The sequence below is a fragment of the Microtus oregoni genome, unplaced genomic scaffold (genome assembly GCF_018167655.1).
Source record: "Microtus oregoni isolate MIOR12 unplaced genomic scaffold, Mior012 000091F_ref0000469, whole genome shotgun sequence".
Classification (NCBI taxonomy): domain Eukaryota; kingdom Metazoa; phylum Chordata; class Mammalia; order Rodentia; family Cricetidae; genus Microtus; species Microtus oregoni.
Window position 1 is genome coordinate 948,674 of NW_024544600.1, and position 72,089 is coordinate 1,020,762.

At 45.7% G+C, this 72,089-nt stretch overlaps 1 protein-coding gene, 1 non-coding gene and 1 pseudogene across 2 annotated transcripts; all 3 read right to left on the reverse strand.

Moving 5' to 3' along the window:
* Positions 1-2,100: 2,100 nt before the first annotated feature.
* Positions 2,101-14,267, reverse strand: LOC121442414 (zinc finger protein Aiolos). The gene is made up of 3 exons (XM_041643967.1): positions 14,258-14,267; positions 14,052-14,168; positions 2,101-2,903 (listed from the first exon to the last, which is right to left on the reverse strand). The coding sequence occupies exons 2-3, from the start codon at positions 14,134-14,136 to the stop codon at positions 2,200-2,202; spliced, it is 789 nt and encodes a 262-aa protein (XP_041499901.1). The 5' UTR covers positions 14,137-14,168; positions 14,258-14,267; the 3' UTR covers positions 2,101-2,199.
* LOC121442514 lies at positions 10,790-10,980 on the reverse strand. Its single transcript, XR_005973558.1, has one exon. It is a non-coding gene; the product is annotated as a U2 spliceosomal RNA (small nuclear RNA).
* Positions 14,268-14,300: 33 nt separating the features above from the next.
* LOC121442329 lies at positions 14,301-28,300 on the reverse strand (annotated as a pseudogene).
* Between the last annotated feature and the right edge of the window lie 43,789 nt (positions 28,301-72,089).

Sequence of the window (72,089 nt, forward strand, 5' to 3'; positions counted from 1 at the left end):
CATCTCAAGCGTAGACTAGGCAGGTCCTCTTTCACAATGGGCACAAACAGCATGGCACAGCTCAGATCCAACTCTGCTAAGATACAGCGGTGTGCTGAAGACACCCAGCCCTTTAACTGAAGCCTCGGGCAACACGGAACTGTTGCCATGGTATTACTCCCCCCCCCCCCCCCCCCCCCCCCCCCCCCCCCCCCGTTCCCTGAGACAGACACCGTGCTACAAAGCAGGCTAAGCCATTTGTGTGTCTGAGGTGGAACGCTTTAATTGCTGGCATTGCATAAAGGAGTTGAGCGAGAGCCGAATCCATAAGCTCTTTAGAAGGAAAATGCTAATCTACCAGGAACTCGGGATTCTTGGCTCTGGCAGAAATGTTCATAAAGCTCGCTCTTCATTTGTAAACAGGCTCCGTGGAACTGTCCCCGTAAGCAGAACTTATTTTCCCGAAGACCAGTTCTTAAAAAGGAAAGGAGGAAAAGGGCCCCGGCAAGCAGCTGCAGACGCCAGTTTGTGTGCACACTTTGGCAAGACCAGATCACCTTCCTGTTCTGATTGTTCCTCCTCAGGGTCTCCTCACGGCCATGACTCAGTGGCTGAAGGAAAAACTTAACACACTTATATTTTCACACCAAAGAGATATGAAACACATTTTCATGTGTGGACCCTTCTGCCTAGTGCCCACACATCGGGAGGTTTAAAAATAACCCGTGGTTACGGAATAATCGTGTATCGAAGCCGGGTGGGACAATCAAGAAGGCCTAAATCTAACTCTTGTTTTATGGTTGAGGAAGCTTAGCTTTTAGAGTTAAATGATTTGTACAAAGGCACACACTCATTAATAGCAGATAGGAGCTCGGCACACACGCATTGTGACCTCTGTTCCGGGTTTCCTTGATGTCTCGATGCCTGTGTGTGTAGTGACAGAGTCCATCTACGGAACGAGACAGACTTCCGAGACTCTCAGGGGAATGTGGCAGCAAACACCCTGATGGCGATCATCTCTCACCCCAGCACTCAGTAGGCTGAGGCAGGAGGATCAGAGTCCTGGCTACCCTCAGCTAGTGGTGAGCTCGAGGCCCCATCTAGGCAACGAGATTTAAAAGTGAAATAAAAGCCACCCATGTCTAACGCGACCGCGCAGCATCCTGATCAGAACATCGGTGTTCCTGCTGTCACTCCTGTGGGGCAGGCAAAGGGCACGTTCCGGGTCCCCTGTGTATGTGCGTGTGCAAAATCACTTTCAGGTGTTCTTTGGGTTTGCACCCAGTACTCTACGACAGTGACAACCCACGTGCCCTTACACACTCTGCTCTGCCAACCTTCCCCCCCCCCCCCCCCCGTTTTCTTTCTTTCCTCTTTGTCCCCTGGTGCTGGGGGTTGAACTTGGCAAACACTGTACCACTGAGCTATGTCTCCAGCCTGCTAGGCCAATCTCAATCAAAAGCAAATAAAAAACAAAAACAAATACCACTGTCCCTCAGTGGCAAATCCCTGGGTGTCCGTGATACTCAGTATTTAAAAGCGTTGGTTGGTTCTTCTGGGTAAAATTTTCTTCCAGAGAGCTGGCAGGTGAAGCAGAAGGGTCCTCAGATGGCTTCTGTTTTGTTTGTTTGTGTGACAGGAAGCCAATCAAAGCTCCGAGGGTAGGTTCTTCCATTCCTGGCAGCAAGTCCTTACTCTATGGCGGTCCTATCTTACCGTTAGACTCAGGAGGGAGGGGAGGTTAGGTCCTAACCCTTCTGCCTTGTGCTAGTGCCCAAGGGCAAGGGCAGCTGGTCAGCTCTTCCACTGTGTGGATCTGGGCATGGGATCAAAAGGCTTTTCCGCATATGGCTGCTATATCCCAGCGAATGTCTCCTGCAGCCCACTGAAGATTGTTCCAATTGGCAAGGAGCTCCAGCGGATGGCTGTCTATGGCTACAAAAGATAATGAACCAGATACTTCTTTGGCTTTTACATCCTATCAAATTCAACTGATGGGAAAGGAAGGTTTCACAGAGTAACGTGATGGCTCTGCAAACTGTTTCTGGACAAAGACAGTGTTTCCCTGATTGTTCGTGTGACTATGACTGAATGCTAACATAACTGGGCAGGACTGTGGGTTTGAGTTCAGCTTCCTGGGTAAGGCTATCATTAGTTTAAAAACAACAACAACAACAACAACAATGTTGGGCCTTAGATTGTGAGCTTGGAGACTGATGCTCACTTCAACATGGCTCTGTGTTCTCCTCTGGCAATGTGAGAGGAGAATTCGTAGCGATCGTGGCTTCGGTAGCCACACATGTTACACTCGAAAGGGTCACGGAAGCCATGACAGCCCATGTGGATGGTGAACATTACGTAATCTAGGAAGAGGACATGGCAGTGGTCACACCGGAACACATCCATCACCTCCCCTCCTTTGCTGATCACTTTGATGGAGTCTCTCAGGCAGATGGGAGGGGGCTTCAGGAGTTCAAAGGAGCGAGGGACCTCCTTCAGAAGTGGCATCCCGTTGCGGGCCTGGGGAAGGACCATGTGGCTTTGCTGGTAGCCATGATTCTGGCGATCCTCGTGGTTGCTGTCAGTGTCTGTAGAGTCGTGGGCACTATTGTTGGGGGACAGACCTCGTTCAGAAGGCAAGTTTTTCTCTGGTAGGAGCATCCTTTTCTTTTCCAGCTCCTGGGGGGCCCCATTGGGCATTTCAGCCCGGGTGAGAGCTAAAGGGTACATGCTGCTGATAACTGGGACCATCTCAGAGGTGGGAGCAGGCGGCGTCTGGACTAAGGGGCGCAGGGCTTCAGCCCCAAGGTAGCTGATTGCACTGTTGATGGCTTGGTCCATCATTCGTGTCTGCATAATCTCAGTCTCCTTCTCATAGGCGTAGCTGGGGTTGTAGTTGACGTCAAAGCAGTGCCGCTTCTCCCCTGGAACAAGGGAGGGGAGAGGTTACCGCAGAAAGAGCAGGAAGCAGAGAGCTGGGTCCTCCACAAGAGAGAAAGGGTAGGCTGTGGCTGCTGCTCACTGGCAGCCAGCCACAGAGGCGCCGGGGGGGGGGGGGGGGGGGGCTCCATTACACAGGGAGATAGTCTTAGGGGGTGCTATCCACCAGTCACATGTTTGAGCTGTCAAAATTAAGCCAGTGGATGAAAGAAAGGGGCAGAGAGGGTGGGTGGGCTACCCCTGAGCAGGCCCCGGGGCCTCCGCACTTTTACGGTGTGCGCTTCCAGAGTGCTGCCACCTTCCAAACTGTTACTCAGCCTGTACTGTTAAATATTAGGTACAGCGAAGAGCAGGGGTCTCAGCGACGGCTGCAGTGGCTTGCAGCTGGCGGCTTTCAGCTTGCCTCTCTCCTAACTTATTTTATTTCCTTTTTTTTTTTTAAAAAAAGACAGGGTTTTATGTACCCCAGGCTAGCCTTGAACTCAATATACAGCTGAGGATAACCTTGAACCTTTGATCCTCTAGCCGTCACTTCACAAATGCTGAGAATAGAGCCGGGCGGTGGTGGCGCATGCCTTTAATCCCAGCACTGGGGAGGCAGAGGCAGGCGGATCTTTGAGAGTTCGAGGCCAGCCTGGTCTACAAGAGCTAGTTCCAGGACAGGCTCCAAAAGCTACAGAGAAACCCTGTCTCGAAAAACCAAAAAAACAAAAAAAAAAAACAAAAAAAAACAAACAAAACAACAACAACAACAAAAAAAAAAAAACAAACAAAAAAATCAAATGCTGAGAATATGGCTTGGGCTTTGTACATTCAGGGTGCATACTCTACCAATGAGTCACATCCAGCCCTATGAGATTTTTTTATAAACAATGTCTACCGCTACTTTCTTTTTCTTCTTCTTTTTCTTCTTCCCCCCCCCTTTTTTTTTTTTGGTTTTTTCGAGGCAGAGTTTCTCTGTGTTGTCCTGGCTGGCCTTGAATTCACAGAGATCCACCTGCCCCTGCCTCCCGAGTGCTGGGATTAAAGGTGTGTGCCACCACCGCCGGGCTTAGAGGCTTGTTTTGTCATTTTTTTAAGGCAGGGTCTCTGCGTCGCCCAGTTTGCCCTTTAGCTAATTATCTTCCCACCTCAGTCTCCTAAGTGCTGAGATGAGGGTTAGGTCACCACGCCTGTCACAATCTTTGATAGACAGATGACAGACGTAGTCTAGATGCATCTGGATCCTTAGGACCTGCTGCACACTTAACTGAAGAGATTTCCTTGTGATCAGCCTCTCCGTTTCCCATGCCAAACTGCTGAGAAACTCTGAAAATAGAGTTAGTCGCCAGCAACACACTAAGTGTTTCGCCTTAGGAAAGAGAAGGAAGTTTAGCTGGTAGTGCACACTTTTAATCCCAGCACTTGGGAGGCAGAGGCAGGTGGATCTCTGTGAGTTCGAGGCCAGTCTGGCCTAGAGAGCTAGTTCCAGGACAAGTTCCAATGCTACAGTATGGGAGATGGGATAATGCCAATGTGGTTTCTAAGTAGCTGTGCTGACTTTGGATCCTGGAGGGGTTTGAAGTGCTGGGTCCTTCTCTTTTGTAACATTCCCTAGCCTCGCCAGGGTTCCAAACTTGTCACTGCCTCACAGAAAAGGGTTCAGAAAAGAAAGAAAGAAAATGGCACAGTGAGAAAACAGGGATGGGGACTCAGTGTCTATCCTTGAGTGGTCTCCACTCTAGCAGGGCAGAAACAAGATGCTTAGGCCTAAAACTGGAGTTAAACTATGGTATGAATGTCACAGAAGGGCTGCCCACCTATGGAGCGTGTGATTGTATTCTAAGCGTCCCATTTGAGGTTTGAACCAGGCGAGGACCTCATATTCTGTTTTGGGTTTTGTGTGTGTGTGTGTGAGAGAGAGAGAGAGAGAGGGGGGGGGGCACCATTGCCTGCTTTCGGGACCCTTTCTACCATGCTGTCTCATGTCGTCTTAGGAGGAGAGGAGGTGCCGAGTCTCACTGCACCTTGATATGCCACGGCTGGATGACATCATGGGAGGCCTGCCCTTTTCTGAAGAGAAATGGAGGAGGAATAAATAGGGGTTGGGGTAAGGGACGGACTGGGAGGAGAGCAAGAAGGGGAAACTGAAGTCATGATGGAAAAAAATCAAAAAGGGGTGTGTTATAAGATCTCATACAGGCAAAGTGAGGCCATTTGGTATCAACTGTATATTTCAACATTAAGGGAACGCAAAACTTTTGGAAGGACTCTGGAGAGGAAACAAATTCTTGGAAAAAAATCTAACTCTTTTTTAAAAATTTATTTATTTTTACTATATGCACGTTGGTATTTTGCCATGGGTAGTAGGTCCCCTAGAACTGGAATTAAAAATAGTTGTGAGCTGCCATGTGGGTGCTGGGAACTGAACCCAGGTCCTCTGGAAGGACAACCAGTATTCTCTTAACCACTAGGCCACCTCTCCAGTCCTGGAGAAATCTAACTCTTGAGGAGGGTCTTGATGAACTGGCAGGATCTGGATTGTTCTGTCTGAGGGAGAAGAGAAGATGAAGGCTGAAAGGACAGGAACAGGAAGAGAGAGCTGTATAAAGGGTTGCTCAGACTTCAGTGGTCTCACACTACAACGTCCCTACACTGGGGTAGCTTCGGTGATAGAGATGTGCTGTAGTTACCTGGGCTAGTTTGGACCGGTTGAAGTCTGGTTCCAGCGGCTACTGGTTGCATGACCTTGAGTGAAATGAACCCAGTAACCCCTCACAGGGTCAGTGTAAGGACAGTGCCAGGTACCTACATAACACCTGGCACATGCCAGCATGATCTTCCTTCCTCCTTCCTTCCTTCCTTCCTTCCTTCCTTCTTCCTTCCTCCCTCCTTCCCTCCTTCCTTCCTTCCTTCTTTCCTTCCTAACTTTATTTGTTTTGTATATAAGGGGGTACATATTGGTGCCACGGCATGCTTGTTGAGGTCAAAGGACAACTTGTGGGTATCTCTTCTCTCATTCCACCACATGGGACCTCGGTTTAGGACTCTGGTTGCCAAACTTGACACCAAAGTACCCTCGTCCACTGAGCCATCTTACTGGACCTAGTATTCTTTTCATGGGGATCAAAGTCTATGAATGTCCTGTGTGCTGTCCCATATTGTGGGAAAAAAGATCTGGCTACAGAGGGAATTCAAGGTCAGCCCAAGTAACTTTGTGAATCTTTGTCTCCAAAAGTCAAAACAGGTCTGGGGATATGTTCAATGGTAGAGGGCTTGTCTATCATGCATGAGGCCCCAGGTCCAATCCGAATATCATAACGAATCAGAGAGCCCTTGAAAACACACAGTAGGGCCAAATGATAGACTGAATAGTCTAAATAACCAACCACACAGCAAATGCCAAATGCCTTTGTGGAAAGGGGGCTGTGGTGCATGTAACAGTAACGGGTGAGACATGCCAGAACAAGGCTGGAGGCGGGAAGGCCAGCCAGGAGATCCGGTCCAGCAGATGCCTTTGCACACATGCATCCCCACCACCTTACAGACATGGTACTTTCTAAGCTAATGTCTGAGAGAAAAAAGAAAACAAAGAAAAGAAAAATGCCCTAACTTGGCAGCTCACTAGGAAACGACAGAAATGGATGTGTTTGCCAGACGGTGGCGATTTTACTCCCAGCTCCCTTGGCTGCAGCAGTTACGTGAAGAACAGGCAAAACTGAGTTCATACACACTCATTCCCCTGGAAATGACGCGGGGACGATGAAATCTGGTTCCTTAGTCTTTTCAAGGTCATCGATGGTTTCTCGTTGTGGCTAGCCCTGTCAAACTTCCTAAATACCAGGAGACGTCCAAGAGAGGCTCTGGGAAGGATTCCAGGGCTGGGTAGACACACCCCCTTTTGTTCCATCCTTTCTCCCAGGGGTGTGCTTTGTGCTTTCCTTCCCCAAGCTGGTGAACTCACAATCCACACAACCCACAGCACCTTTCAGCAAACAGCTGAGTGGAAAGAGGCAAAGCAGGAGGGGGAGACAAGCCCCTGGGTGGGGGTGGAAAGAGGTGAGCTGTGTGGTTAGCGCAGGCCATTGTTCAAGGTGGAGAGGCGAGCGAGCGACTCAGATCTTCACGCGCACAGGGCTCGCCCTGATCAGATCCCCTCATCTCCCAGTTACCGTAACCTGATCACTGCAGATGACAATCTGTCACCTGCCTGCGGACCGATGACTCAATGTGTACGAAACTCAGAAGAGGTAGGCTACGGTAATCGAAAAGCCAATAGCTCACGTTTCTTGAGTAACACACTCATAAAAAAGGTTAGTCAAACCACAAGCGCATAACTGCTTCCAAGGCTGCTCAGAGCCTCGAGTCCGGATCTAGTCACCTCGAACCACGCCTCTCGGTGATTCATGTTTAACAGATTCAGGAGGACACAGAGGTTTTCTTCTGATGAAAACACAAATGGCAACAATGTGTCTTAAATGCAGAAGCCGAGCCTGCCAGGTTGGGCCACCCCTCCCTTACGAACCTTCTTAAAGGTGTTCAACCTGTATTTTGGTAATTCTCAAACGGACAGCTGCCCACCGGCATGGATGCCATGGTGGGAGGGGACATGGTTGTTGGTTTTGACTGTCAACTTGGAAGCCTAGAATCACAAAGTGGGCACGTAAACTTAGAGCTCTGTCCTCAGGGTCTAGGGACAAGATCCACCGTCAAATCCCTTCTCTTCCAGTCCACACAGCACCTTACAGATAAGATACTAAGGATAAATACATTTATTGTGGTCCTACAGTACTGGGTGTCGTGCTAGAGACTTAGCTCACTATCCCACTTCATCAGTCCTGCAAGGTTAAAAGCTCTTAAGGTGGACTGTCATCTCTGACAGATGAGGAACTGAGAGCCCAGACAAGAGGCTTCACTTTTCCAAGGTTGTCCACAGTGAATCTCCATTCACCAGGGCACAATCTAAGAATCACACGCTAAAGGCTTTCCTGCCCATGGTGGCTCAGCCCTCCATAGGCAGTGGCTTCAGATACTCAGCTGGGAAAGTTCCCACAGCATGGCAGAGGACATTTAGTGGCAACAACTGTGGCATTTTGTTCTTTTTTTCCCCTCCCAATCATAAGCACACACATTGAGAAGCATTGATGATGCAGAGTTGGGATGTCTGCACGGTGCTTCACAGAGCGCCTGGCACACACAAGCACTCCTGTGATTGCTATTTATGCTCTGAGACACACAGACATCACTGCAGTCCCACAGACGAGATGCAGCATTGATATTCCTTGATTACGAGGCAGCATCCTCCACACTGGCTTCATGGAGGAACCAAGTATTTTGTAGAAAAGAGAGCGGGGTGAGGAAACTGTGAGACGCTACAAAGATGTGCTACATAGCATGGGCACACACAAATCTATCCTTCTGGGTGTCCTGGGAGTCAGAGGTGGTGGTGGAGGCAGCGACAGCACTGTGCAGAGCAGGAATAGGCACAAGGAGGACCAGTGACAGGGATGCGGGAGGAGGGAGGACATCCAGACCCAGAACGTGGAAAGCGCTGCACAGGAGTGGGAAAGCATCCAGAGAAGCGTGGAGAAGGCACAGCTCATGGAGGCTGGGTGGGCTGCATTGCTGGAGTAGGAGAGGCAAGTCTTAGATTTCACTCTACTGAGGAGCAACTTAAAGGGATTTTATCATCTAACGAGGAAGGCAAACAGGATTTGAATTCCAGAAAAACACTGCAAACACAACATTACAGTCAGTGTCTGGGTAGTGGAAACTCACAATTTTATTTGAGTCTTGAGGTTTCTCAGGTCACTTTAGTCTGTCTCCTGTTGCCTCCTCCTGTTATATCTCATAAGTATCTCACTCACTTTCTTGCAGGCATGGAAGGAAGGAAAAAAGAAGGAAGGAAGGAAAGAAGGAAGGGAGGGAGGGCAGGGAGACAAGCAAGGAAAGTGGGGTGCCCCGTGTTTGTGGGGATGCTAATCTTAACCTAAGAGAAACTGGAATTTTACTAACATTCACTCTGGGAGCCAGGAGTCAGGTAGCAGCCAGAATGGGGAGAGAGCAAACACTCGGGGTGGGACAGGCAGGGGGCCGAGCTGCAGAGGCAGGGGTCTCTGTCGTCTGTGACGTCAGAGTGTGATGTCATATGTGTGCTTCACATAAGACATGCTGCTTGATGTCATCTGTCCACAAGGAACCACAGGCCATGACAGCTCTTTTCTCAAGGGGACATACTCTGGACACAGAACAACAGCCTGCAGGGTTTCCCTGCCACTAGCTTTCAGGGACCAAACCTCTGACTACCCAAACCTCCTTCAGCACAGGTGCCATGAGCTGCTCTAGTGACTTCCTGGGGAAGGAGGGCCACTCCAGACTGCAGCACCACGCAGAGCTGGGTCTGGCCCTGCTCTGTCTAGCTGTGTCTCCCCACGGCTTTGACTCCTTCCTGAGTCAAAGGGCTTCTCTGGAGGTTCCCAACATCCTTTAAATGTGTAGACACCATAATGCATACAGAACCGGGGACATGGCGGGGGTGGGGGGGGGAAGGAGGCTTGCTACCCTTTAACAGAGGTTAAACTGCTTCCTGCTCCTCCGCTACCCAAAGTAGGTGAGTTTTTCATCCCAGCTCTTCACAGAGAAAGCTGATGGTGCCTGCAGAAGTGTCAAAACCTCACTTACATGTTTACCACCAGTGACAAAAATCTTTTTTTTTTTTTTAATGATCTTTTCAACACGGGAACTTTCGTTAGTAATGTAACACGTCATTTTTTTTTTTTCAAAAGATGTGGTGAGTCCTGCTCCCAAAGGGGAAAAAAATGAAAACCAGGAAAAAGGAAAAGTCAGAAGCAAGTGATGTCTTTCCTCCTTGTGGGAGAGAAATCCACCCTTTACTCCAGGCCAACTATTCGAGGCTAGCCTGACCCAAAGCATGGGCAAACATCACACATAACAGGGTGGGATTCAGGTTAGGACGCTAGAGGCAAGTTAGCCTTGTCATTTGGAAAGAAATAGTCTTGATGTGGATGAGACACACTGCCCCTGCGAGAAAAAGGGTCAGCTAACCTGAGGGCTCGGTTTGACCTTTGCCCTCATGGTTCAAGAGGCCAGGGCAGCAAGGGCTGGTGTGTGAGTGGTGTGCTCACTCTCAGCAAGGATTAAAGGGGGTGACTCATTCGTCACAGCCCACTCGGTGCCATTTCCCTGGCGGCAGGAGCTTTTTAGAAAATGGTGCCTTGGAGAGAAAAGGGGGGAGAGAGAAGAGAGGGAGGGAGGGGACAGTAGCCTGGGCTCCTGACGCTGCATTCCATATGATGCCTGCCACAGGGGATGTCCTGTTTTCCCTCCCGTGATTCCACCGTTTTCTAGCACAACAGTTGATTTAGCTAAACGATCCAAGGAGTTTCCCCTTTAAATGTTTTTTCTTTTTCTTTTTTTAGTGTGTTCGTGAACACCCTGGTGTGCGTGTGCGCATGCGTGCATGTGTGTGTCCACCTATGTGCAAGTGGAGGCCAGAGGTCCACCTTGGCTGTCTTTCTTGATCATTTCCCCTCTTATTTTTTGAGCCAGTCTCGCACTGAACCTGAGCTTCCAGTTTGGTCAGAGAAGCCGGCTGACTAAACCTGCCTGTCTCCTGATGGCATTACAAAAGCTTTTATGTGGCTTCTGTCGGGGGAGGTGACTGCAGAAAGGGTCCTCATGTTTGAGCAGCCCCTCCTCCCCTGTGAGACAGGGTCCCACTATCTAGCTCTTCCTGACCCAGAACTCTTTGATCTGGAACTCACAGAGCTCTGTCTGACTCTAGAGGGTCCTAAAAAAACATCTCATGAGCATAGGCTTAGGATAGGAGTCAACGAGTACCATGTGTCTGACAAGAAAACTCTCTTTATTTCTTCCCTGCACTGATCCTGGAGGTACTGCAATACAAGGTCAGTTTGTGGAGTGGGCGGAGTAAGCTTCCATCCCAAGTCCCAGCTCCAAAAATCCATTTAATAAATTGTCCTTGGATAGAGGACATATCAGATATTAAATTGATAAGAGCAGACGCTGCACTTGCTCTTAGCCAAAGGACCGAGAAGCATTGTTTCTTTTCTTTCCGAGGCAGATCTCATGCAGGCGTCCTTGGCATTGAAAGGATGGTCTTGACCTCTAAATCCTTTTCCCTACACCTCCTAAGTGCTAAGGTTACAGACACACGTGATACCCACCCCATGCCACCCCCAGGTTACTATTTGTGTGATGAATGACCAGAAGCTTGTCCCAAGTGAATATATGCATGTGAGGCGATGTGATTATTTAGAGTCTGAGCTGTAGTAATGTTTTTTCCTCAAAAAAAAAAAAAAAAAACCTAACCATCAACCATCACAAACCTTTAAGGACTGGGAATGTTGCATTTACCCCGAATCAATGAGGTCCCTAGGCACCATCCTCCAAACAAACACCACCTCAAAACTTGACACTGGTGTATGGCACAAGTACTCTATCTTCAGAGCCTGGAGAAGAGGCTGCCAGCATTACATGATCAGGCTGTCTTGAAGACAGACTGGTTCTGCCTGACATTTCTAGTTCATCTCCCGTGGATGGGAGGGGCCTCTGGTCATTCCATCATCTGGTTCGTTTTCTCATTCACAGATGAGTAAACAGAGGTCCAGAAAGCATTCTGGGATTTTCCTAAGTGGCTGCGAAACACAGGTAAGTGTCTCTTCATTGTGCTATACCACCATATACTGAAAAAGGCGGCGGGGGGTGAGGGTGGACGGGGGGGGGCAGGGAGGGAAGCCCTCAGTTATTCTGGGCTCTGAAGCTGCTTTTTCAAGAGCAGCTCTGCCCAGCTGATAAACCCCGGTGAGCCCACTGGACACACAGACAGCCCCAGATGACCTCTATGGGACGCTAAAGGAAACCAAACTCGTGGATACAGGAAAGAGGTCTGTGGAAGGGGGAGGGGTAGCTGGCAGAGGTGAGGGTGGGGATAAGAGAGAGCCCACAGGACAGTAACCAGGTATGTACACAAATACGACATTGTCAAAGAACAAGCTTTACTAACAAACAAAAAGAGTTAACTAAGCCAAGTTCCCAATCCTAGCTCCCAGAAGATGCGGTGGTTCAGAAAAGAGAGAAAGCAGCCTTTCCAAAGTCCATGTCTGCAGAGTCTGAAATCCTATCGTCAGAAACCACTGGATGGCAACAGCAGAGCCAAGAGGATCTGGACATAGGGAACATGAAAATAGACAAACAAAAACCTACCACAGTAAGTAGGGCTTGGCCTCAGCCATTGGCTCAGCCAACTGTGAGGACGAGGTACTCTCTCTCAGATTTTAGTTCTCTGGGCTGAAACTGAGACTCATTACTTGGACTTCCTTGCCCGTCTCATCCCATGCTCCTCCCACATCAGCTTTGGCCATTTCTAGAGTCTAAACAGTCCTCCAGCTAAGATTCCCTTGTAGAGCCGGATAACCCCGGCTTTCTTCTGAGTTCATCAGTGTCCACTCGCACAAGCAAGGTCCAAAGGTACACAGGTAATGCCTTGGCATCCTGACTGATCCGCTGGGCATAGACTGTCTGTGGAAGTCTCCACATGCCCCCTTGATGTGTCTCCTCAAGGGGAGGTAAAACGAGCAGAGAAGGGAAACTCCTTAAACTGAAACACACCAACTTCAGTCTGACATGATTTAGGGATGGGTTCACTGACAGACAGATTCTTCTTTCTTTCTTCCTTCCTTCCTTCCTTCCTTCCTTCCTTCCTTTCTTTTTTTAAGATAGGGTCTCTCATATAGCCCGGGCTGGCCCCAAACTTACTATGTGGTGTTTATAGCCTTAAACCCCTGATCCTCTGGCCTTTACCTTTCAAGTGCTAGGGATGTAGGAATAACCCAGCATACCCTTGGATTACATTTTATTCATTGATGACCACATGCTTTTCTTTTGGAGACAGAGTCTCTCTCTATGGCCCCAGCTAGCCTGGAACTCACTATGTGGACCAGAGTGGTCTCAAACTCACAGAGATCTACCCGTCTCTGTCTTGTGAGTGCTGCAATTAAAGACACGTGCTACAATTTATTCCTGAAGTAACTAAAAGCATGCAAAAGATATCCAACTAGTAACAGCAAAGTAGATAAGCAGAAATACCAACTTCAGTAATTTCAAAATCTATGGATTCTTTCAACATAGAATTCAACTGAATGTTTACTTATAAAGTGCTACTTATACTGGAATAATCTCAGAGTTAAAAGCAGACATGCACTTGGGATGTATAAAAGCTACTAAGAAGAATAAATACAAGAAGACAAAAGTCAGACTTCAGAAGCAGCAAGCAGTTTTACAAAGAGATATTGACAAATGTTATTAGTGCCGAGGAAGAGTTTTATTCACGTGATAACTATTTTTGCTCAACACCGCCAGCATCCAACTTAATAATAAAACTGACACATTCACCTAAGCTGCTTGCAACTCCAGATCTATTTTAATACTGTGGTCACGAGTGTGCAAACATCTGGGCAATCATGAAATAGCTCCACCACTTGCAAGTCCCCAACACTTAAGTGGACATAACTGTCTGTTAGTCATCTCGGTCTGCAGTGGCTTCTGACAATGTGAAAACCAACGACATAAAAACTAACTTCGGTGAGACAAGCGATCAAGTCAAATTGAGTTATTTAAGTCCACGTTTTTCTCCAACCACTTTCTGTTAAAGCGAGCTCTCAATCAAATTCAAGAAAATATGGCGATAAGTTTTAGAACATTTTAGAACATTAAAAAAAAAGTTAAAGCATGCTAACAGAACCAACTTGTAACATATCATTACAAAATTTTACCAAGATGCTATCTTGAACATTTTACTGGTGCAAGTTGCATAAATCTATGCAACAGATGTCATTCAGAGGGAAGAGGAAGGAACAGCATCTTTAACACTAACTCCATTTAAGAAACAATACCAAATGTTCCCCTGCTTTGTAGCTAAGAATCCTCAGATAATATTTTTAATTCTATATCCTAGAGCCATCAAAACGAACCGACCACAGCGAATAAGAACACAATGGAAACCCGTTTTTAACAGACAGCACTAGGAGAGGCAAGTGCGGTAAAAACATCCCCACGTTATCTCAGTCAGGTTATCTGCCAGCGGCAGCAAGAAAGGGCCCGTGCATCCTTACCAATGAATTTCTGAGGCATTGAGCTTTTCCGTTTTGCCACATTGCTTGCTAATCTGTCCAGAACGAGCGCTCTTTCACTTCCCATCTCCGCTTTGATGTGTCTTGCCTCCACACTTGCTGGTTTGGAAGAAGAGGGAGAGGAATACATTGGTACATGGGGAGAATGAGGAAGGGGTTGGGGGGCTGATGCACGGGGCTGTCATTACCTGTGGGTCCTGCTCGGTTTCCTGCCCTGGGTACCTGCTGTGGTCAGTGAGACCGATTCTGGGGCACATTCAAATCTTGCAGTCTTATGCTGAGATGGGAAAGCCCGACTCATCCCCAGCTAGTACCTTCATTAGCAAGAGGAAGTATTGAAGAAACAGCTTGGACGTGGTTGGTTGCAAAAAGATAGATAGATGGAGGCCCTTTCACCCCCGGCAGCTCCTTTCTGATTCTGAGTAACTGCATGTGACACCTGCACGCTGATATAATTCTTCTTAACAACTTTGAAAAAAAAAAAGGCACGGTGCCCCAGATTCACCGCTCTGGCTATGGTAATAGACTTTTGAAAATAGATACACTCGCCCAGATAGCAAGAAATCTACCCAGTGATTTGGGTATTGAAATACTGAGTCATTTTTTTTTCTTCACTACGTTTCTCTCAGTTCTTATCTTTCAAATTCCGTTTCTCTGGGTTCCGTGTGTTGCTTCATAGGTTCTCCACACATCTCAAAATTGTTTCCATTACCGTGTCCCTGAGCCACACTGTTGTCTGAAAATTAAAGGGCAATCTGTATACCGCATTTCTATTGTATTCCTAATGAAAAAAAAATGACAATAGGAACTGCCCGAGAGTGTGGATTGGTTATGGACCCACAGACAGACATCTGAGTGGCACGGGCTGGAGTTCTCAGACCTGGCTGTGAATTAGTCCAGCCTGATTGCCTGGTACACACTTAGATATCCACAGGCAGCTTCCCCTTCACTCTGCAGTGGGGCCAGGACAAGCTTGCTTTCCAAGTTCCCGGATGATTTTTAAAGGCAGCCATAACAGGACGACAAGGCTCATGCCTATAGTCTCAATCCTTGGGAGACTGAGACAAGAGGAGGCCATGAGTTTGTTACACAGTGAGTTGCAGGACATCCTAGGCTACCATGTGAAACTGGGGAGGGGGACCAGCCAGAATTTCAGTGCACCAGATGAGTATAAAAACAACGCCAATACGCTTAAATAGTAAAGTGGAACAAATGTAATTTACTTTGGAACAGCCAGTGGTAACCAACGAGAACACACTAACTGCTATAAACAGAAGGCCCAAAACTTCATAATGCTGGAATCAAGGGCCAGTAAAGAATTTCTGTAGAAAGAGCAAAGAGTAAACACTGTGTGTGGCCATTTGCAATCATTATTACTTTTGAGGCAGGGTCTTTCTGTTTCACAGCTCCAAGGCTGGCCCCAAACCTCAAGTTCTGGGATTACACACCTGCACTACTACGTTCATGTCGGCGGCAACTATATTTAAATCTGTGGGATGCACAGCCCCTTTCTATATTAGTGTTCTCTGCTCCACATCTCTGCTAAAATGTAAAAACTGGACCAGAGAGATGTCTCAGCCTGTGACATGCTTGCTATATAAGCACGAGAACCTGAATTTGGGTCCCCAGGACCCACCTAAAGAGCCCAAGCACTGGGGAAGCAGCGACAGCAGGAAACCCAGAGGCTCGCTAGCCAGGCATTCTAGCTTGTCATGGGCAAGGCCCAGGCTCAATGAGAGACTCTGTTTCAAGAACTAAGGTGGACAGTGATTGAGAAAGACATTCAAAATCGACTTCTGGCCTCCAGGCACACCTCGACACACACAAACGTGGACATATCCATAGACCACACATACACAATAAATAAGTAAACAGTAAAAACCCTGTATACAAACAGACTGATGGCTGCCCTTGATCCCAGGGCCATGGTGCATCCACCCCTGCCGGAGACATTATATCTCTGTTTCGTCTGAGCACTTCTGAAAGTCTAAACTAGAAGGTCATACATTTCTAATGTGTCTAAGGAAGAAGAAAATGTACTTTTTTTTTTAAGGGACTAGAGTTAAAAAGGTAAAATTGATATCTGCAGAATGAGATATTCCCTAGCTCAGTGCCCGCACAGGTTTGGGAACTGTCTGCAGTTGTCCTGTAGCTGAGGAGTCTGAGGTATTTGCCATGTGAAGAGATTCCAACATACAGAATCAGCACACATTCCATGGTCTGTGAGACACATGTTCAGAAAAAAAAGGACACTGGCTACCTTTGCAGGGGATGAATGACCTGGAAAGATCTCCAGGGCAAGAGAGGCTGGACCGGAGAGCACCAATGCCAGATTAGAAAAATGATCATTTCAAGTCTTAATTATTTTCCACTTTCTTCCCATTACCAGAAGAACACTGTTTCGGGTGTTATACAATGCAGAGCTTTGTGTGGTTTTTAAAAATCAGTCATAAAGGAAGCCTGTCTCCAAAAGTGAAAAAACAAGTATAACGACAACGCCACATCACTTGACGTGGGCTCTTGTCAACAATAACTCTGAAGAAACGCATCCCCACATCTGCTCCAGCTGTCAACACCGATTTACGTAAATGAGAAGACTACGCTCAGGACCAGGGGCTTAGGCAGCTTTCAGACTTGGTAAAGTCCTTGGACTTAGGCACTTGGTGACAGGACGCTGCTATGGAGTGAAGGGGGTCAAATTCTGCCCAGTCCAGGGACAGGTTACAATGACCAAACAGGAAATGATCATGCATATTATTTCCTTGCACACAAACCACCGCCAGATGTGGCACTAGCCAAAGTCCCTTGAGCAGAGAGATGAAAGACCGCCTGGAATTTGAAGTCAGTTTCCAGTACAAGGGATTACTGTTTTGTTGTTGTTGTTGTTGTTCCTTTTTCTTAGAAGTAGGGTAAAGGTAGCCATGTGTACTCTAGGAGCGCATGAGAGGATCAGAGGCACCAGGCCTGTATCTGTTATAAAAATGATTTAGGCTGAAATGAGGATAACAAATACTTGGGGAATTTTTACTTTTGAGCACACTTCACCACTGTGTTTGGTCCCTTTTAGTCCTTCCCCTCATGGCCAAATCATGACCTGGGACCCGCCCTAAGCATGACGCCTCAGTTTCCCACTTATGTCTTAGGAGTCATTGCTCATGTTTCACCAAAGTCCCCAGTAGCAGCAGCAGTTTTGTGGGCACACGCAACGACATCCTCTATGTTTGCGAGGATGCTGAGGCATGGACACATTGACCTAAATAACTGTAATTAGGGCATGTCACTAAATGGCAGCCTTCTGAGATAACATCACCCTTCTCATTCCTGGTTACCCACCAAGCTGGTCTTGGCAGTCATTTCCAGATAACTCTCACCGTGTCAATCAGTGGCCAAATGGCTGACATTTAAGAGAGGAACGTTCTGGAGTGTTCATGGGTGAAAAGATAATCTGGGGCACAAGTGAAGGCTTTCCCACTTCCACAGCTCTGCTCAGTGGGAAAGGCCTCCTGTGAGAAACCGAGAGACCGCTCGCCCACTGCACCCTTCCCAGAGCTGTCAGGCAGGACGCTGACACTCCCAACCACGGGAGCACACCCCAGGGCCTGAGTTCCCCTTCACAGACTTAACTGATTTCCAACTGTGGAGTGGACAAAGGCTAACAGGCAACAAAATAGGGTCCACTTTCTTCCCTAGACTTCGTGTCTTTTTACCTCTGAACCACCAGACGGTGGATGGACAAAACCACTGAACGGGCATCTTTTAAACACCAAGTCAGTTGTCAGAGTTAGCTGAGCTCGGGGATTGTTTAAGACGAACAGGGAGGAAGGCCTTCTGACTTCTGGTCCTCCCTCGCCTTTAGGACTCAACTGTCCATTCAGGCAGTCTAGACTTGTTATCGTGCTACAAGGAGTCCCACAAATGTAAGTGGAAGAAAACGAGTTTGGGAAGGTGGCAAGGGAAGAAGATAATGGGTCTAAATGATGCAACAGGAAATCCGTTCCTAGGTGGTGTTCGGCAGTTTAGTGTTGCCGGGGTGGGGGCGGGGGTCTGGGAAGGTGGACTTTGATGCATTTGGTACCTGAGTGGGCACAGGGACAGGACTGCAATTCTTGACACAATTTCCCTCCACATCATTTGTCTACTATGGAGTAGGTAAGGGTCAATTTTTATTAGCAACGGATCTTAGAGACGTTGGAAAAATAATAAAATGTCATGATAACCCCAATTACAAAGATAAATTGCCTTTAATCCCTGCACAAGCCTTAACTGTTAACTGCTTCCGTGATACATTGTTAAACCTGAAAGTAATTGTAGCTTTGACTATGTGTTCATGGTCTGCTTTTGTTTTTGCAAAATCCTTCATCAGGGCTCGAAGAGTTAAATGGAGCTAAAAGCAGCCATTGCATCCGGTCTCTTCTATGGTGTGGTCAGCAGCTAATGGAGACAGGAACAAAGTGGAGTCATTGTGCAACGAGATTGTCTAACAACAGATTGCTATCAAAGACAAGGCAGGTTCAAACAAAAAAGCTACATGTAACTGTTGCCCTGTGGAGCAAGTCAAATGAGACTGTTAGGAATACAGACTTGGTGTTTGTTTGTTTTTTTAACTCTTAGAAGAAAAAGTGGAGCTACATGACAAAATATGATTTCATCCTGAAACCCTTGTGCTTGTATTGGCTCCACTGAAGCAATGAGAAAGGAGAAAAAAAATTTAACTCCCAGACTCACAACTAAACATCATCAACCATTCGCTTAGGGCTTTTTCTTTTTGACAGGATCTCTCTATGCAGCCCTGGAACTGTTTATGTAGAGTCTACCCTGTAGACCAGGCTGACTTTGAACTCACAAGAGATCCCCTGCCTCTGCCTCCCGAGTGCTGGGATTCAAGGTATATGTCATCACCTCTGGTTTTAGTCACTTACTTTATAAATGCTATTATCAGTGGCAGAGAGCTGGTCTAGAATGTGCCAGGCCCTGGGTTTGAGCTTTGGCAACGCCAACAAAACGTCTTATTATTGCTAGAACTCATGGTTATTCACGGAAGGTTTGGCTACAAGTATAAGTTGTGTGAAATGAGGCCACAGTAACATCAAAAAGATCAAGAATATGAATGCCATGGTCATCTGCCGTTCCTTCTGGCCATCTGTACACCACTGGGCAGCAGGAATATTGCAACGACGTCCCTCTTGCAAGGCATCTGCTGTAGAGACTTAAACTCAACTTGTAATAACTCATATGTCTCCATTATCAGCCCAGTGCCTCAATGCTCTGTGTATTCTTCAGGGGTAGGGGCTTAGCTTTTCTTCATCTTTGCAAACAGGTTATGATGCAGAACCGAATCAGCTGTGTCTGAGTAAAAGCAAGGACCAGCAAGACAGAAGTCCTGTCTCTGCACACTGGTGTTCTTTCAGAGGCTGGTCTTTTCTCAAAGACCTTTCATCGGTCCCCTTCCAGAGAGGCCTGCTTTCCAGGACAGACATCTCTGTCCCCCGGCCAGCTCTCACACGACACCACGGCTTAACTTGCTTTTCTTTCTTTAGAGCCAGGGTCTTGCTACCCTCCCCTCCCGCCTCAGCCTCCTGCTGCCACATCCAGCTGGGTTTTGATTTAAACACTCACTTGCTGCGTGAGAGCCCACACACAGGAGCCCCGAAATAGCGTTTTAGAAGTGACACGAGGAATAAAGATTTAGGATGTACTGCCCTGGGGCTGGAAGTAAGTAGAAATAGCTGCTTGAGTACCTAGTCTGCACAAAGTCCTAGGTTCGATTCCCAACACCACATCAAACTGGGCATTGGAGACACATGCTTCCAATTTCACTGTGGAGAGAGGTGGAGGCAGAAACCAGAAGTTCAAGTGTAAGGGAACATTACTGCATTGGTCAGGCTTGGAATAGAACACTGTATCCATCCATACTGGACTCCTAGTTACAAGAAGGAAACAGACATGGAAACCACAGAAGGAATGGTGCCCGTGAAGGAGGGGCTCGAGCTAGAACAAAAGGTCTTTACATTTGGATCCTGGAAAAAATATGTAGGCACTATTTAAAACCCAAGAGACCCAGAAATATAGAACAGGCATGTGGTATTTATACTTGATTGAGCTGTGACTTTACCCATTTTGTAACCTAAAACCACAACTATGGCATACTTGTCAGAAAGAAAGAAAGAAAGAAAGAAAGAAAGAAAGAAAGAAAGAAAGAAAGAGAGAGAAAGAAAGAAAGAAAGAAAGGAAATCAAAGCCAGGCAGGTGGCACACATAGCAGAAGGTTTAGGTCAGTCAGAGCTACATAGAGAGGCACTATCTCGGAAAAAAAGAAAGAAACAAAAAGCAATCAAATTTGCTGACTTGGTTAACCCTTGACTTTTTGCTGAGACTTAAATTCTGTTGCACGCATCCATCAAACAGCCCTATGGATGCAAATTAGCTTTGTCGGCAGCTCAGTGCCTCCTGCCCCAGCACTCTGAACAGCCTAAAACTTCTGATAACTTTTTAAACTTCAAATTCCTAAAATGGCATGGGGTTACTTCAAAAATCATCATTTTATTATTGCATATGGGGTAGAATCGCTGATTCCCTTATTCCCATTTCCAGGAGAATCAAGACACCACACACACACACACACACACACACACCACACACATACACCCCACACAATATGCCACACACATATACCCCCCCACACACACACCACACACATACACCCCACACACATACACATATGCACCACATATACACACACACAAACACCACACACACATACCACATACACACCCACACACACATATACCACACACCCACACCCCACACCCTGGCACACATATACCACACACACACCACAAGCACACACAGCACACACACACATTCACATCACATATACACACCCCACCCCCCCACACCACACACGCACACACATCAAACATACCACATACACACACACCACACACACACATGTGTGTGTCTCTTCAGTATATGTTGTATATTTCTTTTGCTGTGCAGGTAATATATGACTGTTAAAAATACAGTTTATTATTTCCCAAGATGGAAAGTAAATCCCCCACCAATGAACCGATGCCTGGGAAAACACACTGTGGTCAGTCCATACATGAACTGCATGAGAACATGTTTCAATATGGCTGAAACTAAAAGCTTTACGTCTGTCAGAAGATCAGGCTCAAAAGGCTCCCCGTGTGTGACTGCACTTATGTGACATTATCTGGCACAGGGAAATCAGCAGAGACCCAAAGCAGGGGAGCTGTGGCCAGTCACGGAGACAGGAAAATGGAGGTGGTAGGCGGGGCGTCTCTCTTGGGAGTGGCAAACGTTCTGGAATTAGACAACGATGATGGTTGCCAGCTTTATTTATTTCTTACTTTATTCTCTGTCATTTTTTGAGAAAGAGTCTCTACACGTAGCTCTGGCTGTCCTGGAACTCACTCTGTAGACCAGGCTGGCTTCAAATTCAGTCATCCCCCTGCCTCTGCCTCCTATTTGCTGAGATGAAAGGATGTGCCACCACACCTGGCTCTTATAGAGTATGAATTGATTTTAAAAATAAAAAATACAGGGAGCAGGAGGTGGAATGGGAGAGAGAACTGTGGTTGGAATGTAAAATGAATTTTTAAAAAATGTGGTTTAAAAAAATAATAAAAAAATAAAAAATACTGCCAGACAAATGCATGCGTGCCTGCGTGCACACACAAACCCAACTAAACAAGCAAACTAAAGCGCTAGTCATTTTTAAGTTAGTCACTGGATTTTGACAAGTCTTTGTTTTCCCACCTCCAAAGGGAGAAGGTAGGAATAGATGTTTCTTTTAAGGGCAAACACTAACTCACAACTCAGCATGCCACTTAAGATGGCAAACACCAAGCCATCGTTGTTTTTCTTAAGGTAAGCAAGTGGCATCCTTTGGAAACAAAGAGGAATAAGAACCCTTGATAAAACTCAAGATGCTGTCAGGATAAAAGGTAGAAGCAAGCAAAGACCCACGGGCTTCAGTTGGCCAGCCCCTAAACCAGGAAGCGGCCTTGATCTAAAGCCCAAGTTTCTTTCCACTCCGTGGGGTGAACACTCAGGATTTCCACTCTGCCTTTCGTAATGCTCACATTGCTCTGACACCCTATGTAATCATCTGCTTTAGGCTGCTCAGAGTGTCCCAGCGCAGTTACTGCAGTCAAAGACCAATGTCCGCGAGGATCCCTCCCGTTCTCCATAAGGACTTGGCTCTAGGAACCAAGTCCCCACCCCAAGCTGAAGAACCGGGTTGAGGATCAAATGGGTTGAACGAAGGTTGACCGCCAGAGATGCCATTCGAGAAATGCTTTAGGCTGACTCAACGAAAGGATGAGAAAGAAATAAGACCACACTAGACATGGAGGAGGACACACACGGTGTTAAAATCTGGGGCCAGAAGCTATACAGTTCAAATCCCTGGGGAAAATAGGAAACCCCTCAAAGCCAAGTACAAACATCACAGCAAGTCCCATGGGCAGACCAGGACATCACCACTGGGTCCTGTGCAGAGAAAATCCTTGAGCGTGTTCCTGATTCCTCCCTAACCACTCCCCAGCCTGCATCACCTTTGAGATCACCATAGCCAGGAAAGCCTGCAGGCTCTGTCTTTGAATCAGAACACCCTAACTCCCACCACTGCCAAGACACAGTTCCCTTTGGCTCGAATTCTTGCCACAGACTCCCAGCTGGATTCCCCAAGATCTATCTAGCTTGTCCAAAAGGCAGTCTATTCTCAGGAACAAAATAGGGTGGCGGCTTACGAATGAGAAGTCTGATGATGTCACCTGTCTGGGCTCAAAGATTTTCAGTTTTGCTCAAAGGTCTTTACAATGGCCTCCGAGGCCTGATAAGATCTAGTTTCCCCTTTCCCCTCTGGCTTCCCGTCCCTTTGCTCATTCTGTCCCAGGCACATGGGCTGTATTTCCATCTCTTCAAGTTGCAGCATCAGGACCTTGGCACGTACTGACCACCAGTGATCTGTGGGGCTCGCTACCACGCCTTCACGTCCACCAGAACATTACCTGGTGGACACCTTCCCGATGTCACCCTTACCCTGCACTTCCTGCTCTGTTTCTCTCCGCAACACTTCCCATCTCTCCTTGCTCATTCGCTCTATCTATAACCTGCTCCACCACCTAGGAGGGCAAAGGCTCACTGACTTTGGGGGGAATGGGCCCTGTGGAACTTACTGGCGTCCCCCAGGTCGGAGTTCTGAAGAAACGTACGGCATCGCTCCTTGTGCTCCTCCAGGGAGCTTCTCTGCTTGTAGCTCCTTCCGCAGAATTCACATTTGTAGGGTTTCTCCACTGGAAGGAAGACACAGAGCACTCAGAGACCCCACACACCGAGACCCCAGCTCTGAGAAGGCACTGGTCTCTAGGGATGAAGCTGCTGGCCCAGCCAGACCCACGCCTCCAAGTCTGTGTTGCTGTCAAATCTGCTAAGCTGAAACAGGACTATGGTCTAGGAGGGGCTCTTCCACCAGTGTATTAAAAGGATGGCGTCCTATCGCAGATGGATGGGTCTGCAGTGGGTGACTGTTGCCTTTCTTAGTGTTTGGCTATGGGTTAAACCTTGCTTCTTTTCAGTTAACCAAAGCAGGTCCCAGGACTGGAGAGATGGCTCAGCACTGAAGGGTACTGGTTGCTCTTCCAGAGGACTGAACTTTGGTTCCCAGCACCCAAATGGGGTGGTTCATACTGGCTGTAACTCCAGCCCTAGGGGATCTAGAGTTAAAAAGAAAGGCTGAGAGAGAGAGGAGAGAGAGAAAGAGAGACAGAGACACACACAGAGATAGACAGAGATAGATAGATAGATAGATAGATAGATAGATAGATAGATAGAAAAATAGATAGACAGACAGACAGACAGACAAGAATCCTTTATTCTTCAAGGAGGGTAGTGCGGGGTAAGAGTGAAATGGGTCCAGGTGTGGTGACACACACCTTTAATCCCAGCATAGGCAGGATGTTCTTTGTGAGTTTGAGGCCAGGCTGATGTACATAGCGAAACCCTATCTAAAAACCAAAACCAAGCAAATTATTTGGGACCTGGAACAATGGTTCAGCAGTTAAGATCACTTAACTACTGGGGTTGGAGAGGTCGCCTGATGGTTAGAGCACTCTGCTCTTGCAGAGGATCTGGGCTTGGTTCCCAGCACCCACAGGGCAGCTCGCCATCATCCATACTGAATCTAATTCCAGGGGCCCTGATGCCCTTCCTTTGACTTCCTTGGACCAATGTATGCAAGGGAAAATGCTCATTCACATAAAATTAACGGGAATGGGAGGGCATCCTTCCTACTCTGTGATGTCCATCTAACTATAGGTAAGGAATAAGGTGGTCCGTGGGCATTAGGGTCGGGCTAGACATGTTTGGAGCGTGTGGGCCGTTCTTGTAAAATGGCTTTAAACAAGTGTGGCCAAAGACAGGGCTGATTAACAAAGAACATCTTAATAACCGAATTAAGAATGAGTTGCAGAGCCGGGCGGTGGTGGCGCACGCCTTTAATCCCAGCACTCGGGAGGCAGAGGCAGGCGAATCTCTGTGAGTTCGAGACCAGCCTGGTCTACAAGAGCTAGTTCCAGGACAGGCTCCAAAACCACAGAGAAACCCTGTCTCGAAAAAACAACAAAAAAAAAACAAACAAACAAAAAAAAAGAATGAGTTGCAGTATCCAGGCCTAGCTGCACATGCCTTTAATCCCAGCACTCTGGGGGCAGAGGCAGGGGAATCTCTGTGAGTTCAAGGCCAGCCTGGTCTACAGAGTGAGTTCCAGGACAGCCACTGCTACATAGCGAGACCCTGTCTGAAAAAAAAAAAACCACAAATGATCAAAAAGAACGAATTGCAAAAATGACTTCAACTAATTTTCTAAAACAAATCAAAAGTAGTTTTCCTTATAAGTTGCCCATATCTTTTGATAAAACTCAAGCTAAAAAGTGTGAGCCCTCCGGCTCCATCATGAAATGTTTTATTTTCCAATTCTTCATGCTTTGGGAGTAAAAGCACCCTCAGAAGATCCATATGAAATCCCAGACCAAAACTAAATCACAGGTTTTCCAAGGCTAAACATTTTTTATTTCTGTATAACTTGGGTGCTCTGGCATCTGACTCAAAAGACTTATCAGCACTTTGCTTGAAAAGGGCAGGAGAGAATCTTCTTTTTCTTTCTTTCCATCAAACCCGTCACTATTTTGTTACATTGACAAATGAGAGAGAGAGAGAGAGAGAGAGAGAGAGAGAAAGAAAACCCCTCTCTGCCACATGTGATCTCTCGTGGGTTTTGCTGAGGTCGGCTTGTTTAACCTTACTCTGAATCGTGAGTAGTTCTGAGACTGGGCTTTAGTCAAAGCAGTAATGTGGACTGACATAAAAACAAACCTCTCTCTCTCTCTCTTCTTAAATTAAAACATTTGCCAGATAACATCAAGAACACGAGGTTCCAATTTTGAAAATAAGATTCGCCTTATTTTTCTAAGAGGGAAATTCTAAATGTTAAAAAAAAAAAAGTGTCACCTTGCTTGTTCAAAATAAGGATTGAAAAGACCGAGGCAGCAGGTGGCTTTTTAAGAATTCTTGTTGTTGCTCTTAGGGCTTAAAAATAAGTGGGGCAAGGAAGGGGAAAGTTGGGGTTAGGAAACTTAGCGAGAAGCTGGGTAAAGTGGCACATGCCTGTAATTATAGCACACAAGAGGTAAAGGCAGGAAGGAGGCTACAACTGTGAGACGACCCTGGTACACATAGTGAATTCCAGTTCAATCAGGACTGCAAAGGAGGGACCCATCTCAAACACAAAAATAAAAACAAAACAATAACAACAAAACCAACCAACCAACCAAACAAAAATGAACAAGAAATTTATCCCAAAACAACCAAAAGGAACCTCTAATAAAAATTTATGTCTGATTTACATTTTTATTATTTTAAATCATGTGATATTGTACATGTGGGGACCAGAGGCATCCGCTCGCTCTCCTGGAGATGGAGTTGATGCTGGCTATGAGGCAATGGGTGTGGGTGCCAACAATGAAACCCTTATCTCCTGGAAGAACAATACCTGCTCTCAACCTCCAAGCTACCTCTTCAGACCCCTGCTTTACACATTTTAATAATTTACCAACTAAACATAATTTGCTCGTGAAGTTTTGTGAATGGAAAACTGGAAAATGGGTGTGTGCGTATTAAGAAATAAAATACAATATTTGTATTACCATAAAAATATTGATGGCCACGATTTTTTTTTTCACAAAAATTACGAAGACATTGTGATTTGTCTGCTATTCTCCAGACACAAGGATGCTGGAGACGGTTTCCACCGAGGCAGACAGAGAGCAATTAATGCCTTAAGGGAAGGGCAGTTAGCCCTAGAGGTCTCTGCGGATAGAGCCCTTCAGAGGGCGAGCCTTCAGAGGGCGAGCGAAAGACTGGAACTCTCTCTCGTTTCCACAGCCAGTAGATGTGGAACGCTTGTGTCCCTCACTTACCAGAGTGTGTCCTAAGGTGTCCTGTGAGCGCATCTCTCCTTTGGCATGCGTAGTTGCAGAGGTGACACTTAAAAGGTTTTTCCCCTGTGTGCAGCTTAATGTGGCGGAGGAGGTTACCTTTCTGAGTAAAAGATGCCCCGCACTGATTACACTGGAACGGGCGTTCACCTTCAGGGAGGATGGAAAAGGAGAACTCTCATCATAAGGCCAGTGGAAAAGCATGTGCCCAGATTAGACGCCCGTGGCGAAAGCCCATCTCTTGGGCGGTTGTGCCCTCGCTGAGAGGTCGCTTGGGAACTACATTCTGAGGTGCAGAGACTTGTGGGATCCTCTTCCTTGCAGAATGAACACTCCCACTCAGGACAGCTAGTCTGGTGATCTTGCTCTGAGTCAGTGCCAGGGGACACAGCAGCCTTGGGAGCTGCTAGAGGTTTTTCTACTTCTTGGCATCTGAACGCAGTCGCCTTTGAAGAAGGGCTCAGAGAGTCAAGCCTTCTTGTATTTTTGAGACAGGACCTCACTATGCAGCCCTAGCCTGGAACTCGCTCTGTAGACCAGGTTGGCCCCAAACGCACAGAGATTCTCCTGCCTCTGCCTCCTGAGTGCTGGGACTAAGGTCATTTTTTCGTTTGCTGGTTTTAATCTTTTCTTTTTTGACAAGGCTATTTCTCTGTTCCCAAGGATGGCATGGAACTCATGATGGTCCTCCTGTTTCAGTCTCCTGAGTGATTGAATCGAGCCATTAAGACGCACTTAGATGCAAGATGTAAGGTGTCGAGGCCCAGTCTTTCACTCTGGAGTCCCTGCACCAGATGAGGGCTACAGACTCAGTGTGACTCGTTCCTAGGCCTTCCTATGGACTCCTTGTTTACCGCATGAAGATGTATTTAAAACCGACAATAAAACCCATATCCCTTTATCCATCAGACCTGAACCCAACACAGTAAGGGCACCCGCTTTCACGGATGTGCCGTGTCAAAACACTTGGAAGATTTTTCCAACTCCTGCTTACTAATTGAAGGAAAGTTATTCAGCTAAAATCAGTGGCTATTTTCATTGGTCAGTCTCTTTCTCTCTCTCTGGCATCACCCACCTCCTCCCTCTCTCCCCCCAGGTCTCACTTTGCAGCACTGGCTGCCCTGGAACTCATATGTAGACCAGGCTGGCCTCAAATTCAGAGCTCCACCTGCCTCTGCCTCCCCAGTGCTGGGGTCAAGGCGTGCGCCACCCCATCAGGCCTTTGTTAGTCTCTTTTTATTCGTAGTATTTTCAGTGTTTGCCAAATGCATGGTGAAGCAGAAACGAGGGTCCCTGGGTAAAACGGCAGTGCAAAGAGCAAAACATCAACACTATAGCAGAAAGTACCAGAGGAAGCCAAAGAAAGACCCAAACTCCGCCTCTTCGTCCCTCCCGGGGCCGCACATGGACAGTTCTGAGAACTGAGAGAGGAGACTATTTACCAGTATGGCTTCGCTTATGCACCATCAAGACATTGAAGCTGATGCAGGATAACCCGCACACATCGCAGTTCATCTTCCCACCGGTCGGCCTGCCGCCGTCGTACGGAGCGTGTCTCTCCAGCTTAATGTTTTCATATTCGTTATATTCTCTCGCGTAGCTGTAAGGAATTTCGCTCTCTTCCGCATTCCCCAGGGGCTCCGGCTTCAACACGCTCTCGTCTCTTTCGCTGTCTTCATCTTTCACTTTCATGGCGTCTTCTGCAGGGGACATGCGTGCGAGAAATGAACAATGACTGTATTCGAAGCTGTGAAGCCGCTCAGAAAAGAGGCCCACAGTTGACGAATAAATACAGAGGAAGCTCAGGAACACTGTGTACATACAAAGCAAGAGAGTCCCAGAGGGCGATCACTCATTATTAGAATTCAGAACCACAGTTAGACACACACACACACACACACACACACACACACACAGCAGTGTCCTAGGCCATGCAGAAGATTGGAACTAACAAGTTTTAGCTGTGATTATCCAAAGAGACCATGAAACAAACATTTTGAACAGCCTGTCCCTGGTCCTCGGAGAGAAGGAACAGTCTCAGATCTTTCTTGGTGGCTGCAGCTAAAAAGACAATGGGAGCCGGGCGGTGGTGGCGCACGCCTTTAATCCCAGCACTCGGGAGGCAGAGGCAGGCGGATCTCTGTGAGTTCGAGACCAGCCTGGTTCTACAGAGCTAGTTCCAGGACAGGCTCCAAAGCCACAGAGAAACCCTGTCTTAAAAAACCAACAACAACAACAACAAAAAAAAGATAGAAAAAGACAATGGGACAAGCTCTTTGGTTTCGAGACGAAAATATCATTTTGATGCTACGAAGGCCTCTGGGCAACGCACTAAGATAGAGAGCGGGAGAGTGGAAGCCATGTTTTGTCTTTCCTTCCTGGGGAACTGAGGGAAAAGTTCTTGTTCGGTCTTGGAAGCGGCAGAGCCAGCACTGCAAGCAGAGGAAGCGCTAGTGTTAGTGAACAGAGCTGTGAAGGACAGAAGGATGCTTTCCTTCGACCGAGGATTAGTTCCAACTTCTATTGATGGGGGTCTGCCGGGTCTAACCCAGTTAGGGAAAGAGATAGCTAGACCTAATCTAAGTAGGGCTAAGCTCAAGATCCTAGATCAGTTTAGGATTATAGGACTGGGCTTGAGAAGGGACTGGTCCAAGTATGGTGGATGGCTAAGTATTTTTTGGGGGGAGGGTGTTTCAAGACAGGGTTTCTCTGTGTAGCCCTGGTTGTCCTGGAACTTGTTCTGTAGACCAGGCTAGGCTTGAACTCACAGAGCTTCACCTGTCTCTGCCTCCTGAGTGCTGGGATTAAAGATGTGTGCCACCACCGCCTGGCCTAACTACCATTCTTTAAATGTCTGCTGCACTGTTGGGCTTCTTTTTTTCCCCGATGGGTACAGTCAGAGGGCTGGAACTCAGAATCTAGGCCAGCATTCCTTCCCAGTGACCTCTCAAGGTATGCTACGTTTGTGTGTGCGCACGCAGGTGTGTAGGCCAAAGTCAACTCAGATGTCACTTCTCAAGAGCTGTTCACCTTGGTTTTTGACCCCCCCCCACCTCAGCTGGACCTGAGGTTCTGTGATCAGGCTAGTCTGACTAGCCAGCTAGTGAGCACCAGGATCCTCTTGTCTTGACCCCCTCAGTGCTGGGTTACAGGTGCCCGTCATACCTGCCATTTCATTTGGGGGCTGGAGATTAAGCTCAGGCCTTCCTGAGTGAGGTGAACACACATGTATGGTAAACTGAGGTACTGCCTAAGCCCTCTACAAGTCTTTTAAGAATAACAAAAGACACGTAGAAGGCACGCAGGATGCGGTAGCATACCACTTTGGTGCCAGCGCTTGGAATGCCGAGGCAGGCAGATCTCTCTGAGTCTGAGGCCAGTGTAGCCTACACAGTGAGTTACAGGTCAGCTTGGCCCCCACCTCAAGAAAAAAAAAGCCCTGAAAAATTTGCCTCATGGGATCAGCATTTGTAAGAGATTTTCATATATAAAGTTGCTATGTAAGGGCTTATTCTTTCAAACACTGAGTTTTTAGACATTGGAAGCTTTACTTCTCCACAAAGAAACACAAGCCAATGGAATTGAAAATGAAAGAGAATTTAGAGATCAATTTCTCCAAGCTTCTTGTTCCTCAGATGGGAAGCAGAAACACATTCAGCCGCTTTCCCGATTTTGCACGGCCAGTTCCTGGCACAGGTGTGATGAAGACACTATGTTAGCACTGGAGAGATGATTCAGCAGCTAAGAGCACTGGCTGCTCTCACGGAGGACCCGGGTTGGTACCCAGCATCACATGGTGGCTCACAACTTCCCATAACCCCAGTTCCAGAGGATCTGATGGCCTGTTTTAACTTTCACAGGAACACAGGAGGTCACAAATAGACTTTCAGTCAAAACATTTATACACATAATTTATTTATTTATATTTTATGTGCACTGGTGTTTTGTCATGGGTGTTGGGTCCCCCGGAACCAGAATTACAGTCAGTTGTGAGCTGCCATGTGGGTGCTAGGAATTGAACCCAGATCCTCTGGAAGAGCAGTCAGTGCTCTTAACCACTGAGCCATCTCCCCAGCCCAAAATAAAAATTTCAACAGCAACAAAAAAAAAAACCTAAACTTAAACTATCAGTTAGTTGTCTTGCCCCCATACACTCATATCAAAAAAAGGCTAAGTGGCTGTTTAACAAGTCTATTCCACGCCCTTCCTTCACCGGGGTCGATGTAAAAACCCAAAACACTCTGAAAAAAAAAGATGATATTTTTAAAAGCTACATCCCTTCCAAAACACATCAGAAGTGTTGATCCCGCTGCTACAGGAGGAAGTGCAAGAGCAGCTGCACGGGCCACCTTCCACCCCAGTTTCAATTTTCACTTCTATCAAGGTTACCTCTCATCTATATTAACTGTGCTTGCTTAATAGAGCGAGACAAAGCCTAACCCCCACTGCCAGGGCCACGGCTGCCACTGTTCCACGGCTGCCACTGTCCCATGGCCCACCACAGGTCACGGTTCACAGCCTCCTGACTGCAGCCATGAATGGCTGCAGAGCAAACGCAACACAAGCCACGTTTCTCATCCTACGAATCTTGTCCTACTGGGAAGAAGTTAATCTCCTCTCTCTCTCTCTCTCTCTCTCTCTCTCTCTCTCCCCCTGGATGGATCTTTCCTGTTTTCATATAGAATCTGCTTCTTTGGGTGTTGATTTTGGTTTTGCTGTTTTTCACTTTTGAGAGGAGAGTGACCGGGAGCTGGTGCCCTCCTCTCTGCCTCTGTCGCTCCAGCTGTGGGTGACGTTCCCCCAAAGCCTGAGTGCACTTCAGTTTGCACGTAGGAGTTGAAAAGAACCTCAACGGAAAACTTCTTCTACCGAGAACCAAAACCAGTAGATTGAAAGGAGCAGCCGAAAGGAATCCTTTTCATTTGGGTTAGAAAACGTGAACGGGCCAGGCAGTGGTGGAGCACGCTTTTAATCCCAGCATTCGGGAGGCAGAGGCAGGCGGATCTCTCTGAGTTTGAGGCCAGCCTGATCTACAGAGCGAGTTCCAGGACAGGCTAAGGCTACACAGAGGAAACCTGCCTTGAGAAAGATAAGCAAAAATGAAAAGGAAAGAAAGAGAAAATATGAACGTGACTGCACTCGGGCCACTACACACTCAGTGACTTTAGGAAACAGTGGGACCCGAACGTGGCCCTTTCTCTCTGCAGGGATCTGAGGACAGCTGCATCTTTCATTATGATTTTGGCTGTGGAGGCCAGACCTGGAACTCAGGACCCCACCCAGCCCAGCTCACTATCAGAGCTTGACTTTTCAGTCCTCGGCTGCAGAGCAAGGAAGGGAGTGTTTAAGACGGGGGAGGTTTGGAAAGCCTGGGAGTCACATGGGTGGGGGCACTGGAGAAGAATATTCGACTGCTCAACCAAAAAAGCCCCTGGTATTGGTGGTCTGTTCACCAGCTTTAGCTAGACAGCCTGGGTAACCTTTCTGCATGGTTGCTGGGTTCAGGAGCTTTATGGTTTATCATGGAAAGGCAAACAGGGGGGTAAACTCAACTACACAGGGCAAAGGCAAGGAGAGGATTCCTGAGAGACTATTTTTTTTTTTTTTGAGACAGGGTTTCCCTGTGGCTTTGGAGCCTGTCCTGGAACTAGCTCTTGTAGACCAGGCTGGTCTCGAACTCACAAAGATCCGCCTGCCTCTGCCTCCCGAGGGCTGGGATTAAAGGCGTGCGCTACCACCGCCCGGCCTGAGAGACTATTAGACTCAGCCCCCGCCTGCAAACGTGGGCCACTGAGTCCAAAGCAGGGAAGACACTGGACTCCCCTAGTGAAGAGATTCATTCTGTATTTTGGGAGGAAGATTTGTAGGAGCCCGAGAAAGGAAGGGATTTTCCTAACAGCCCTAGGAAATAGTAACACACCTACTATCAAACTAGCAATCTTCGACTCCAAACTGATTTATTCCTAAGAGGTGCGCTCTCTTCTTCAGGCCTTCGACCCTGGACACTGGTTTTTTTCAAACCACACTGAGTCACACTGAGTCAGTCTTTCTGGCTTCAGACTCTCTAGGGCAAACTCCTTCTCCTGGTTCTTTGTGGCCTATGTGAGATCGCATAGACCCAAGCATCACAAGGAACCTAAGCACTCTCTCTCCCAGACACTTTCCAGTCAGATCAACACTCACTGCTTCCCTGGAATCTGGCTTCTGCCTCCATACCTCACTGGCTCTGTCCCCTGCAGTAATCTACACACTCAGAAACACGGCGAGTTCTCGTCTGCTGCTCCCCACAACTCTTGGACACCGGCCACCGCCCCCTGTTCTTCTGTGCTCTTCATTCTTAATGAAACTGGACCTCTTTTCTGATTGTCCCCTTCCCCGTGTTTCTCTCCTAGTTACTGTGGCTGACCCTCTGTTTTCTTTCCTGAGTACTTCTCTACAGCAATTTCATCCATTCCCAAAGGCTCCAACCGACGCCGTCTGTGATCAGTCCCCAGATGGACACAGCTCCACCCGCGACTCCTTGCTCCTCTTCAATCCCCTTTCCAAGTCTTCGAAAGTCAAGCATTTCTTCCCAGCCTCACCACCGTCTTTTGTTTTTCTTGTTTGGGCCTCACTTTCAAGGACTCATCAGTTGAGTGCTTACCCAATCTCCACCACCGTTTCCCACGCCTCTGTATTCCAAGACCCCACCCCTCTCCTGCGATCCTCAGCCTCCATCCTGTTCACCTCTCCAGCTCATAGTGTGTATTATTGGTTGTCCTAAGCCTATATATAGCTCTGGCCATGTCATGGCCCTGCCAAAACCCTTGACTATTCTCCACTGACAACAAGATAAAGTGCAAACGCAGAAACAATACTAAAAGGGCCTTTTGTATCTGGTTCACGTTATCCTGAGGACGCTGGCTTTTACTGCTCAAATGTCTTTATCCCACTACACATCTGTGTGTCCTTGGTTTGTTCATATTGTTTCCATTGACTAGACAGTCTTTTCCCAACACTGCCACAAGCCCAAGTCAAATTAATACACCATTCCCCCCACTCTGTCTTCCTCAATTCCCACAGCTGGAAAATAGCCTGTTCTTTCTTCCTCGAGGCTACTTATAAATTCTCTCTTATTCCCTACAGCCATTGAGCCAGCTGAGGACAGAAGCCACAGAGACTCTGTGTGTATGTGTAACCCAGTGTTCTCTATGACATCACGTAGCCGGTGTCTATAAGCACAAAGGCAGGCTGAACTAGAGAGTGGCGGCATGGATCAAACCATATATGGCTCTTGCTGGAGACCTTAGTTCCGTTTCCAGTACCCACACTAGGCAACTCACAACCACCTGTAACTCCAACCGCAGGGTATGTGATGCTCCTGCTGGCTTCTGTGGGCATGGGGACTCATGTGAACGTCTCTGCACACATGCACACATTAAAAAAAAAAAGAGCTGAGGTGCTGGGCTCTATGGTACATACCTGTTGTGCCAGCTACTCAGGAGGCTGAGGAGGAAGGACCACAGAGCTCAGGCGCCTGAGAATATTGTGGGCAATGTGACAACAAAACCAAATACAAAAATACGTCCCATTTACTTGTTTGTTTATTTGTTTTTTCAAGACAGGGTTTCTCTGTGTAGCCCTGACTGTCCTGAAACTTTCTTTGTAGACCAGGCTGGCCTTGAACTCACAGAGATCCGCCTGCCTCTGCCTCCCGAGTGCTGGGATTAAATGTATGTGCCACCGCTGCCAGACTCCTTTTAAATATTATTTTATTTTGTAGCCAGGCGGTGGTGCACGCCTTTAATCCCAGCACTAGGGAGGCAGAAGCAGGAGGACCTCTGTGAGTTTGAGGCTAGCCTGGTCTACAGAGCGAGTTCTAGGACAGCCAGGATATAGAGAAATCCTGTCTCAAAAACAACAAGACCAACAAATTAAAAGATGATTTATTTTGCTTCATGTATATGGGCGTTTTGTCTGCACGTGTTGTCTGTGCATTGCTTGGGTGCCTGGTGCCCATAGAGGCCAGAGGAGGGCATCAGATCTCCTGGACCTGGAGTTACAAACAGTTGTGAGCCATCATGTGAGTTCTGGGAGTCAAACCTAGGTCCTCTGGAAGAGTAACCCATTCTTCTAAAACTACTGAACCATCTCTCCAGTTCCCAAATTCCCCTTAAAAAGACCAAAAACGAAAAATAATAATAACCAAACTAGCCAGGCATGGCGCTACAGGTCAGTGCTCTAAAGATGGAGATGGGGGTGGGGTTTGGGAAGGTCAAGGCTGGGATTACATAGTGACACCCTGACTCAAAATCAAAACAAAGTCAGAGAACTGTCTCCTGAAAATTGTCTTCTGACCTCCACACAAGCACTGTAACATGTATGCCCCTTTGCCTCCCATTTCCCACTAAGGATAAAATAAAACCTGGATATCTTGGAAGCATCACCTTGATATACTAACTTGAGAGAAGGGCCTCAGTCGTCTGAGCTAGGTTTAAAGGCATGTGTCCGTGAGGGTGCTGGAGACTCAACGTGGGGGTTGCGCGGGTTTGAACCCAGGGCTTGGTACAAGCCAGGCAGGGGGTGCTTTATCTACTGAGTTACATTTCCAGCCAAAGCCTGAAGTCTTGTGAAGCGAACAAACTGTTTGCAGTGTGAACCATCTCCCACTTGGTTTTGCAAATTCTAACCTTATTATAATTAGATCAGGTCTCTTAGACACACAGTTTGAACTGACTCTTCAAATAGCACCCAGAAGCTCCTTAGGCACCGGCGAGATTTTATTTCTTACGTCTGGAGGTGGGTCTCTAGATGCTCATTCGATTATTACTCTTTAAACTGTAAATCTAATTATAATCTGCCTTTTTGTATGTATGATCTATTCCATAATAAAAACAATATTAAAGGCTTCCTAGAGTAAATTTTGTATAATTGAACTCGTGGAGAAAGGAACCACTGCAAACCACAAATTGCTGATAAAAGTAATTGCTATACATTCCCAGAGGGAGGGAAAGATGTCTAAATTGAATCTAACCCATAGGAAATTAGATTAAACTAAACTTTCTTAAGGAGCTGCTCTGGGGGACCATTGTTCCCATCTCTGCCCGTGTTCTGGAGGCGGCTTGGGAAGATGGCACACACTAACGCATGCACCCCCTGGAGAGAGTTTTGTCGGCTGAAAAGAACAAAGGTTTGGCTCGCTGGGGCTGCTGCACTTGACTTCACTTCCTGGGGTGATGGTTATCACATGAAAGACTTGTAGTCCAGAGTAGACATTTTTGGTTTCACCTGAGACACTGCAAAAACAATGGGTCCTGGAGAGGATCCAGCATCGAAATCCTTCAGGGGCAATAGCAGTCTCAGCCAACTGTGCCTCCGTTGTTTTTTACAGGCACATAAAACGCTCGGCTGGAGAGCAGACACTGTCGAAGGCGCCCTGAATAGGCGGCTTGGGCTCCTTGAGGGGCGCGTTGCTAGAAGGAGCACCGAGAGTTAAAAGGAGGTGCTGAATTTCAACTCTGGACCACGAGATCTCAGAATTGAACTCCAAGAAGGACAGAGGTGAAGCGATTAGCTTCAAGTTTGCCCGGGATGCCACCAGGAGGGACAGAACGACAGAGGCTGTTGGATGGGGAGGACAGGAAAGGGCGATGTTGTGCAAGTGTTTTACAAGGATGGAGGGTCATAATCGTGAAATGCTCAGCACATGCAGAAGTCAACTGGGTAACAAAGACACTTAATCATCTTAATGTGGCATTTTAATGATGCCACTGATTTGCTATGCCAATTCAGAGATAATGAGGCCCTAATGCTACAGATGTTCAGCCAGGCTAAAAGAAAAGGGGGGTAGGATTTTCCAGCATGCCATTTTCTAACTATTCAATTAAACAAATTGTGAACGCACCTAAATAGTTTACCGGGTTTTGACAGCTGTTAATAGGATTTAGAAGCTCGAAGCAGGAGAGAGCAAAATGGAAGATACAGGTTCTGTAGGTGTCTCGCCTAGACTAGACACCTGGAGCAGGGTCCCTACACATCTTCCCTACAATGGCCTCTTTGTATAGGGAATAAAAACACTGAATGAAATGATGGGTCATTTCCACTTGCTAGTTCACAAGTTTATGTATAAAGGCATTTGAGAGGAAAACCTCTGATATTTCGAGAACTAAAGAACCTTCCAAAGCCACAGAGAAACCCTGTCTCGAAAAACCAAAAAAAAAAAAAAAAAAAAAAAAAAAGAACCAGGAGGAGCTTGGATATTTAACTACTAAAACTCCAAAATCTCATTGCAAATGAAACTTCTGGTTAACGAATTGTGGGATCTGTTACGATCTTTTCTTGTCCTTAAAAACAAAATGGTGGACAGCTATTAATTTTTAAAATGATTATTTTAAGATCGAGAAGAACCAGAAGTAATGAATCAGTCTACAGAGAGATAAGATTCTATTATCTCGATAGCACGGGAAATAAGAGTGAGCAGGCTTGGGTACTATTTGCTTGGTTTAGGTTCTTGTTGGCCTTTCTAATTTCTCTGTAAAGAATCTACATGCGCAATGGGTAAATGACACCGTTTCAAGGCAAGAGAATTAGCTTACCCCCAATTTAACAGTTAAAAAAGACCCCTTCGGTTTTACCAATGGCATCAATCTTTGCCTTATTATCTGACCCTCAACACAGTTCATTCCCATAATATCAACAATGATTTTGTTCAATGGCTTCCCTATTAAAAGGGAGGAGATGGGCTACTTCCAACATCAGAAATACACTGCACCCAGCAAGAGGTGAAGTTTCAGCAATGCAGCTCAGCTTTTTAAATGTCACAGGACCAGGAGCATTGAAATTTAAGTACTGAAGAACACAGCTCATGAAGGTTCCCTCTGAACCACAGAGCGTTGTAAGTCTAAGGTATCATTTTATTTCTGCCCAACATAAAGGTCATCTTCATCTGGCTCAGCGGTTAGCACTTGTTGCTTTTACAGAGGACCTGCGTTTGATTCCCAGCACCCACAAGGTGGCTCACAACCTTCTGGAATTCCAGTTCCAGGGAATCCAATGCCCTCTTCTGCCTTCTGAGGGCGTCAGGCACTACTGTGGCACACATAAATACATACACACAAAACACACTTACACATAAAGTAAATAAATCTAGAGACTACTTTCATCTCTTGCTTTAATCTTTATACTATTTGCTATTTGTAATTCCAAGCAGCAACTGCTATGCATAAAAAAATGAATGAAAATGCAGGCTGGAGAGATGGCTCAGTGCTTTAGAGCTCTCGTTGATCTTGTAGAAGACCCAGGTTCAGTCCCCTGCACCCACATGGTGGCTCCCACCCATCTGTAGCTCTAGTTCCAGGGAATGCCTTCCACCCCTTTAAGAGACAGTAGCTCACACTGTAGCTCTGGCTGTCCTGGAACTCACTATGTAGATCAGTTTAGCCTCGAACTCACAAAGATCCACCTGCCTCTGCCTCCTGGATTAAAGAGGTGGGATTAAAGTGTGTGCCGTGATGCCGGCTTTGTTTCTGAGACAGGGTATTGTGTAGCCCAGACTAACTGTGAACTCCTGGTCCTCCTACCTCCATCTTCCCAGTGCCAGAACTACAGGAGTGCCTTGCCGTGCTTGACTTCATCATCATCATCATCATCATCATCATCATCATCATCATTATTATTACCTCTTATTGCTATTACTATTATTACTGTTATCTTAAAGCATTCGCTTAGTGGTTATAGAGGTAGCACTGTTTGATAAAGTGCTTACTGCACAGGCCTGAGGCCTAAGCTGGGATCTACGGCATCCGTGTAAAAAGCCAGGTGCAACGGTAGCACTTACGGTTCTAGTACCAGGGCAGCAGAGGGAGGAGGATCCCCGGAGTTCACAAGCCAGCCAGTCTTGCCAATCACTTTGCATCAAGTCCCAGTCAGTTACCCCATCTCAAAAACTAAGCAGGAGGGGAAGACGTCTGACAGAGACACAGATATGTGTTGAACCCTCACATATACATGCAGACATACATGAACGTCTACACACACACACACACACACACACACACACATACACACACGCAGAGCCTTCATCTCAAAAGTTGAAAGCACTCTAATATGTATATATTCCATACTTTCTTCATCCATTCTTCCATTGAAGGGCATCTAGGTTGTTTCCAGGTTCTGGCTATTACAAACAATGCTGCTATGAACATAGTTGAGCATATACTTTTGTTGTATGATAGGGCCTCTCTTGGGTATATTCCTAAGAGTGGTATTGCAAAAAAAGTTGAAAGCAAGTTAAAAAACAGTTCTTAGAAAAATTCAGAAGATGTTGTGCAAATGTAATTAAATTTGCTAAAAACCCTCTGGTTACCACAATATCAAACTTAGGGCCACAGGCACCAAAATATCTTCCGTGGCCTCAGCATACCTCACTCCTGGTTTGTGTAGTATATGGTGGGGCAGATTACACATTTATCCCTTTACAGATTAGGGATAGTTTCAAGTCTTTCCCAGAACCTGCAGAATTCAATTATTCTAGGAATTGATGAGTGAATTCCTCAGGTAGCCTGAACCAATTCACCGACAGCAACCAGGCCAATGAGGGAAGAGGTCTGATTTTCAAACATTTTCCTTTTTTAATTTTTATTCTCTTCTGACTCAATTTGCTGCTGCTGAGTGCCAGGCCTACTGCTAGTAATCTCCCTGCTGTGCCCAGAGTCACTGTTAATCCATTCCTGGTTTTCCATAATCAACTTACACCCAACAGACTAGAGAGCACAGTGTCCCCCTTCTTCCAGTCCTGCCCATCCTACAATCTTCATCTTTTCCCTCTACATAGCATTGTTTGATGCCTATATATAGATTTTCCTTTCCTCCCCATCCCTTTATTTTCCTTCCTTCCTTCCTTCCTTCCTTCCTTCCTTCCTTCCTTCCTTCCTTTATGGAAAGATTTTATCCCAGACCAGCTTTGGACTTACTACATAGCCAGGATAACCTTGAACTTCTAATCCTCCTGCTTCCCCTTCCTCAGTGCTGGGATTACAGAAGTGTGATACCATCGGTCAGTGCAGGGCTGGAAGACTAACCAAACCTAGAGTTTTGTGCGCGTGGGGCAAACATTCTACCAGCTGAACTATGCTACCCCTCTCTCCCAGCCCTTGGCAGGGTTTATCCTCACAGCTCAGGCTGTCCTGGAACTCATGGTCCTTCTGCTCAGCCTGCTGAGCACTGGGGCCACAGAAGTGCACCTCCACATTCAGCTCCCAGTAGCTGGGATGATCTTCTTGTACCCTCAACACTGAATGCCGGGCTTGGTGGGCATCTGCAACTGCTTACCGAGCAGCGGAAAGACGCAAAGGAGGTGAGAAGGGAAGGAGGATGAACGATTGCTCTGGTCTTTGCCTGAAGTACAAAATTAGGGTTGATGATGTTTTTAAAAATTGCACAGATTGTCGTTTTGCCTAAAGCCGGCACATTAGCAGAGAGTGGGAACAATAAATGTGCTTCTAAGAAAAGGCACGGCGGTCGGACCCAGAGCATAGGAAGACCTCTCAGGGCGGGGGTGGCACAGCGGCCAGACCCAGAGCATAGGAAGACCTCTCAGGGCGGGGGTGACACAGGCACTAGACCCAGAGCATAGGAAGACCTCTCAGGGTGGGGGTGGCAGAGCAGCCAGACCCAAAGCATGATGAGGGGGGTGGTTCAGCGCCCACACCCAGAGCATAGGAAGATCTCTCAGGACAGGAGGTGGTTGGGTGGCTGGCTGTTAATTTCTTCTTAACATTAAATTAACTAAAATAAAATATATAAAAGAATATAAAGTTGACCATCTGTAACATTGTTTGAGCTTTCAGTCCTCCCTTCCATTCCTCCCTCCCTTCCTGACATTCAGACAATGGGATGAGAGCATCAGTAACCCGGGGAGAGCGCTGGCTTCTAGGTGGGTGCCCATCATTAACACACATGGAGGAATACACTGTCTTGTCACCAGAAAGTGCTCATCCCCGGGAGTGCAACTGCTTAACAGCTGCCCAGTCACCCACCGGAAGGCTGCAAACAAGTCACACACCAGCTCAACCAGAAACTGTGTCGGGAATGCCATCTGACAGGATGAAACTGGGGTGGAATCTAGCCAACAACCTGAGTCCACGTCTCTTCTGATTCTCGTGGAAATCCCTAACGGTCACGAATAGAAATGGTGTCGACTGACCATATCCATAGAGCAGGCACTGGGAGCTACAGGAAAAGGACAATACAGCATCGAACCCTCTTTTTCCGACCGAAAATGTGACCAAAGGCCTCAAATTAACCAGCCTAGGACTTTAATGAGAATTTGATTTCTATGAATGTTCTCGTTTGGGCTAAGATAACATCTACATCTCACAGGGTGTACAGTCATGAAACTGATCAAGATACTGCAGAATCCAAACGTAATTGTCAACGTGTGGTACAGTCGTGACCTTGATTTAGGCAAAGATTCCTTAGATATGATACTAAAATCCTGATTCATAAACCAAAGTGTCTCATACTTTAGTAATAAGACAAACAGCCCAGTTAAATGCACACAGATGGGTAGGGATGTAACTTGAGTGGCCGAGTACTACCTAGCATGTACGAGACCCTAGGTTCAGTTCTTGGCACTACCAAAATAGATTTTTTAAAAAGCACATGGGATATTTGCAGTGACATTTCACTAAAGAGGTGGTACAAATGGACAACGGGCCAAAGACGATAGTCATCACCAGTCATTAGAGAAATGCAAGATAAAACGACAAGATGTCTCTTCACACCTGCTGGGAAGAGTGAGTGAAAAGACCCAAGGACCCAGAGAAAACGCAATCCTCACACACATGGATGGTGGGGATACAAAACGGTGCCGCCACTTGGAAAACCATTCGGCTTTGGGTCAAGCACCTCTCCAATAGCTCTGAGTGGTCTCTGCTTCTTAGTGTCTACCTGGTAGCCTACTCTCCCTTTAAATGTGGACTGGACCTCGTCAGTTTGTTCCCAATGAGAGAAGTTGGCAAAAGTGGTTTGAGGGGCCACTTCTGTGATTAGGTTGAAAGATGGTGACTGGAGCTTGCTTACACCCCTCTTTTCTGATGCTGCTGTGTGCTTCTTGGGTACGTAATGTAAGTTGTTGGACAGCTCAGATGGCAAGGATTTGGAGCCAGTGCCTGGCCAATTTCCAGGAGAAAAACGAGGCCTTTGGTCTAACAACCGTGAAGACTTGACTCCTGACCATGGCCACTAGTGAGTTCCAGTTGTCTCTTCCCTTGTCAAGTCTTCAGAGGAGACAACAGTCCAGGTGAATGTCTCCAGAATCTTGGAGAGACAATGAGGCAGAGGACACAGAGATGCTACATCTACATTTCCAAGACAACCATTTGTATTGTCTTCAAATTGCCTAGGTTTGGGGTAATTTCATACACATCAGTTGGTAACCGATATAGGAAAGTCCTTATAAAATTAAACATGAGCATATCAAACAGTCCTAGGATTCCACTCCTACAAACCTACTTGAGTGAAAACATGCTCACAGAAGATTTATATTAAAATGTTCACAGCAACATTATGTTCATCAGTTTGTGAACTGAACAAAACACTTTGTATTAACAATTGATTCCTACTCAGATATAAAAGGAAGCAAGCATGGAGCCAGGCATGACGTCATATGGCTTTAATCCCAGCACTCAGGAGTCTGAGGCAGGTAGATCACAAGTTCAAGGCCAGCTTGACTAAAAGAAAATATTAAATTAAAAAGAAGCAAACCACTGGGCGGTGGTGGTGCACAACTTTAATCCCAGCTCTCAGAAGGCAGAGGCAGGTGGATCTCAGGGAGTTCGAGGCCAGCCTGGTCTACAGAGTGAGTTTCAGGACAGTCAAGACTGTTACACAGTGAAACCCTTGAAACCCCCCTCCCAAAAAAAGAAGAAGCAAACCAGCAACACAGACAGTACAGATGAACTTTCAAAACATCATTTTAAGAAAAAGGAGGCAGAAGAGAAAGATGATTCTTTACATTATATCTGTATTAGTCCATGAGTATGAAAGGTCCAGAGATAGAGACTCCATAGAAATGAAGCTCAGGTGGCTGGAGAGATGGCTCAGTGGTTAAGAGCATTGCCTGCTCTTCCAAAGGTCCTGAGTTCAATTCCCGGCAACCACATGGTGGCTCACAACCATCTGTAATGAGGTCTGGTGCCCTCTTCTGGCCTGCAGACATACACACAGACAGAATATTGTATACATAGTAAATAAATAAATATTTAAAAAAAAAAAAAAAGAAATGAAGCTCAGATTGGGGGCTTCTGGGGGCTGTGGGTGAGAACAATGGACTGCAAAGAGGGACAAGAGATGCTGGGAGGGTGACAGCGATGGACCAAAACACGACGCTGGTTACATGACTTGAAGTTCACCGAAAGAACAACCACTGAACACAAAAGGGAAGATAAATCATAACTAAACCAAGACCCACATGACAAGTCCTCCAAACACGGCCCTTAACTCCTTTTGTTTCTCTATAACTGATTTCCGGTCCTTTCCAATAAGATATACACCTTGTTAAAAAACCGCAAAGCACACCCCCTCATTGGCAATAGGAAAACAGACTAACACAGTCTATTCCAAAAGATGACAGCACACCTCTATGCTTAGTCGTGGTATTATCAGTTCCAGATGGACACCTAACCTCTGTCTAAAGTATGCCACAGTCCACGGGCACACAGCTTCTCAAACATGCTTGCTCTCTGGTTCCTGAATAACTTAGTGTGCCTTGCTGGACTGTGGTTGTTAATTAACGGGTATAGTTCTAGTTCCCAAGGCAGCAGAAGGAGAAACCCACGTAAGCAAGTCTTCATGCATCCAGGGATGTAGGTTTAGTGATCTCAGAAGACAAAAGAAGGAAACAGAGTGATCTTTTCTGGAAGGCCTCAGAGAGAGGGTTAGTACAGCCTGGAGGACCTGAAGAGCAAGCTGACCAGCTAAGGAACAAGTCACGTAAGAATGCCAGATGGGCCAGGCATTGGGTGGCGCACACCTTTAGACCCAACACTTGGGAGGCAGAAGCAGGCAGATCTCTGTGAGTTCGAGGCCAGCCTGGTCTACAGAATGAGTTCCAGGACAACTAGGGGTACACAAAGAAACCCTATCTTGAAAGAACAAAATAAATAAATAAATAAAACAAAACAGAAAAGAATGCCAGAGACTGGGATTCAGTCAATCAATAAAGAGGTGATCAAGGACCACACAGTTGTCTCTGCAGTTTGGTGGGTGGGAAGTATGGCCACATGCCTAGACTGATTTAGGAGAAGCAAATGAAAGCCTTCTCTGTTTCCTCCAGGGCTGCTCCACACTTCCTCGAGGAATACCAAAGGGTAACAAAGGCTTGGCTGGGATTTCTGCTTCGGCAGGCGCAGGTGTGGAAGCGCTGGCTCTAACAAATCTTGTCACTGTCTTTAATGCCACCAGACCGACGAAAATAGTGAAATATCTATCCTGATCCCGCTTTTACTTCTTCGGTTGGCATAATTAACAAATTTATTATGGGGAAGGTCACACATTCTTTTTAATTATTAAACCGTGGCTCTCCATATGTTACTGTTTAGACAGCGTCACTCGCCGAAGAGTATAGTTTTCAAGACTGTCATCCCCGCAACCTCAAATCGAGCTCCAACTGCAGCCAACGAGGGCAGGTTTCAACTAGGCAGCTAAATGAGAAGACATCTGTGCTTACCAGTCGAAACGAGAAAGGTCACATGTTAAACCCAGTTAATCTTGTTTATTGGTATTTGAAGGTTATACACCAAGGGCTGGATTACCAGGGTCCTCCTTCAGGCCTGCCTTTGACATCTTTATCCATTCTGCCGTGTGTGAGACACTCGAAAACCCAAAGCCCTGGAAGTTAGACCCTTTTAAATGTAGTTTAGCCAACTCTGAACTTGAATACTCTGGCCGCCTGTTGCTGGGCCTCTGCTGGAAAAGAGCACGGACCAAAACAGTCAGGGGAGCGTGACTATGTTTTAAAAAATTGTTTTCCAAATTTCCAGTCATCGTTTTCATAAAAAGCACCTAAAACATTCCTTCAGCACAATTAGAAAAATGAACAGTCTTGATCATCAGTAAGAGATAAAATTTAAAAAAAAAATCTGGCCTGGGCTAGGTTCAAGGACTATAGAAGAAAAAGGACCAGGCTGGGGAAGTCCCTCGGGGACAGAATACATATCAGAGGACCAGAGGACCAGGGTTCAACCCTAAGCACTGTGGGGGGGAGGGGGAGCTTATCTGTTATTCTCTACCTAAGCAGAAAATGGGACTTTTTTTTTTTGGAGCCTGTCCTGGAACTAGCTCTTGTAGACCAGGCTGGTCTCGAACTCACAGAGATCCGCCTACCTCTGCCTCCCGAGTGCTGGGATTAAAGGCGTGTGCCACCACCGCCCGGCTGGGACTTTTGTTTTTTTATGTCAGAGCTACAACATGAAAACATCATTAAAACAAACAAAAACCTCTGAAGCGCTCGGAGAGATGGCTCGGTAATTAACAACCCAACTACTCTTCCAGAAGACTGGGGTTCAGCTCCCAGCACCCACATCAGGGCTCACAATCGCCTGTAGCCCTAGTTCCAGGGGATCTGACACCCCCTTCTGTCATCCGTGGGCATCTGCACATATACACACTTAGGCACACACATGATAGACAACATTTTAAGAAATGAGCCCTAAGACTTTACATACTTTGGTTAGATCTTGTTCATCTTTTCTGAGCTTTGGACCTCTTAAAATGTATGCGTGTCTATCGACACGAAACATAACATGCTACTAAGAGATCTTTCTCAGCTACTAAGAGATTTTTCTCAAACCCTGAGATATAAGGCTGTTAACTTCTGCCCTAGACTTTTAAATCGGCTCAGGCTTACATGCAAGGAATCTGTACTGTGCTTTGTACAGACAGTAGTTTGGCACTCAAACCTTTTCACAGGTGTCCTAAAGAACCTGGAAACATTATGCTTCTTTCTTATACATGAAGAGGGCACTAAACTGACATTCATACTTTTTCATCATAACTTACTTTTCTAGGCAGGGTTTCTCTTTATAGTTCTGGCTATCCTAGAACTCACTCTGTGGACCAGGCTGGCCTCGAACTCACAGAGATCCGCCTGCCTCTGCCTCCCGAGTGCTGGGATTAAAGGCACGGGTGCCACGACCACCCAGCGTAGTTTACTCTTAAACAAAACCACAACTGTTTCTTTGTTATAAATGCTGAGGTTGACGGCCTAGAAATTAATTCTTGCAAAATCATCCTTACCCGGGTGAGGTTTGAAGATCACTGCCAACAAAGATCACATTGTTGGATGGAGAAAAGACTCAGCTGCTAAGGGCTAAGTGTCACAGGCCAAAATAAATAAATAAATAGGCCAAGACATCCTATGTGCACTTCACTTGATCCAACTACAAATGTCTAGTGAGCTCTTGTGGACAATGTAGGGGTGAATGAACTGGTGGATGGACAGACAGGCGGATGGGTGGGTGGATGGACAGATGTGTGATGGACTGAAAGGCAGAAACAAAAGTAACAAATATGCAGGCGATGGTGGCGCACGCCTTTAATCTCATCACTTGGGAGGCAGAGGCAGGCGGATCTCTGTGAGTTCGAGTCCAATCTGGTCCTGAGCTCTTTCCCAGGACAGGCTCCAAAGCTACAGAGAAACCTTGTCTCGGGAAGAAAAAAAAAGAATTAGGAAAAAGCTGAGCAGTGGTGACACAATACTTGTAATCCCAGCACTTGGGACGCAGAAAAAGGAGGATCTCAGTGAGTTCAAGGCCAGCCTCATCTACCAGGCAAGTTCCAGGACTGCTACAGAGAGAAACCCTGCCTCAAACAAAACAAAACACAAAAGTAACAAACATGGACATGTACTACCTTTCCAGAACTCTGCTATTAAAGATACAAATAAGCTCACGGCATGTACCTATAATTCCAGCACTTGGGAGGCTGAGGCAGGAGGATCACTGTATGAGGCCAGTATGGATAGCATAATGAGTTCTAGGCCAGCCTGGGACCTTGCTTTTAAAGAGGAGGAGGAGAAGGAGGAGGAGGAAGACGATGACGCCGATGATTTTTTAGGGGATGATAAACTGCAGTTGGCCTTTGCCGTGACACAGAACAATCAAAATGGAGCCGCAACATGGTGGTCATTGGCCCTTATCCCATGGGATAAGGGAGCAGTTGCTATCTTTAGAGACTTTTAAGTTTGATGTCATGGCAACTGTGTCCAGGATGAGCATCTCTGCTCTCGCTTTGTCGTTTTGTGACAGTCCATACCCACACCAACTGCATTCATTAACATCACCATAGTGTGAAGTCATTTTATAAGTTCTCTATATTTTATAAGTTCTGCATCCTGTTTACTAGATAGTCTGTCTCTCGCATCATTTTCCCTTACAGCAGTTAGAAATAGCTAACTGTCCCCTTCCCCCACCCCGCCACACAAATGGAATCGTGAGCCAGGTAGGGGTTCGTTCAGTCCCTAGTCTTGCAGTGAGCTGGTGAATGCTTAATAGTTAACACGGGGCGGGGAAAATTTTGTTCATTTTAGTGCTATCAATACTCCATCACGGCCAGTTTCGTGCTACCGGTGAAGCATGCCAGCTCACGAAATTCCTGACAATTTCACCACTGACTTACACGCTGGCTCTGGCACACCACTGGGATTCCCTCTGTCCCTCGGCGGTGTGTCTTCTTGTGGTATCCAGCTGCACCAGGAGCCATCACGCCCTGCTGCCCGAGCTAATGCCAAGCTTTATCTGAGCCCAGAATTCATTTGGCAGGAGCCGCTACTGGGAGATGCAGGCTCCCATGGTGGGTGTTCCTTGTGCCCGTTTGCCCTGCCGGGAAGAGACGCCAGCACCACCGCACCTCGGACACCACTGTGAAAAGAGGCAGCCACCTCTCCAATGAGCCACTGGGAGGAGTGGGCTGACTCCTATTCTTGTAACCGTTTCAACTGTCTGTTCTCATACAGACACTAAATGCCTACACATTCCTTTAACCTCACTGTGCTTCGTGGCTAAAAAAGGAAAGAAAACCCAGCGACCATTTTTTTTTTCTGTTAAGAAGACTCGGGGAGAGACGTCTTGGTCTTATCACTGACGCAGCCACAGGTCGACAGTGGGAGCTGTGACGCTCTGCCCATCACAACACGCACAGAAAAAGGACTCCTGCAGTGGCGCGCTGCTGATGTTGAGAGATATAACTCCTGCATCCCATGAGCGGCAGGCCTTGCTCTGGGCGCCAGAGATGTAATATTCTGATAAAACGTGGCACTTCCTTTTGAAGCGGGTCTTTGCGTGCGCTGAGCTAGACCACGGAGCTAGGCAGAGGCTGACTCTGTCTCTCCAGCTGCTCCAGTAGCCCCTCCCACACATCTCCACGCAGCAGAATTAACATCCATTGAGACACAAAGGTGCCTTGTTTTTTTCTCCCCTTGGCGGCATCAGAGCAGCTTGTGTCAATGTTTCTTATGACCACAAGATGACTATAGACATCAAAAAGGATCAGGCATGGATATCAGATGTGCGTGACATAGCCCTGCAATGAACACTCGGGAGCCCGAGACAGGAGGATTGTCACAAGTACAAGGCTAACTTGTGTTACATAGTAAGGTACAGGCTGGCCTGAAACACAATGGGACACCCCTTTCCAATCCTTCCCCACTGCAAACCAGAAACTACGCTATGGAAAGCTACTGAGGTATGGGACTATGTTCTCTAAGGAAAAAAGGATCTTTTTTTCCCAGCAAACTTTCTAAGTTTCCATCTTTATTTTAAACTATTCTGCTCAAGTGCCACTAAAGAGACCATTTAAGGCCTTCCAACAAAGTGTCAAATGCAAATTTTCTCTCGGAACCAGGTAAGACCTAAATAAATACACTGAGGGCCAGAGAGATGGCTCAGCAGGCCAGGGTGCTTGCTGCCAAGCCTGACGACCTGAGTTCAATCCCTGGGCTCCATGCACTGAAAGGAAGAACTGACTCCCACAAACAAGTCTCAGAAAACTGAGGTTAGCACAGGACCACATTTGACATGAGCAGGCCCAGGGGTACCAGGGGGTAGAGATGAGACCTTGAGGGGACGGAGAGCCTGCAGACAGAATGGGACACTAAGTGTGGGAAGGCCAAGCCAGAGCTTCCTCATCTGAAACTGGTGTCTCCACCATTTCCCTCTTAGGAAGCAGAAGGAACCTGCCAGGAGTGTGCATATTAGGAGGTTGTGATTCTAGGTTCATTTACCAACAGAATCATTTTCCAACTTCGGAAATTCCCGCATTTCTTGTCTTACTGGTCCGCTCATTTTTACAGTCCCTATTAGTCACTGTTATGATTTGAATCCAAAATATCCCCCCTAAAGGCCTGTGCTAAAACCAGGTGGCTAACCGGTCAGCGTTCCTGGAAGGCAGTGGAAGCCTTAGAGGGCCTAGCGGGAGGAAGTAGGTCACTGGGGAGACCTTGGAGGATTTATCAGGGTCCCAGCCCCTTCCCCTCTCTCTTTCTGCTTCTTGACCACCGTAAAGTGAGCAGCTTTGTCCTACTGCAGGCTCCACCCTGATTGTTTTCCTATGGAGACCATAGAACTTGCAAGCCCAAATTCACTTCAACTTATTGTTCAGGTTTTTATTTGTTTGGGTTTTTTTCTTTTCTTTTTTTTTTTTTTTTGAGACAAGGTCTTATGTTACTTATTTCATTGTCAAGACCGGTCTTGAAGTCTCGATCCTCCCACTTCTGCCTCCTAAGTGGTGGGATTATAGGCTACATTTCCTCTTTGTATTTCTCATTTTCTTTTCTTTTATCTTCTTCCTCCTTTCATTGAAAATAGATTTTTTTAAAAAAATCATACATAGCTGGGCGGTGGAGGCAGAGGCAGGAAGATCTCTGTGAGTTTGAGGCCAGCCTGGTCTACAAGAGCTAGTTCCAGGACAGGCACCAAAAGCTACAGAGAAACCCCGTCTCAAAAAATCAAAAAAAAAATCACCCATAATATCACACATAATACGTTTTGATTATGGTTTCCCTCCCCCTGCTCCTCCCAGTTCCTCCCACATCCCCTTCTCATCCAGATACACCCCTTTTCTGTCTTTCATTAGGACACAAACAGGCCTTTAAGGGATAATAAGACAATATAAAATGAACAGAAATGAACACATTGGAGTAGGACAAAGCAAACAAACGGAAGGAAAAGAGCCTGAGAGAAGGCACAAGAAACAGAGAATCCCATAACAACACTTAACTGGGAGCCACAATATACACCAAAAAGACTTGTAGTGACTGTCTCGAAACTCACTCTGTGGACCAGGCTGGCCTGGAACTCACAGAGATCTGCCTGCCTCTGCCTCCTGAGTGCTGGGTTTAAGGGGTGTGACACCACTGCCCAGCTAATTTTAAGTTGTTTGTTCTCAGGGTTTTTTGTTGCAGCGATGGAAAGCTGACTACTAAGATCCTTTGTACGAACACTAGTCATTTAGCTGCCCATGCAAACCGTGACAGTGGTGGCAGCATCTGCCACATCAGCTTTTCCTCGCTTGCACGGCTATGCTTTGAGTCCTCTCCCCAAGGTTTTCATACCAAATTACAGCAGAGAGGTACTCCTTCACGGGCCCGAAGCTGTCAGAAGGATCCAGCAATCCTTGGCATTCCGTGTTTGTAGCAATACAACTCCAGTCTCTACCTCCCATCACGTGACTTTCTTCTCTGTTACTTCCCCTCCTCTTACAGAGACTCCAGCCATTGGAGTTAGGGTCACACTCCTTCCCTATAACCTTGACCTCGCCAACCTTTGGAGTTAGAGCCACACTAACCCAGTATAACCTCGTCTTAACCAAGAGCACCCACCATGACCCTGTTTCATCACCAGATCTTGCTGGCATTTCAGATCTAAAAGGAGGATACCAAAGCCTTTTGTTTTGTTTTGAGAATATATCTTATCTGGCTAAGATATATTCATGGGATGCTGGACAGGACTATTTTTCTGGTCAAGAAGAGTCTGATGGCAGTTGCAATTAGAAACCAGGAACAGAAAAATAACAATTATTCTTAGATACCAATGACCACACTGCAAAAATGACTCTGAACCTTCTCATTCTTTGTGTATTTCAGTCCATTTGGATTATACCATCTCAGAGGGACGTGAGTTGCTGGTCATGGCGGCAATTAGACACAATTAAAATCAGTCTGACTTTAACACACTCCAGATAAGTTGTCTCTTCTACCAACTTTCAAAGAACATTTAAAAGAATGTCCCCATGTCAGGCAGTGGTGGCGCACACCTTTAATCCCAGCACTCAGGAGGCAGAGGCAGGTGGATCTCTGTGAGTTCCAGGCCAGCCTGTTTTACAAATCAAGTCTGGGACAGCTAGGCTTGTTACACAGAGAAACACAGCCTTGAAAAACAAATCAAAATAAAACTGAACAAAATAATCAAAAAAAGAATGCTTCCATTACATTGAAATAATCAGGTTCTCTAAAGCATGTTTTCTGTAGCAGTTATGACATTATATCTACCTTTCCCTAATTAGAATTTATAAATGTAGTCCTGGTCTAGCTTCAGCATTGGCTTGTCATGCGCGGTTTTTGTTGCTATTGTTGATGGTGAAGAAAATGAATTTGCGATAAAGGATCATGCAGCGCAGGCTAGCCCTTGATCCTCCTGCCCGCACCTCTTAAATTCTGGGGTTACAAGCCTGTGCCACCATTCCCAAGTAACGTTCCCTTTAAATTTAATAATTCTTATAATTTGGCACGTATAATTTGAACATACTGATTATCTTCTTTTTTAAAGCAGTGTGCCCTGGTAACCACCTTTTCTCAAAGACAAATTACTCACAGTCTTGGCATTAATGGTCTCTTAGTCAGTCTGAAAGTTAATCATGAACAAATGGAATAATCTTTCAGCACTGATGCTATCCTATTAGCTTCTTTCTAAGAAAGTTTTAAGAAGGGCTACCCAGTTTCTTCCCTATTCCAGTAATTTAGACTAACTGAGCATATCTTAGAGTCTCTACCAAGAACCGCATGGCATTTCCAGATGCCACCAGCTGGGAAAGATGAGTGTTTACATTTGGGTGGGTTATTTTGTTTTTTATGATTTGAGACAAAGTCTCTCTTTATCCCAGACTGTCCTGGAACTTTCTATGTAGCCTAGGTTGTCCTGGAACTCTCTATTATCCCAGGCTGGCTTGGAACTCTCTATGTAGCCCAGGCTGGTCAGAAACACTCTATGTAGCCCAGGCTGGCCGGGAACTTTCTATTATCCCACGTTAACTTCAAAGTCACAAAGATCCATTTGCCTCTGCTGTACAAGTACTGGGATTACAGGCATGTGTTTTCATGGTTTAAATTCTTATTGTTAAACCAGGAGGTGGTGGCGCACGCCTTTAATCCCAGCACTCGGGAGGCAGAGGCAGGCGGATCTCTGTGAGTTCGAGGCCAGCCTGGTCTACAAGAGCTAGTTCCAGGACAGGAACCAAAAAAGCTACAGAGAAACCCTGTCTCAAAAAAAAAATCCAAAAAAAAAAAATTCTTATTGTTACACGGATATTATCTCTTTTCGTGGTTATGTTGGAGTGTGAACTCAGAGGTTCTTCTGAACCCAGAGGAAATTCTAACATGATTGTCAGTTTCCCCAGCTAGCTGCTGTCGAGGTTGCTGCTATCCCAAACACAAACTTGGTACAGTGATTGCCAGAACTCAGAGGCCCAACCTAGAAATGTGGGCACAGTTGCCACCGCTTTATCTCATCCTGAACGTGACCCGATGGATGTCACCGTCGAGAAGCTGCCGAATCAGAGACACCATGCGCCTTTCCTCCGCATTTACGACCACATCCTGCACAGCAGCGTTTTCTGACTCTGTGGTTAAAACTGGCACACATTAATGTATAGCTCTGCAGATCAGGAATCCGAGCTAACGCTGTGATTTGAATCTCAGAACCATTAGGGCAGGAACTCCATTTCTTGGTCTTGAACAATCAGGCAAAAGAAAAAAAAATCCGAGAAGAACGTGTTCTTCTTCAGAGAGATATGTAGACGCACGCAGGCAGAATTAACCCAGGACTTTCATTTAGTCATACAACAAACGTTGACTGCACATCTGCTATGGGCGAGGTATCCAGTAGGGAAAAAGATATCCCCAGTGCCAGCCAGTAAAAAGTGGAAGGGGGAAGACAATAAACAAATCAGACCCGAGAGTTATCTATGGCAGTTATCATCACAGAACAAAACGCAGCACTGTGTTAGAATGTTGTCAGGGAAACCTCTGAAAAGATATTTTAAGTGAGAGCTGAGCGACATTTATACACAGCAGTGGATGAGATTCGTCATCATAATCCTCACTAGGATACGGGAGCCTTTGAAACAAGCATACAGCGCTAAAACCCAGTGCACACACACAGAGCTCAAAGGTGAATATTCCACGTTTGAATAGTGGGATACATATTTTTTTTCTTGCTTTTTTGTCTTTTTCCTTTCGTTTTGAATTTTTTTTTTTCATCTTGCTTTCTACTCCCACGAACCTTACAGACTGTAGTGCTGGGCAAAGCTGTATCTGGTCCCTGTTCCTGTTCTTTCTTCTAGGCACACAACTCCCCAAACTCTTGTGTTTTCTTAGTGATAACTGTATGTTGCGGTTCACAACAAAATCTTTGCAATATTCATGTGTTTATGCTAATGAGGTGACTTAGGTTGGGACCCCAAGGTACCTCATACTGCAGAGAAACCAGAGAGAACATCCAGCCTCTTCTACTGATCTCTGGGAAAGTCTATGAAGAGCTGGAGATCCTAATAAAATCTTGGGCAGTGAGCTTGAGATCTTGAGGGCTGGGAAGGAGAGCTTCCAAGCTGGGGATCACTGGGAGGCACTGGACTGGACCCACGCCTGGAGAAAGCCCCACCTGCTTCCTCCTATGCCTGTCCTGTGCTCTCTTCCATTTGACTGCTTCTGAGTCAAATAATTTATAATCAACTGTTAACAGTGGGGTGATGTCTGCATTTGTCCAGGCTGTACAGGTCTCTGTATCGGGGCTGACGTCTGAAGTGGGGGTAGCCTTACAAGACAGAAGCTTCAACTTAACCTTGGTGTCTGTCCGAGCTCTGGGGATTAATCCCAGAACTGATAGATGATATCCAACAACTAAACTGCTGTCTTTGGTTGTCATTTTGTTTGTCTGATACCTCGGAAACTCACAGAAGCACATGACTTGGGAGGAGAAAAAAATGAAAGGGAGCAGTGAATATGGGAACTTTGGTTCCTAAACGGCCTTTTTTATTACTGTGGTGTGGGGCCACAGTGGTGGTGTCCTGGTGAGCTTCTAAAGGTAAATTTTACAGTGGGCCCAACTCTCCAGGAGCCAATTCACAAGATGCCCAAGAAAATGCGAACTAGGAAGACAAGAACTAAGATGTTATAACCCTTTGGCTGCTACTCTCATAGTTAAATTGCAGGCAGAAGAATTTACTGGGCCAGGTCTTGAAGCCAGACCAAGCTCAGATTGCATCTGGCCTGAGCTATGGATATTAGATTCCAAGCTGTCCTTACATTTTTAGAAAAAAAATTCATGGGAACAAAGTACAACCTATGATGTCTGGGCTGGGGAGAGGGGTCAGTGGCCAGAGCATCTGCGGCACAAGCATAGGATCCCAAGTTCAAATCCCCAGCGCTCATGTAAATGCCTGGCAGGTGTGGCGGTGCAGCTGTAATCCCCACATCAGCAGACAGAGACAGGGGATCTCTCCAGCAAACTGACAACCCAGAATAGCAAATTAGCAAACTCTGAGTTCAGTGGGAGAACCTGCCCGTATATAAGGCGGCGAGCAATCAATAACAGCCCTCGATACCCGCCCCAGCGTCCATTCACCCGTGTGCTTCTACACACAATATTCCCCCCCACACACGAACATGCACGCACACTGGGAATATCAAGAAGATGGTCCAGGTGTGGGGGAACAAGACCAAGAACAGAAACCGGGGTAGAGTGTGGAGCGAGTGACCTTATTTTGTAAGTCAGTGTCATCAGTTTCTACAAGAACCCCTACTAGAACGGATTTCAGGCTAATTTTGGGGTAGCATTTTGACTCTCCTTTTTCCTTTTTCTTTCTAGGACTGGGGATCGAACCCAGGACCTTTCATGGGATAAGTACACTCTGCCCTGAACAAAACCCTCTAGTACTGAAACTGAATCTCACTTTCTGGAAGCTGCACGGTGGTCAGACACGTGTGGACTGATGCAGGACCCACAGCCCACAGCTCACTGTGGAACAATCACGGTTTATTCTCGAGGGAACTGCCAGCATGAAACATTGGATAAGAGCCTCCAATGGGCCTAGTTAACTTGAAGTGGTCTACGTAACTCCCCTATTAAATGCCAGGGGGAATGTTCCAGATCAAACAGCTGATATACCTTCCAGTCAAGATCACTATAATCTCGGAGAGTTGCCTATCCCTAAGAAGGGCAGTCTTCCTCAGGTTTGTAGAAGCCCTAATACCAGAGCATCAAGAATGCAGGAAATAGAGACCAGCCTGGTCTACAAGAGCTAGTTCCAGGACAGGCTCCAAAACCACAGAGAAACCCTGTCTCGAAAAACCAAAAAAAAAAAAAAAAAAGAATGCAGGAAATACGAAAATACAGGCATTATAATCGGCCCTGTAATGACTGGGTATCAAACGGACGGACAGAGGCTAAGGAAACACATCTGCTACAGGGAACACTTCTGTGGGGACCTGTGCATCTTCACTGCTGGGAAACTTAGCAGCTGTCCAAGAAGCTCAACTGAATTTGCTGCTTCTGCTTTCCCTCATGGGTCTCACAGGTGCTAACAAAAATGCTACCGTAATTAACAAGGAAATGAAGAAAAACAGAAGGCAGGGTCAAATGATTCATCTCATCAGGGTAGACAGTTTTTAATGACTACTAAAATTTTCTTAGTCATTAAAGTTTTTAATGACCATTAAATAAACCGGTCTTTAATCTCAGCACTCAGGAGGCGGAGGCAGGCAAATCTCTGTGAGTTTGAGGCCAGCCTGGTCTACAGAGCGAGTTCCAGGACAAGCAGGGCTACACAGGGAAACTCTGTCTCAAAGAGGAAAAAGAAAGAAAGAAAGAAAGAAAGAAAGAAAGAAAGGAAGGAAGGAAGGACCAGCAAGCTGCCTCAAAAAATAAAGGTGACTGAAACTAATCCTGACATCCTGATTGGACAGTGAGAGAACCTACTCCTCCAAGTTGTCTTTTGACCTCTACCCCCAATAATAATAATAAATAAAAATTTTAAAAAGAATTGAATTGTTGGCTACTCAGTTATCTTTTGAGAACTGGCTGTTGGGGAATACTCCAAACTATGAACGTGGGAGCTTTTTGTTTTGTTTTGAGACAGGGTTTCTCTGTGTATCTTTGGATGTCCTGGAACTCACATTGTAGACCAGGCTGGCCTCGAACTCACAGAGATCCGCCTGCCTCTGCCTCCTGAGTGCTGGGATTACAGGTGTGCTCTACCACATATGGCTATTTTTAGAACGGAAAATGATAAAATGAGCATGTTTCATTTGGGGTTGTTTGAGACAGGCTCTCATTATTTTGCTTTGCTTATGTAGCCCAGAATGGCCCTAAATTCATGATCCTCCTGCCTCAGCTACATAAGAGCTGCGATCATAGACATGTTCCACCAAACCTGGCAAATACATAGTCTTAATATAATGTGAACAATGAATGAGTATCTTAAAATTTCAAAATATTGGTGTAATGTGTGTGTGTGACTGTATGTGTATACGTCATGTGTGTGCAAGTACCCATGGAGACGAGAAGGTCACCAGGAGTCACTGGTGTAGTGAGCACCCCTTCACCCCCGACGTGGACTGGGGGAACCGACAAGGACTCTCTGGAGAGTAGGATTACCTAGATGAGATGCTGAGTCATCTCCTCCACCCCAGTACTGATTTCACCTCGCAACAAGCTATTAAATGCAAATATACATTGAATGAACGCTCTGAGTTGATTTTCACTAAACCCACAGACACACGTTTCCACTGGCGAGGCGATTTCTTCTTCACACTCAACCGTAGCTAATCTGTAACCACGGAGTTTTGGCGGCACCGCCCAGTTTACCTCCTGCATCTTCGTCTTCATGGGTTGGTGCTTCGGTACTGTGCATGTTTTCTACTTCATGAGGTTTGCTTAAACCGTAGTCACTCAAGGTTTCGGGGCTTTCTGAAAGACAAAGGGAGTTATAAGGATGATGTCCACCCGGAAAGATCTATATAACTATGCCCTGAGTTCAACGTCAAGGTCACCTTCAGTGATAGCCAGCATTCCCCGGGACTAAGGCTCAGGCTCAGCGTCCAGTACTGGTAAGCGGGACTCACCTCGCTCACCCCAGTGGAGTAGAAGATAGGGGAACTCTCAAGGTGTAGAACTGTGAATGAGATTCATGTATCCTTCTGCCGTCTACAATTCTTGTGAATATTGCACTATATCGAATTCATGTTCCATCTAGACCACAATTCTTTCTTCATTAGTGTATCTCACAGTGTTCAATAGGCTACTATTGCTGTCTGGGGTCAATAAGTATTAATGTGTAGTAGAGATACTGAGCCTGAACACATTGATGAAAACCCAGCTTGAGAGAAACACATTCCTGAAAGGGAACCTAGAAATTTCTGTATGCCAAATCTGCTTTCTCTTCCTCTTTATGTCGTGTGATTCCATGCAAACATAAAGGAACCCAAGTTCCTTCCTTCATTTCATTTCTTAGTGCTATAAAACTGGATCTTCCTATATAGCCCAGGCTAGCTTTAAAAGTCTATGCTGAGCTGGGCGGTGGTGGCGCACGCTTTTAATCCCAATACTTGGGAGGCAAAGGCAGGTGGATCTCTGTGAGTTTGAGGCCACCCTGGTCTACAAAGTGAATTCCAGTACAGCCAGGACTGTTTCACAAAGAAATCCTGTCTTGAAAACAAAACAACAAAAGTCTGTGCTGGCCTGGATTCAATCAAGATCCTCCTGGCTAAACTAGAGTCAGCAAACTATGGCCTGGTCATACCTGCTCTGTTCAGGTCCAGGGGTAAGGATGTTTTCAACATTTTCAACGATTATTAACAACAACAGCAACAAAGGATATAGGAAAGAGATTATATGATGAATTTCTGATCCTTTCCCAGAAATGGTTGCTGACCACTGATCTGAAGTAAAGTTTAAACCATTCAAATTCAAGCTATTGGCTATTGTCTTTACCAAAATCACTTAGTTTAAAAAAAAAATCAATCAAGTAAGCAAAAGTCCAATGATCAACATTAGTTGAAATGTAGTTTGACTAGAGTGCCAAAGTGCGTGTGTGGGGGGGGGTTTGTATGTGTGCACGTGTGTGTGCGTGTGTGTGCATGTGTGCCTAAGTGTATGGAGAGCAGAGGTCAATTTAGGTGTCTTCCTTTATTGTCTCCACTTTACTTTTTGAAACAGGGTCTCTCATTGAACCTAGAGCTCTCTGGGATGTCCTTCAGCACTGAGGTTACAGGTCCATGCTGCCACACCTGGTTTTCTTACAGTGTTGGGGGCCCAAACCCAGGCCCTTGTGAGCTCTCTCTCTGGCTGTCTCCCCTCCCATCATTTTCACGACGCTAGCGGAGGGGCATTTTATCAGCATAAGGAACTGTTTTTTATCTCCCACAGCATTTTTACTGTAACCAGAATAAGGGCGCCCCTCTTTCTTTGGTGCTTTTGGTTAAAAGCGTGCGTCTTCAGCAAAGACCTGGCATTACCTGTGGGTAGAGGCTGCTCCTCGGCACCTTTCAGCTCCGCATTTGCTTGTATATCTGAAAGGAAAGGGTTATAGGTGTTAGCGACATGGGGCACGCGTTTCGACAGGATCTGAGTTCTGAATGTGATGAGGACAGGGCTGTCAAGCTTAGCAGCAGGATTCCTCTCAGGGCAGAGCTCCATTTCCTCCCTGCTCCCCCTAACGGTGCTGGAAGGAAAATGGAAGGAATTATCCATGAATTATCAAAGCATCACTTTGAGAACGAGGAACCCACTTCCACTAAAAAGACTGAGGACCAGAGGGTCATGCGGGGCATGAGGGCACTCAGGAGGCAAAGGCAAGTGGATCCTGATGAGTTTGAGGTCATGGTCTACAGAGCGAATTTCAGACCAGTCACAAGCACACAGTGAGACTCTACTCAAAAAGTTAAATACAATTTAAAAGTGGGTGGTTTCAGAAAGAATTTTAGATAGCCTTTCTTCTTTTTCGTAATTTTGGTGATCACTACTGTAGAACGAAGCAATGTTCTTCAGATCCAAGCTATACTCTTCACTATTTGTTTTTATCAAAACCAGCCAGTTGAAAAAGGTCAACCAAACCCCCAAAGATCAACACTAAAATCTATGCAAAGTGTGTGACCTCTCTGAAGGAGACAGGAAGGAGAAAGAGAGGGAGGGAGGGAGCAAGTCTCTTGCTATGTTGCTCAGACTGGCCCCAAACTCAATATGTTCTTGCCTCAGAATCTAGAATAAACTTGATGCCCTCATGGCCAAGTTCCTCCAAAGATTTTATTCAGAACATTTTCAAATAGAAAATGAGCCAGGGTGGAGTGGGCACAGCTGTAACCTTGGCACTTAAGAGGCTGATGCAGTGGATTGCTGTGAGTTCCAGCCAAATATGGCCTACATAGGGAGCTCTCATTTGGAAAGGGCTACAGAACTAACAATGGAGCCAGAAAGATGGCTCAGTGGTTAAGGGCACACCCTGCTCTTGTAGAGGACCTGAGTTCAGTTCCCAGGACCCACATCAGGGGGCTCACAACTCCAGGGGATTCAACACCCTCTTCTGACCTCTGAGGGTATCAGAACTCACGCATATATACTCACACAAAGACACACACAAATACATTATTAAAAATTAAACATTTATAAAAGAAAAGCAGGGAAATGGGGAGGGAAAGGAGGAGGAAGGGAAAAGACGAAGACCGCAATGAGTTCTCGTTAATCTTCAACTGCATCCTACAGTTTTGTGACACTAGATCTTTAGGAAGAATCTTGTTTTACACTGAAGGTGTGTCTTTGCCAAGGCAGTTTCTGCTTGGTTTAATAAGGACATGAATGGCCAATAGCTAGGCAGGAAGAAGTTAGGCAGGACATCCAGGTAGAGAGAGAGAAAGAGATGAATCAAGGTGTGGGGAGAGATGCCAGAGGAGATGGAGAGGAAACAGGACATACAGGAAGAAAAGTAAAAGCCACGAGCCATGCCTCAGCACACAGATTAATAGAAATGGGTTAATTTAACTTATAAGAGCTAGTTAGAAGCTAGCCTAAGCTAAGACTGAGCTTTCATAATTAATAAGAAGTCTCCATAACATTATTTGGGAGATAGAGGGGCAGAGAAAGACTTGTTACAACTACATGCTGTTTTTATTTCACCACACACTACTCCCCATCCTTGCTCTATTCATTCATTAATTCAGATAAATTTCCAAAAAAGTTAGAGATATCAGTATATTTCATTCCTACATCATAAACAATACTAAAATTCTATATTTTTATAAGATTTTAAGGTAAATTTATATGCAGGGAATTGCCTATATTTTAAGTGCACCATTTAATGACTTCTCAAAAGCACATATTTCTGTGCCATGCAAATTCCTATCAAATACCCAGGTGTAGGTGCTCATGTCTATAATTCCCAGGAACCTGAGATCTGTGGGTTTGAGACCAGCCTGGACTACACCATGAGACTCCATGGGGAAGTGATGGGAAGTGAAGGGGATCAAGGGAGAAGAGGAAAGGGAGGGGAAGGGGAGTAACAAGAGAGGAATAAAAGGAAGGAAACTTGTTTTACATCATCCCAGGAGGGTTTCCACAATCCCAGAAGTTACCACCACCCCAGAAGGGTTTCCACCACCCCAGAAGTGTCCTCACCACCCCAGAAGGGTTTTCCCGGGAGCCTCTTCCCAGTCAGTCCTCACTCACACACTCCAGACATGTTTCCATTGTGGCTGGTTTAGCTTATTCTAGAACTTTGTGAAAATGAAATCTTATAGACATATGATACAAATTCTTTTTTTCCTAGGCTTCTTTTAACATAATGTTTTAGAATCCATGCATTCAATTGTGCTTCTCAATAGTTTATTTGTAAATTAGGTATATATATGAGCCCACCATTCATTTACTCTTCTCTTGAGAAACATTTAAACTGTTTCTAGTTTTGTTGTTTGTTTGAACCTTACTATATAGCCCTGGCTGGCTTAGAACTTACTACATAGAACAGGCTAAACCTGAACTCATAGAAAGCCATCTGCTTCTAACTCCTGGGATTAAAGGTGTATACCACTGTACCCAGATGTTTCTACTTTCGATGATTTTAAACAAAACTACTGTGCTATTTTTTTGTAAAGAGTACACTTGAGGTTGGAGAGATCGCTCAGCAGTTAAGAGCATCCACTGCTCTTGCAGAGGACCTGGGTTCAGATCCCAGCACCCACATGGCAGCTGACAACTGCCTGCAACTCCAGGTCCAGGGACTCTGATGCTCTCTTCGGAACTCTGAGGGCAACAGGCACATGCGTGGTGTAAATGCATACATGCAGCCAAAACATGCATACACAGATAATACGAAATAGATTTTTAAACATTTTAAATAATAAACTTAAATTTTAAGATAGTTTTAAATTTATAGGAAAATTATGAAGGTGAGTACAGAAGGCCCCCCCACACTCCATACTGAGGGCCCTCTATTAATTAACATCTTCCCGCTAGTGTGGGACATCTGTTATAGCTCACGTACAGATAGCTATTCGTTGTGTTTAAGTATTCAGATTTCCCTCGTTTCCATCCAATGCCTGGATTAATTTAGTCACCATGTCCCCTTAGGCACTTCTCAGTTGGTTAGTGTCTCAGGCTTTCCCTGTTCGGGTGACCTTGATGGTTTTGAGAGGCGGGCAGGTATTTTAGAGACTGTCCCTCAGCTGTGATGTGTTTGTTTTTCTCATGAGTAGACCGTGGAATGAAGATCCTTGTAAAAAGCCTCTCAGTGGCCATCTGCTTTCATAGCTCTTGAGTAAATATCCCGGTGTTGAATTACTGGGTCACAGAGTAGGTATATGTTAGGATTTCATAGAAACTGCCAGAACTTGTTCAAAAGTGGCTGTGCCACCAGCAACGCACACGTTCTTCCTGTTGCCCTGCATCCTCGTCCACATTTGACATGGTTGGGATTCTGGTTGGCCTGGCTCTTTGAGAGAGGGTCTCACCATGTAGTCCACGCTGGTTTCAGACTCGAGTCTCCTGCCTCAATCTCCCCGGTATTGGATTATAAACTTGCAGCACCACATTGCGCATATCATCAGGATTTTTTTTCGTTAGGTTTATTCATTTTACGTGCGTACGTGCTCTACGAACATGCTTGGTGCCAGGATCCATCAGAAAAGGGCATCAGATCCCCTGGAACGGATGTGACTACTGAGAATTGAAACTGGTTTCTTCCTCCACGAGAGCAGCAGCTCTAACTGCTGAGCCATCTTTCCAGACCCAACATCAGAACTTTAAAAGAGAGCCGTCTTGAGAGATGTGTATTAGCATTTCATTTTGATTTGAAATTATATTTCCCTAAAAAGTCCATAATAGTCTTTCTTTTCACGTATCTATTTGAAACATATTTTTCCTGTGTAAAGTATCTTGTCACGTCGTGTGTGCTCTCTCTGTATGTATTTCCTACATATTTATTTTTAGTGATGTAGTGAGGGGTTGACAAGGCGGCTCAGGAGGTGTGCTGTCAATCCTGAGGCCGATTCCTGAAGTCCACATGGTGGATGGAGAGAATCTGCTTCTGAATTTTTTTCTTCTGACCTCCATACGTAGGCTGTGACACACACACACACACACACACACACACACACACACGTAAACTGTAAAACCTAAAAGAATCTTAAACTGTTTCCAGATTTTGTAATGACCCTGTTTCCTGAGAGCTTACTGCAGTAACTTAGCTTTAGTAGTTCAGCGTATTCACAAGGATTTTCATAACTAATCGCCATCAGCATAATGAAAGCATTTTTATCTTCCTTTCCAAACTTTTTATTCTTTTAAATTATTTATTTTTAAAATCTATTTTTATGTGCACTGGTGTCTCATCTGCATGTGTGTCTGTGTGAGAGTGTTGGATCCCCTGGAACTGGAGTTACAGACAGTTGAGCACTGCCATGTGGGTGCTGGGAGCTGAACCTAGGACCTCTGGAAGAGCAGTCGGTGCTCTTAACCACTGAGCCATACCTCCAGCCCCTTTTCTAACCTTTCTTCAGTGTCTTCTCTGCTGTATGCATGGGCTAGAATTGCTGGCACACATTTACAGAAGAGGAGACAAGGGTGTCTATGTCCTGTTCCTGTCGTTGATGGAGGGATTCGTGTTTCTCCATAAGTTATCTTAACCATTGGTTTTCCCGTGAACCCAAGAAGCTCCCTTCTATTCCTGGCTTTTTGAGAGGCATACTTTCTTTTTTCTTTGCTTTCAGATTGGGTCCCACTCTGGGGCCAACGCTGGCCTGGCACTCACTATGTAGCCCAGAATAGCCTTGAACTTGTTATTCTCCTGTGTCCAGCTCACTCCCGAGTTCTGGGATTGCAAGTAGATATTTGTCGTATTCTTGAGGCACCTGCTGACATTCTATGAGTTTCCTGCCTCTGCTCCAGCAATTTGGATGAATTACATTGATGTCACGGGGAGATAAATTCCTGAGATTGCATTCCTTGCACTCCTGCAACAAAACCCTGCCTGGTTATGACATAATTGTTGCAGTGTGGCTTGAGGACCCAACCCCTAAAAAGTTCATTAAGGATCCATGAGTTTATGTTTGTGGGTGGGCTAGGAATACAGCTTTTTCTTTAATTTCTTCACTGGGTTTTAGAGTCATTTTTTTTTTTTGTAGAATTCTCTCTTATTTTTTAGAGTCATGTGACCCTGCATTTCCTCTCTAATGTTTATAGTAATGTCTAAAGTAACACTAGAGATATGAACTTTATATCCCAGCTTCATATTTTAGACAGAACTGGGCCAATTCAGATTTTTATACCGTTTGTTTTGGCGAATTTTACTTTTCAAAGATTTTGCCTAATCTTTCTAATCGTCAGACTTATTGGGATAGGATTCCTCTGGTCTGTCTTTCCATTTTGATAATCTGCAATCTCTTTCCCTTGTTGGGGAGATGAATGCCCAAATGCCAGCTTTTGACTTGGCTGATTTTCTCTGCCGGTTTTCTCCTGTGAATCCTTCTCCCTTCTACTTACTCTGGGTTTAATTTCTTCCTTTCTGTAACCTGTTGAGGTACAGCTGTAGCAAACTGTTCTAATGCCCACTTTCCAGCTGTGAGCGCTTGCTCTACCTTCTCCCCTGAGGACCCCACTCGCTACATCTTAGGAACTGGTGTTTTGTTCTCACTGGATTCTAGCTGCAATCTTCTTGGGATTTCTTCAGTCTACCGGTTATTTTAGTTATACTCATTTAATTTGTACATATTTAGCAGAATTAGTGAGTTCTTTATTGATTTCTGGGTAAGAGCTGTATCTCTTTATTATTTATTTCAGGATGGGTTTTGGTTTTGAGACAGAGTGTTACTATAGAACACTGACTGGCCTGGAGCTTGCCAGGTAGACCAGGCTGGCCTTGAACTCACAGAAATCTGCCTGCCTCTGCCTTCCAAGTGCTGGGATTAACCCTCTCCAATTTCAGTGCTTTTAAAGCCATTAAGATGTGCTTGGTTTCTGGGAGAGAATGTGCCGTATGTAGTCGGAAGATGTCCAGTCCGCAGTGGCTGGGTGAACTGTCTGATAAATGTCAATGAGATCAAAGTAACTGGCTGTCATTTGCATTTTCCGTGGATTTACTTCTATCTGGCTGGCTATCCAGTTGCTTCCACCTCTTAAATCCCTCAGTACTATTATTCATCGTCTGTTTCTGCCTGTCCTCGAGGCTATACTCTACGCCTTCAGTTTTCCATGGTCAGCTCACAGCGGCTTGCAGTCATTTAAACCTTTTTCCACTCTGCAACCTTTACGCTCCAGCTGTCATGGGTCACCTCTAAATATATCACGAAGTTCTACGGCAATGTTCTTCATTTTACTGTGGATGGTCACATTTGTTAAACGACGTTAAGAGGAAATTTTACTTTGGCCTTACCCAGATAGTTATAGCATTTCTGGTGCTTTTCCTTTTTTCCATGGGTGTCTGGTTCTTGTCTAATGTCAACTGCCTACAACCTAAAGAACTTCAGCCAACACAATAGTGAGACAACATGGAGACAATTTCTCTGAACGCTCATTTATTTGGGTATGTCTTTACTTTTCTTTCAGACTTATAAGGTATTTTATTAGGAGATTGGAGAGATGGTTCAGTGGTTAAGAGCACTGGCTGCTCTTCCAGAGGACCTGGGTTCAATTCCCAGCACCCACGTGGCAGCTCACAACCATCTGTAATTCCAGTTCTAGGACATTCAACCCCCTCTCCTGGCCTCTGCAGGCAACGCACACGCATGGCGCATGGACATACATGTAAGTAAAACATCCATACACATAAAATAAAAACAATTAAAACATTTAAAAAATCTTATTAGACACAATTCTGATTTCAGGCAAGCTACCTTTAATTCCAGCACTTGGCAGGCAGCAATATAAAAATCTCTGAATTCAAGGCCAGAATGGCCTATATAATGAGTTCCAGGCCAACCAAGCCAACATTGTGAGACCCTGTCTCAAACAGATATTTCTGGAGTGGGTCAGGCACAGTGGTTCACACCTGTTATCTCAGTACTTTGGAGGACAAATCACGAGGACCACCATGAATCTGAATCTTGGGCTATATAATGAGTTCCAGGAAAGCCTAGACCAAAAAACAAAAACAAAAGAACCTTAGGTTGACAGTTTTTATGTCTTCTGTCCCCATGCGTACCGCACTGGATTCGAGGTGCCAAGGCTCCCGATGAGAAGGCAGCTGCGAATTCCTGCTCTATTTGTCACGGGTCCTTTCTCTGTTTTCCTGAACATTTCCTCTTCCTTTGGCTTTCGGCAGTCGATCACCACGGGACTAGATTTTATCTGCATACTTCACAAACTGGAAACCTTCTCAGCGGGCATGTTCTCCATAGGCCTTTTCTGCTCGTTCTGTTTTCCTTCAGTGACTTCAGTTACACAGGGTCAGACGCCTTCCCATTTCCCATGCCTCCCCTGAGACTGTTCCTTCTCATCCGGGTATTTTTACCTCTAAGGCTCACAGGGATAGCAGTCTGTGCCTGTGTGGTCCAGGCTGGCCCGAAACTTGCCACGTAGTTAAGGCTAGCCTTGAATTTCCCATCCTCCTGCCTCCACCTTCCTAGGACTGGGATCTCAGACGTACACCACCTTATATCCCATCTACCCACACTTCTGTCATCTTGATTTGCTGTTGAACCCATCCAAAGACTTCCTTGAGTTTTAGATACTGAAATTTTGAATTCTAGAATCTTCGTTTTTGATGTAGGTTTTTTTGCTGACATTTCCCACTTAGTAATTCACTGTGTGTGTGTTTCCCCTCACATCTTTGAGCATAAAGACAGCTGTACCAGATTCTTGCCCTAGTTCCAATATCTGTGTCGTCCGGGGCCAATCTTCACTGGCTTTACTTTCTCTGAAGGAAGCATCACACTTTCTGGCTTCTTTGTATGACCCCAACCCTTTTGGATTGTATTCTAGACATATAGGAATGGGGAGGTGGGGGCGGGTGGTTAATTGTGTTTGCCAGGCAGTGGTGGCGAGCGCCTTTAATCCCAGCACTCGGGAGGCAGTGGCAGGCAGATCTCTGTGAGTTCTAGGCCAGTCTCTTCTACAGAGCTAGTTCCAGAACAGGCTCCAAAACTACAAAGAAACCCTGTCTCAAAAAACAAAAAACCCGACAGACAACACGTAGTTAACTTATTTGGGTTAAAGTTCATATTCTGCTTGACTTGTGATGAGCAGCAATCAGAGTGACCAAAGGTGCCATAAACATTTTGTAATTCCAAGGATACCTGAGTGAGTTGGTCACCCTGAAGAAACATAAATTTTCTCTTTAAACTTTAGAACAGGTAGAATGTAAATACACATGCGCGCACAAACATACACACACACACATTTACTTCAAGAACCAACCAGAGAATTCATGCTTCCCTTCCTGTTTTTCCACCCCAGGAGTCCCACCATTATTTCTGGCTGCTTGTGTTTTTGTTTTGCTGTTGTGTTGTTGTTGTTTTAACTAAGTAAGTTTAGATTTTGTATTCAAACTTTAGTAATTCTGAGATTTAAAATCGAGTCTGCTTTTAAGGTTAAAAAACAAACAAGCAAACCATAAAACAGGCCATTCCTAATACCTTTCAGGTGGGAGGTTTGGCTTTGTTTTGTTTTGGTTTTGGTTTTTTGAGATAGGGTATCTCTGTGTAGCCCTGGCTGTCCTGAAACTCACTCTGTAGCCCAGGCTGGCTTCAAACTCACCAAGATTCACCTACCTCTGCCTCCCGAGTGCTAGGATTAAAGTTGTGCACCACCACCGCCTGGAGAGGTGGTAGCTTTTTAAAATTGTATTTTGTCTGGGATCTGTAATTTGTTTTCTCTGGGTATAATGGCTTGGTAACTTCTCTATAGCTGGGAAATTTGAAATTTGATTTTACCTTCATGGTAATAATTTATACAAAACTATTCAGGGCAATACTGATTTCATATTTCATAATATAGACAGTAATCAGGCTATGTTCCAGTTTTTGGTTTGTAAAATACAATCACTCTGTTTACCTCCTATCCTAATTGAGAAAATTTAATATATCAGCCATTAGATGCTAGCAACAAAATTTAAGGCATAAGAAACACATGAGGGACTGGAGAGATGGCTCAGTGGTTAAGAGCACTGACTGCTCTTCCAGAGGAATCGGGATTCAATTCCCAGCAACCACATGGCAACTCAAAACTGTCTGTAACTCCAGTTCCAGGGACCCTGACACCCTCACAGACATACACGCAGGCAAAACACCTAAAATAAATAAATTATAAAAAAAGAAACACGTGAATTTGAAAGATTAAAAAAATGGCAGTTTGGCATGAAGTATCAAAATCCAAGCACTTGGGAAGTGGGGGGGGGGTCAAGAGTTCAAGGTCATTCTCAGATAGCTGTGAAACTTTCACCTGCGTATTGAAGATTCTCAGCAGGAAGAAAACACACAGAGCTAGTTCAAAGGTTTCGTGAGCAACCGTCATATAGAATGAACATCTTTTAGTTAAACACAGCAAGATAGCCTTTGATTTGGTGACCAAAAGGCTAAAACAAGACGAACTTTTTCCCTCGTACCTTTAAAACCATTAAATGGGTCTCAATATTATTTAACAGAAATCATTCATGACTGGGATCAATTCAGTGGTAGACTGCTTGCCTCACCTATACTAGAACCTAGGGTTTAGCCTCAAAAAGAACGCATTAATACTGAATACGTAAACCAGTTATGTTGGAACTGAAGGCATAGGCATGAACCCTTGGCTCCTACTGTATCCAGAGAGATGCAAAACACACATATGACTGTGTGTACATGAGTAACCCTCAAAAGTAGAGCCCTCTTGACCAACATCATCTAGCAACACGAGAACAAACAGTTCCCAGCATCCAGACAGAAACTTGTAAATATCATTCTCCTCTTGAAAGAACCGGGCTCGTCGGAGAAATGGTTGCTACCATAGAAAGAACGGGGTGAGTCAGGAACGCTTTTCAGTGCCAGAAGGCAATGAAGAGAATATTTTCAGACACAGAAGCCGTCATTAAAGAGTATCCGCTAGTGTAATCTAGATAGTAAGCATCGAAATAAATGGGATTGGATCATACCCTGTTGACAGTCTGACAAGGGGGTTGGAGAGATGGTTCCGTGGCTGAGAGCACTCTTTGCTCTTGCAGACAACCGGATTTCAGTCCCAAGCACCCTCATGGTGACTCACAACCCATCTGTAACTCCAGTTCAGTTAGGGCCAGTGCCTTCTGACCTCCTCAAGGACCAGGCACGCACGCTGTGCACGTCTATACACGTGGGCAACACACACACACACCTAAAATAACATAAGCACATCTTTTAAAAAGTTAAAAAAGCAAACCTGATGAGAAATGGGCTTCTCAAATAGTTTCAAAGTACTTATAATTTAGTTTTATTCGTTTGTGTGTGTCTGTGTTCCTGGGCTCTCTGCATGTGGGGGTGCCAGAGGGGGCAGAAGAGGGTGTCGAATCCCTCAGAGCTGGAGTGACCGGTGGCTAGAAGCCATCTGACGTGTTCTGGAAACTGAGTTCAGGACCTCTGGAGGAGCAGCTGGTGCTCCCAACAGCGGAGCCATCTCTCCAAGCCCCCTAAGTCCTTCTTTTCCATACTTAGGCATGATAAGGGTGAGAGGCTGGAAACACAGTGGCAACGCCCCGTTAACTGGGGTGCAGCTGCAGTCATGCGTGATCCCCGTCTGTGCGTGCACCCTAGTGATGAACGGAACACAGCCCGACCTTCTCGATACCTCTGTCAAATTCCAAACCAGGGTTGGTGCCATAAGAGATCAGCCTAACTCTAGGGAGAATTTACAATAACTGGCTTGTGACCAAATCCCGAGGAACTCTTCTGGAGCGAAGAGACGTGACAAGGAACACCGTGTGCTCTGGAGTAAATGGCCTTGTGGGAAAGAGTGTTACAGACACAATCAGAACACTGATGGGGCACAGGATAAATTGGTAGTAATTTGTCAATGTTCACATTTCCTGGTTTCGATGGCTGTATTGTGGTTATGCCGGAGATAGGGCATAAACTTTAAAGTCTTCAGAGTGATAGGGATCAAGTCAGCAACTTATGCTCAAATTTTCCGGAAAAAAAAAGTCTTTTTTTGCACTATACTGCAACTTTTCTGTGAGTTCGATGGTGTTTTTTCTTTAATTGTTAAAAAAAAAAAGCTAGCTGTGAAACTTTCAACTGCACTCTGGGAGGACTCTTAAAGGGAACAAAGAAGGAAAAACCAGTTCAAAGGCTCAGCGAGCAACCGTTTTGTGGCAACATCTTTTAGTTACATACAACAAAGTCGTTTTTGGGTTTGGTGGTCTAAAGGCAGAGAGTCCTGGCTCCAGGGCCTTTTAAACTCCCTGACAATGACATTTAAATTGGTTTCAACGCTTTTTCGGATGCCCTATGTGCACTGTAAACAGCACCCCGGGTAACTGAGCACAGCGCACAAGAAAAAAAAAGAGATTTTCAACTACCTTAGGCTTAGGAACTTCAAAGAGACATTTAAACAGCCTAAACCAGGCCACACAGATGTCTTTCCCACGTATTAAGATGGCTCAGAAGGTAAAGGTACTTGCTACCAAGGCTGACGCCTAAAGTTCGATCCCTGGAGCTATAGAGTAGGGGAGCACGTTAACCCCCCGCAAGTTGTCTTCTGACTTAGGCGCACACATGCACACAAAGTGAATAAATAAATAAATAAATAAATAAATAAATAAATACAGAAACCGTGCTTGAAACATAAAGACACAATACAGTGAAGTACATCCCCTCCATACGTGTAAAGGTTTCAAAAGGACCACACAGTACCTTAAAATAGAGTACGTGACAAAGGAATTTCCAGCTGAAGGTCAGAAACTTTTTAGGTCTTTGTAAATACGGCAAAAGCTTTATAGTTTTTTTTTAAAACTAATCATTTTGTAATTTCTCTAACATTTTAGTGAAAATGAAGCCCCATGAAAGTGTCCATTGGATGGCATCTACTGTAGTGTCTTAAAAGTGCAGGTAGTCAATACTGCTGTAAAATATGTTTGGACAGAATGTTCTAGAAACCTAACCACAAAGGGTCTCTATATTCAGAAAAGTAGGGGTGGTGTGTGTGTGCATGTGTGTGTGTGTATGCATGTGTGTGTGTGTGCATGTGTGTGTGTGGGTGTGTATGCATGTGTGTGTGTGTGTGTGAGTGCAAGCACGCAAACACGAGCGCATGTGTAAGCAAGCATAGGGCCCAAAGCGTCCAGAACAAGGCGTCAGATCCCCTGGAGTTGGGTTATAGGAGGCCTGAACCAGTCTACGTGGGTGCTGGGAACCAAACTCTGGTCCTCTGGCAGAGCCATATAAACTCTTAGTCACTGAGCCATCTCTCCAGTACTGACTGTTATTTTCTCTTAACATTTTGCCCCTTAAATAGCAAATCTTGCAAGGGTCCGTACTGGCCTGTTCCTGAGGCAGTTGACAAATACACCAGGGAGCAGCCTCAAAGGACATTTCCTGTGCTGCTCTTCACAGCAGTTAACTCTTGCCAGTGATTCATGGCTACCTGAGCAATGCAAGGTGTTCTTCTACAAGTACTGAAGACAGCCCATCATTGCATTCCGGAAGGCGATAATTTCATATTATTTTTCTCATTTTTGCAATACTGGGGATTGAACCTAATGTCTCACACATGCTTGCCGGTACCCCACCGCCGAGCTGTATCCCCAGTCCAAAAGAGGACGGTTTCAATTTTTCCATCCTTTTTGATCGCCTTTTCACTGCCAAAGAAGAAAACACAAAATTTTTCATGTTTGAAGAATTTACATTTTCTGTATTATATATGCTACAAAATGAAGGTGAGAGATTACAAATAAAGTTTAAACCTAGACATGACAGGAGTCATGGCTGAGATATCAAACTTATATCTGAGCAGTCAACGCTTTACCCTAAGTTACTACAACCAAAACCAAAAGCCCACATTTACAACAAAATTTGTGAGCATAGTTAACCCAGATGGTTATAAACTCACCTTTATGTCTGATAGTATTAAATAATTATCACTTGATTAAGGACACTTGTGGGGGCTGGAGAGGTGGCTCAGTGGTTAGGAGCACTGACTGCTCTTCCAGAGGACTTGAGTTCAATTCTCAGCCCCCACAATGGCAGCTCACATCTGTCTGTAACTCCAGCTCCAAAGGATCCAGCATCCTCACACAGACATACATGCAGGCAAAACACCGGTGCAGCCACTAGCTGCACTCAACCCCAAAGGTGCCCGAGGATCAACTCAATGCCAGGTTTCTTTTATTCTTGCAACCACAAACTGACACCCTTGATGGCCAAAATCTCTTTTCAAAATACTATTTTCTCTCATCTAAAATGCCCACTTTTTTAGATAAATCCTTGGCGATTAAATTAATATTCAGGACCGTAATTGTGGCAGAGTAGTGGCAGCTACCATTTCTGTGAAGCCCTCTGTCAGCTCTCCTTATTGCCACCGGCATTCCTGAAATGTCACCGTAAGATGAAAAGTGAGGTCAGAACCAGAGTCTGTCTCCAGTGCCCCCCCATCACCTGATGCTTGCCCGCCCCCGAACATTCTCTTCCGGTCCAGTCTCTGCTGAGACCTTTCCGATAACACTGAGGTTTCCATAGTGTTGGTTTCTACTGTTCTTCTTTAAGCACATCTAAACAGATTTCCTGAAATGCCTACTTAAGGTCCTGATTCAGTTTGGGGGGATATGCAGG

Bases quoted from the DNA above. Each gene is read 5' to 3' on its own strand.
- LOC121442414 (XM_041643967.1), bottom strand. From the start codon at position 14,136: ATGGGAAGTGAAAGAGCGCTCGTTCTGGACAGATTAGCAAGCAATGTG. The intron at 2,904-14,051 runs GTAAGGATGCAC...CCCTTGTTCCAG, and splicing joins AATGCCTCAGAAATTCATTG to GGGAGAAGCGGCACTGCTTT.